Raw genomic sequence first — 72,089 nt, 5'->3', positions numbered from 1 at the left:
TGAGGGTGCTAGAACTTTCTTAACAGTGCGAGAATTTCTTTGGTATAATTGTTCTGCAGTTTCTGGGTCATCTGCTCTATGGCTCTATGGTGGGGCTAATGGTGACCTCCTCCAAGAGGGCTTATGCCACATGCTGTGTGACCCAGGTCTGATGCATTCAGAGCCCTTGCCCCTGCATCAGGACACTGCTGACCCGTACCTCTACAGAAGACACTCAAACACTCAAAGGCAGGTCTGGCTCAGTCTCTGTGGGGTCTCTGGGTCCTGGTGTACACAAGATTTTCTTTGAGCCTTCTGAGCATCTCTGGTGGGTATGGAATTTGATTCTAAATGCGATTTCGCCCCTCCTACTATCTTGCTGGGCCTTCTCCTTTGCCACTGGACATGGAGAATCTTTTTTTGGTGGGATGCAAAACTCTCCTGTCGATGGTTGTTCACCACCGAGTTGTAATTTTGGAATTCTCACAGAAAAAGATGAGCACACATCCTTCTACTCTGCCATCTTGTCTCAAGCAGAAATGTTGAAGAAGCTGAAGTTGAATGGTTCTATGAAGACCTACAAGACCTTCTAGAACTAACACACTCCCAAAGATATCCCTTTCATCATAGAGGACTGGAATGCAAAAGAAACAAGTCAAAAGATACCTGGAGTAACAGGCAAATTTGGCCTTGAAGTACAAAATGAAGCAGGGCAAAGGCAAACAGAGTTTTGCCAAGAGAACACACTGGTCATAGCAAACACCCTCTTCCAACAACACAAGAGAAGACTACACATGGACATCACCAGATGGTCAATACAGAAATCAGATTGATTATATTCTTTGCAGCCAAAGATGAAGAAGCACTATACAGTCAGCAAAATCAAGACTGGGGGCTAACTGTGCCTCAGATCATAAACTCCTTATTGTAAAATTTGGACTTAAATTGAAGAAAGTAGGGAAAACCACTAGACCATTCAGGTATGACCTAAATCAAATCCCTTACAATTATACAGTGGAAGTGACAAATAGATTCAAGGGATTAGATCTGATAGAGTGCCTGAAGAACTATGGATGAAAGTTTGTGACATTGTACAGGAGGCAGGGATCAAGACCATCCCCAAGAAAAAGAAATGCAAAAAGGGAAAATGGCTGTCTGAAGAGTCCTTACAAATAGCTGAGAGAAGAAGAGAAGCTAAAGGCAAAGGAGAAAAGGAAAGATATACCCATCTGAATGCAGAGTTTCAAAGAATGGCAAGGATAGATAAGAAAGCCTTCCTCAGTGATCAATGCAAAGAAATAGAGGAAAACAATAGAATGGGAAAGACTAGAGATCTCTTCAAGAAAATTAGAGATACCAAGGGAACATTTCATGCAAAGATGGGCTCAATAAAGGACAGAAATGGTGTGGACTTAAAACAAGCAGAAGATATTAAGCAGAAGCGGCAAGAATGCAGAGAAAAACTATATAAGAAAGATCTTCATGACCCAGATAGCCATGATGGTGTGATCACTCACCTAGAGCCAGACATCCTGGAGTGCAAAGTCAAGTGGGCCTTCAGAAGCATCACTATGAACAAAGTGGAGGTGATGGAATTCCAGTTGAGCTATTTCAACTCCTGAAAGATGCTGCTGTGAAAGTGCTGCACTCAATATGCCAGCAAATTTGGAAAACTCAGTAGTGGCCACAGGACTGGAAAAGGTCAGTTTTCATTCCAATCCCAAAGAAAGGCAATGCCAAAGAATGTTCAGACTACTCCACAATGGCACTGATCTTATACATTAGCAAAGTAATGCTCAAAATTCTCCAAGGCAGGCTTCAACAGTACCTGAACTAAGAGCTTCCAGATGTTCAAGCTGGATTTGGAAAATGCAGAGGAACCAGAGATCAAATTGCCAACATCTGTTGGATCATAGAAAAAGCAAGAGAGTTCCAGAAAAATATCTACTTCTTCTTTATTGACCACGCCAAAGCCTTTGACTGGGTGGATCACACCAAACTGTGGAAAATAATTAAAGAGATGAGAGTACAGACCACCTTACCTGCCTCTTGAGAAACCTGTATGCAGGTCAAGAAGCAACAGTTAGAACTGGACATGGAACAACAGACAGTTTCCAAATTGGGAAAGGATTGCCTCAAGCCTCTATATTGTCACTCTGCTTATTTAATTTATATGCAGAGTACATCAGGCAAAATGCCTGGCTGGATGAAGCACAAGCTGGAATCAAGATTGCCGGGAGAAATATCAATAACCTCAGATATGCAGATGACACCACCGTTATGGCAGAAAGTGAAGAGGAATTAAAAAGTCTCTTGATGAAAGTGAAAGAGGAGAGTAAAACTCAACATTCAAAAAAACCTTAAAACTCAACATTCAGAAAACAAAGATCATGGCATCTGGTCCCATTGCTTCATGGCAAATAGATGGGGATTCCCTGGTAGTTCAGACAGTAAAGCCTCTACCCACAATGTGGGAGACCAGAGTTCGATCCCTAGGTTGGAAAGATCCCCTGGAGAAGGAAACGGCAACCCACTCGAGTACTCTTGCCTAGAAAATTCCATGGACAGAGGAGCCTGGTGGGCTATAGTCCATGGGGTCACAAAGAGTCGGACACGGCTGATCTACTTCACTTTCTTTCACAATGGAAAGAGTGACAGATTTTATTTTAGGGGGCTCCAAAATCACTGCAGATGGTGACTGCAACCATGAAATTAAAAGATGCTTGCTCTTTGAAAGAAAAGCTATGACTAACCTTGTCAGCATATTAAAAAGCAGTGACGTTACTTTGCCAACAAAGGTCCATCTAGTCAAAGCTATGGTTTTTCCAGTAGTCATGTATGGCTGTGAGAGTTGGACTATAAAGAAAGCTGAGCACCGAAGAATGGATGCTTTCCAACTGTGGTGTTGGAGAAGACTCTTGAGAGTCCCTTGGACTGCAAGCAGATTAAACCAGTCAATCCTAAAGGAAATGAGTCCTGAATATTCATAGGAAGGACTGATGTTGTAGCTGAAACTCCAATACTTTGGCCACCTGATATGAAGAACTGATTCATTGGAAAAGACCCTGATGCTGGGAAAGGTTGACAGCAGGATGAAAAGGCGATGACAGAGGATGAGATGGTTGGATGCCATCACTGACTCAATGGACATGAGTTTGAGCAAGCTTCAGGAATTGGTAATGGACAGGGAAGCCTGGCATGCTGCAGTCTGTGGTTTTGCAAAGACTTGGACACAATGAGCGACTGACCTGAACTGATAGTTGCTTTACAGTGTTGTGTTAGCTTTGAATTTATATATATATAAATATATATATATTGGAGATGGCAATGGCACCCCACTCCAGTACTCTTGCCTGGAAAATCCCATGGATGGAAGAGTCTGGTAGGCTGCAGTCCATGGGGTCGCTAAGAGTTGGACACGACTGAGTGACTTCACTTTCACTTTTCACTTTCATGCATTGGAGAAGGAAGTGGCAACCCACTCCAGTGTTCTTGCCTGGAGAATCCCAGGGACGGGGGAGCCTGGTGGGCTGCCATCTATGGGGTCGCACAGAGTCAGACATAACTGAAGCGACTTAGCAGTGTATATATATATATATACTTTATATATATATATATATATTCTTTTCCAGATTCTTTTCCCTAATAGGTTATTACAAAATGTTGAGTATAGTTACCTGTGTTATACAGTAGGTTCTTGTTGATTATCAATTTTATATATCAGTCAGTTCAGTTGCTCAGTCATGTCCGACTCTTTGTGACCCCATGGATACACATAGTAGTGTTATATGCTAATTCCAAACTAGTTCATCCCTCCCTCTCACTTTCCCATGTGGTAACCATCAGTTTATTTTCTATGTCTGTGGGTATGTTTCTATTTTATAAATAAATTCATTTGTATCAGTTTTTATATTCCACATATAAGCCATATCACAAGATATTTGTCTTTGTCTGACTTGCATGACTTATTATGATAATTTCTGGGCCATGTTGCAAACGGCATTATTTCATTCTTTTTTTTTTTTTTTTTTTTTTTTACAGCTGAGTAATATTCCATTTTATGTCTGTACCACATCTTCTTTGTCAATTCTTAAACACATCCCACTATCCAGGTCTCTGAACTTTCCTTGCTATCACTCTAATACAAATTATCACCAACTCTTGCATAGATTTGGGCTTCCCTGGTGGCTCAGATGGTAAAGAATTTGCCCACAAGGCAGGATACCTGGGTTTGATCCCTAGGTCTGCAGGATCCCCTGCAGAAGGGCATGGCAACCCACTCCAGTATTCTTGCCTGGAGATTCCCCATGGACAGAGGAGCCTGGTGGGCTACAGTCCATAGAGTCACAAAGAGTCAGACGTGACTGAATACTTGCATAGATTACATTGGAGTCATTTTTTTTTTTTTTAAACTGAGATTGGGTTTCCTAGCCAGCATATAAGTGGAACATCTAGGTCAAAAGGTATGTGTCAACCCTCAGGCACATTCAACCAGTGAGATGCTCAGACTCTGAAAAGACCAGTTGTAGGAAATACAACCTTCTAGTTCCTTCCCATTCTAAAGCATCCTCTCTTCTCACTTGGGATCCTCCCAAGCTATTTAAATTATTCTCTCTTGGTCTAGCTTCTCTTCTTCTTGCAGGTATAATTGAATTTTAAGAATTTAGATGTTCATTTATCGGTATTCAAAAACTACAGACACATCTTTAGTCTCTTCCCTCCATAATGTATTCTCCAGTGTTCAGTGAGAGTGATATTTGGAAAACATAAATCAGAATGATTCCACTTTCAAATTGGCACACCATAGAATCAGAAGCCACTCACAAAACTTGTCTGAAAAAAAATTCCCACACTCCTATGTGGTTTGTTCTAATTTTTCTTTTTTTTTTTTAAAAATTTTATTTTATTTTTTAAACTTTACATAATTGTATTAGATTTGCCAAATATCAAAATGAATCCGCCACAGGTATACATGTGTTCCCCATCCTGAACCCTCCTCCCTCCTCCCTCCCCATTCCATCCCTCTGGGTCGTCCCAGTGCACCAGCCCCAAGCATCCAGTATCGTGCATCGAACCTGGACTGGCAACTCGTTTCATACATGATATTTTACATGTTTCAATGCCATTCTCCCAAATCTCCCCACCCTCTCCCTCTCTCACAGAGTCCATAAGACTGTGCTATACATCAGTGTCTCTTTTGCTGTCTCGTACACAGGGTTATTGTTACCATCTTTCTAAATTCCATATATATGCGTTAGTATACTGTATTGGTGTTTTTCTTTCTGGCTTACTTCACTCTGTATAATAGGCTCCAGTTTCATCCACCTCATTAGAACTGATTCAAATGTATTCTTTTTAATGGCTGAGTAATACTCCATTGTGTATATGTACCACTGCTTTCTTATCCATTCATCTTCTGATGGACATCTAGGTTGCTTCCATGTCCTGGCTATTATAAACAGTGCTGCGATGAACATTGGGGTACACGTGTCTCTTTCCCTTCTGGTTTCCTCAGTGTGTATGCCCAGCAGTGGGATTGCTGGATCATAAGGCAGTTCTATTTCCAGTTTTTTAAGGAATCTCCACACTGTTCTCCATAGTGGCTGTACTAGTTTGCATTCCCACCAACAGTGGAAGAGGGTTCCCTTTTCTCCACACCCTCTCCAGCATTTATTCCTTGTAGACTTTTGGATCGCAGCCATTGTGACTGGTGTGAAATGGTACCTCATAGTGGTTTTGATTTGCATTTCTCTGATAATGAGTGATGTTGAGCATCTTTTCATGTGTTTGTTAGCCATCTGTATGTCTTCTTTGGAAAAATGTCTATTTAGTTCTTTGGCCCATTTTTTGATTGGGTCATTTATTTTTCTGGAGTTGAGCTGTAGGAGTTGCTTGTATATTCTCGAGATTAGTTGTTTGTCAGTTGCTTCATTTGCTATTATCTTCTCCCATGTTCTAATTTTTCATTAAGCTATCACACAAGGGTATTTACTTTGTGAGAGTTCATTGGGTTTACAATTTACGCACTCTAGTGTGTGTATGTGTGTTTGCTAAGTCACTTCACTCATGTCTGACTTTTTTCGGCTCTATGGACTGTAGCCCACCAGGCTCCTCTGTCTGTGGGGGATTCTCCAGGCAAGAATACTAGAGTGGGTCACCATGACCTCCTCCAGGGGGTTTTCCCAACCCAGGGATTGAACCCACGTTTCTTACGTCTCCTGCATTGGCACCCGGGTTCTTTACCACCAGGACCATCTTGGGAAGCCCATGTGTGTACTCTGTTTCAACTTAAAATTTAAAAATATGTAAAAATTAAATTAAAACTAAATTTAAAAAATAATTCAATCATGGTTTTCCTTTGCTTTCATGATAAATTCATAACTCCTTTTCTCTCTCTCTCTTTTTTTTTTTTTACCAACTTTATTGAGATGTAATTGACACATAACATTGGGTAAGTTTAAGTTTTACATGATGATTTGATGAATTTATGTATTGTGAAATCATTACTGCAGTAGGAGTAATTAATACCTGTTTCACCTCACATTATTATCTTGGTTATAGCATTCAAGATCTACTCCTCTACCAACATCAGGCATGTAATAGCATTGCTAACTATAATCATCATACTTTACTTTTGACCCCCAGAACTTATTCATTTTGTAACTGGAAATATGTATCCTTTGACCAACATCTCCCCATTTTTCCCAGCCCCTAGCCCCTGGCAATCACCAATCAACACTGTTTCTGTAAGTCTGGCTTTTTTTAGATCGCACATGTGGTAATTGTGTTTTTCTGTCTGACTTCTTTCACTTAGCATAATGCCTTCAAGATCCATCCATGTTGTTAAAAATGGCAAACTTCCCTTCTTTCTCACAGTTAATATTCCATTGTGCACACACACACACACACACACACTATATATATATATATATATATATATATATATCACATTTTCTTTGTCTATTCATCCATCAGTGAATACTAAGGTCGTTTTCACATCTTGGCTATGGTAAATAATGCTCCAAAGAACATGAGGATGCAGTTATCTTTTCCAGTTAGCATTTCTGTTTTCTTCAGATAAATACCCAGAGTGCAATTGCTGAATTATATGGTAGTTTTCAGTTTTTTGAACTGTTTTCCACAGTGCCTACATTGATTTACATTCCCGTCATCAGTATCTGAGGATTTCGTTTTCTCCACATCCTCACCAGGACTAGTCATTTTTGGTCCGTTTGATAATAGCTGTTCTAACAGGTGCGAGGTGGTGTCTCATAGTGGTTTTGACTTGCATTTCCTTGATGATTAGTGATGTTGAGTACATTCTCATGTACCTGATGGCCACCTGTATGTCTTTGAGAGAGTCATTTCCTAGGCAGGTTGATAAGAATTCTAGGGGTCCCCAAGGAGAGAGGGGTCTGGAATTCTCAAGGAGGAAGAAAGGACAAACTTTTTTGTCCCTCTACATTCCTTAGGATTATATAACAATAATGTATCCTGCTTGAGGACAGTCTCTGGAAAAAACCTTCTGGCTAATCCTATTATCTTAAAATGTAAATTATGGGACTAGGTCTAGTGAGGTCTTTACAAACTCCAGACATTCTCTTGATTCACTGTAATAATTAATTAGAGAGTATATAATTCCATTGCTAACACTAGCAAGGGGGTACTCTTTATACCCCCTTCTGATGCCTATGTCAGAAGCTTTCTCTATCTCCTTTATACTTTAATAAAACTTTATTACACAAAGCTCTGAGCGATCAAGCGGAGGCCAAGAATCCTGGTGTTTTCTGTGGTTCAGCAACAACCTTTCATCCTGTTTGGAAAAATGTCTATTCAGATCCTCTGCCAATTTTTAAATCAGGTGTTTTTTTTGGTATTCAGATGCATGAGTTTCTTATATACTATCACATATATGATTTGCAAATATTTTCTGTCCTTCATAGTTTGCTTTTTTATTTTGTTGATGGTTTCCTTTCCTGTGAAGAAGCTTTTTAATTTGAAATAATCCCACTTCTTCATTTTTGCTTTTGTTGCTTTTGCTCTTGTTGTTAAATCCAAAAAAACATTGTCAAGACTGATGTCAAGAAGCTTATTTATTATGCTTTCTTCTAGGAGTTTTACGGTTTCAGGTCTTATATTTAAGTCTTTAATCCATTTGGGGTTAACTTTTGAGTATGATATGAGAGAGCAGCCTAGTGTCATTCTTTTGCATGTGGCTGTCAGCTTTCTCAACACCGTTTATTAAGACCGTCCTATGCCCATTGCTTATTCTTGGTTCCTTTGTCATAAATTTATTTCTGGATTTTATTCTTTCTGAAGCAATTGTCTTTTAAAAAAATATTTATGTATTTGTTTATTTGTCTGTGTTGGGCCTTGGTTGCAGCACCCTGGCTCTCCAGCTGCAGCACACGGGCTCCACAGTGCACGGGCTCAGTAGCTGCACTGCGTGGGCTAAGTTGCCCTACGGCCTGTGGGATCCTAGTTCCCTGACCAGGAATTGAACCCGGTCCCCTGCATTGGAAGGTGGATTCTAAACCACTGGACCACCAGGGAAGTCCCTTTCTGATGCAATTATAATCAGAATTGTTTTCTTAACTTCTCTTTCTCACAGTTTATTACTAGTGTATAGAAATGCAACAGATTTGGTATTGATTTTTTTATCCTTCAGCTTTACTGAATTCATTTATTAGTGCTAACGTATTTTTGCTGGAGTTTTTAGGGTTTTCTGTATATAATATCATGTCATCCTCAAATAGTGACAGTTTTACTTCTTTTCTGATTTCCTTCCGTTTCTCTTTCCTGGGAGCTTATTCTCAATATCTAGTTGTGTTAATTCTACTGTTACCTGTATTTAATTTATCACTTTCAAAGTCCTTTAATTACTTGTTTCATTGACTTTCCCTGCTAGAATGTAAACTTCATGAAGTCAAGGATTCTGGTCACAGTCCTTGAGACATTGCATTTAATTCTCTATTTTAATCTTATTTCTGTAGTTACAGCAGCAACCCATGCATAATAAGCTACAGACAATGGACAAGTGAGAGTGTAGAAGTGAACTATAGAGAGATGCCACCTTGGAAAGGCACTCTATATACTTTAAGAAGAAAAAGATCAAATGTTAATACCTTGTTGAGAAGAAAACGAGATTATCTATGGAAGGGGTAAAGTACTACATTCTAGAATTTGTGAATGATAGGAAAGCTTCATAACCTCAGATTCCAAGCCTCTTCTCTTGCCCTTCCTGATATTCCTTTTTTTTTTTCTTTTTTGTAGAGAAAACTGAGAAATCTTTTCAGAGCATAAATAAGATCACATTGTTACTCTGCATAAAATCAGTCAATGATTTTCCAAATCAACCAAAATAAAAGTTCTCAACCAACATTTCTTTGATTTGTTCTCTGGTTTTGTCTCTTTTTCCCTTTCAGACTTCTCATTCATTTCACTCTGGGCCCTAAGCACATTGGTCGTTCTGTTGCTGTGTGACTTAAAGGCATTACTCTCTCTTCTCCCAGATCTTCAGGTGTAGCCTCTTTTCATTATTTGTGTCTCAATTCATGTAACACTTCCTCAGAGTCATCTTCCTTGCCCTCTTCAGCTGAAGCACCCATTTCTAATAAATGGAACCCTCTACCATTGTGGTGTTTCTTCTTTGGAAACTTTGGCTTACATGATTAATGTCTATCTATTCACACAGAGGCCAGAGAAGGCAATGGCACCCCACTCCAGTACTCTTGCCTGGAAAATGCTATGGACGGAGGAGCCTGGTAGGCTGCAGTCCTTGAGGTTGCTAAGAGTTGGACACGACTGAGTGACTTCACTTTCATTTTTCACTTTCATGCATTGGAGACGGAAATGGCAACCCACTCCAGTGTTCTTGCCTGGAGAATCCCAGGGACAGGGGAGCCTGGTGGACTGCCATCTATGGGGTCGCACAGAGTTGGACATGACTAAAGCAACTTAGCAGCAGCAGCAGCATTCACACAGAGGCAGGGACTTGTCTACTGTTTATAGAAAATACCTTCAGCTCCTACAACAGTAATACACAGTAGGTGCTCCATATATGTGTTAATAGAATCCTTCTGGATATGCAGGTGAGGGCTAATCAAGCCTTTGAAATCCTAAAGACTTCCAAGAAGATTGCAAAATTGCAAAGCAGATGCGTGGTTTTCTAAATGTATCTAGTGACCTCTGCTGGAATACTTACCAAGGAAACCAGCTAGGAATCCTTTTTTTTTCCTCTTAATTTCCCTCTGACCTGTCTCTTTTTGGTTATCCTCACAGTTATGGTTTATTACAGGGAAAACACAGAGATTAAAATCAACCAAGAGAAGAACAGCATAAGGCAGAGCCTAGGAAAAGTACTGTTAATAAATATGGAGCTCCCGTTGTCCTCTCCCCATGGAATCTTGTACTTGTTATTTTCCTGGGATCTGTGTGCAACACATGGAATATTGTCACTAGGGAAGCCCACCTGAGCCTTGTTGTTCAGAGTTCTTATTTGTTTAAACTTTTTAATTGAATGTATAGTGTTTTGGGGTTTTTTTTTTGGCCATGCTACATGTAGCTGCAAGATCTTACTTTCCTGGTATTGTTTAGTTACTAAGTCATGTCCGACTCTTTTGTGACCCCATAGACTGTAACCCACAAGGCTCCTCTCTCTATGGGATTTCCCAGGCAAGAATACTGAAGTGGGTTGCCATTTCCTTCTCCAGGGGTTCTTCCTGACCCAGGGATTGAACACATGTCCCCTGCATTGGCAGGCGGATTCTTTACCACTGAGCCACCAGAAAGCCCTTACTTCCCTGACCAGGGATCAAATGCCAGCCCCCTGCAGTGGAAGCGCAGAGTATGACCACCAGGGAAGTCCTTAAAGAATAGTTAATTTACAATGTTGTGTTAGTTTCAGGTGAACAGCACAGTGATTTATGTTATCTTTTTGAATCAGAGTTTTCTCCAGATATATGCCTAGGAGTGGAATTACAGAATTGTGGTAACAATTTTTAGCTTTTTAAGGAATCTCCATACTGTTCTGCATAGAGGCTGTGCCAATCTACATTCCTACAAACAGTGTGGGAGTGTTGCGTTTTTTCCACACCCTCTCCAGCATTTATTTGTAGACTTTTTAATGATGGACATTCTGATTGGTATGAGATGATACCTCATTGTAGTCCTGATTTGCATTTCTCTAGTGATTATCAACTGAGCATCCTTTCATGTAGGGCTTCCCCAGTGGCTCAGCAGTAAAGAATCCACCTGCAATACAGGAGACATGGGTTCAATCCCTGTGAGGGGAGGATCCTCTGGAGGAGGGCATGGCAACCCCCTCCAGTGTTCTTGCCTGTAGAATCCCATGGACAGGGGAGCCTGGTGGGCTACAGTCCATGGGGTTGCAAAGAGTCGGACACGCCTGAAGCGACTTAGCACACATACACACCCTTTCATGTGCCTGTTGGCAGTCTGTCTATCTTCTTTGGAGAAATGTCTGTTTAGGTCTTCCACCCATTTTTTTGATTGGGTTGTTTGGCTTTTAGATATTAAGGTGTATATCACCTCTTTTTACTGAATGATAAAATGTTGGTGTGAGTGTAAAATTAGAGCTCAGGAACTGTTGAGAGTCTTTCTCCCGTCTTGGAGAAATCCCACCTCCCTTTCCATCTAGATATCTGTCCTCTTTTGGCTCCCAGTTAATCAGTTTGCCCTTTTAGCACAAATCTTAAAGGAGAGTATTCAGGAATATAGGAAACAAAGAACTTTCTCTGATTCTCCTTTAAATCTTATTGCATAAATGACTGCATTCTTTTCATATATATCTGAAGGAAAGCAAATTCATCCAGATAAATGTGGATGGATAAAGATATTTTCCATGGACATATTTCCATGGAAGTATGTCCATGGAAAAAATATATATATATATTTTTCCTGAAAGAGTGTAAAAGGAGCTGAGAATTCTGCCTTCCATTTGGAATTCTCTGGGAAGTCCATGAGATTTATTTCTGCTGGTTTACCTCATATGAGAATCTACCAATGCCTGTGATCTACCAGCTCTGAACCTCTGCATCCCTAACACGCACCACTCCTAGGATTACAGTTCACCAAAAGAGGGACTGAAAGTTCCAGAGAACTGAAGGAAGAGTGCTTCAAGGTTAATCGTTATCTGTGACATCCCTAGGTGGGCTGCCTCAGTGGGAAAATATAGTTCATTTATTTCACTTCTGTTGACTCAGGGAGCAATTTTGAAAAAGACATTCACTGCTAAAAAGCAAAGAATTGACAAAGTGTGCCCTTGTGTCAGGAATAATAGGTTCAAGGGTTATATTACTTTGGGTTAGTATTTACAAGGGTTAGTTTACTTTGAGGGATTGTTAGGAAATGAAGGGTTGTTGAGAGTGTTGGTATTTGAGGTAAAGCCCCAGGTGAAAGCCAACAGCCAGGAATTTCAAAAATCCAAAGTAATGAGAGTGAGAGTGAAATAATCAGGAGGTGATCTGATTGTGCTTTCAAAAATTCTTTCCTTGTTCTGTGTATGGTATGACTATATGTACATGTGTTTATCGCAGAAAATTTGTAGGATAACAGTAAACAGAAAAGATCACCTAAATATTAATCGTCATCACTACCATCTAAAGAAAACCATTGTAAGAATTTTGTTTATATTTATTCCAATCTTTCCCATCCATTGAATTATTCTTTATCAATTTGATAATATTTGAGGTAAATTGACTAAAATTAATTTCTACAACCTCATTAAAATGATCTAATGATCATTGATCAAAATTATATTCTTTGTATATTATACCTAAAGACATCCTGGTATTTATATTTTTTCATAAGGAAATTTTTAAGAAAAGTAAAAGGAAAGGGGAACCAAGATCAACATTTATCATCAAAATTCAATTTGTCAATGTGGAATAAAACAACTAGAAATAATGTTTTTATTGATCTAAAAATGGTAATCAAAAGAAAAAATAACACATAGGAAATCTGAAGAGATTTGAAGCTTAGAAACATGTCCCAGTCAATTCTATATGTAACCTACAATGATCTGCATACTTTATAAGTGAAATTGCTATTCTTGGATCACTTTGAAGGTGATGAAATAAGTACCAGTGACTGTGTGAGTCTACGAGTTTGTTCTAGAGGACAAGGGTTAAAGGTCCGTACTAACGTCACGATGAGCCTGTAAAGATTCTGTTATCCTAAGAGTGTTTACCTAAGCCCTAAGCTGGTGGGTTTTACTTGTGATTGTTCTGGGTTATTTGGGTAGATATCGATCAGAGATAGTGTCCTCACTGGACCTCCCCAGAAAGAGTGTAAAAGGAGCTGAGGATTCCACCTTCCATTGGGAATTCTCTGGGAAGTCCATGAGATTTATTTCTGCTGGTTTACTTCATATGAGAAGCTACCAAAGTCTGCCATCTCCCAGGTCTGAACCTCTGCGTCCCTAACACGCATCACTCCTAGGATAACAGTTCACCGAAAGAGAGACCAAAAGTGCCGGAGAACTGAAGGAAGAATGCTTCGAGGTCGATCGCTATCTGTGACATCCCTAGGTGGGCTGCCTCGGTGGGAAGCCGGACTTCCTGTGGAGAATTTACTGCTCTTTGAAGTCTCTTGGGAAGTGACCAATAAAGGTTTGTACTGCCCCTGAGGCATCTATTTGCCAGGTCACTGAAGAATGTAGATTAGGAATTCACAGAACGCACTCTAGTGAGAATGAACTGCCCTTGTGAGTGAGGAAAGTATTCAAAGTATAGGTTTAGACGAGGTTTAACCTTGTCTATTTCAACAGGCAATGAAAACTTACACTGGTCTACATGTTGAAGGGAGAGAAAACTGAAAATATTAGTCTTGGTCAGGGAATGCGCATTTAAATTAAAATTACAAATTCATGTTATGACAAAACAGAAATATAGAATTAATATTTACTTTTTGGGTTTCATGATTATTTTTTTCAGGAACAAAGTTCAGTTTTGTAGTTTATTTTAGGAAGAACTGTGCCTGATCTGGACTAATCAGAAATTTCAACCCCTGTTGAAAGGATCTGAAATATACATGTGCTCTGTTAGCAAGTATGTGAAATATTTAATAACATCTCTAATAATTCAAGATTAGATTGGAATTAAAGTTTTAACTTAGAAGAAGTTCTGAAGGTATAATATTGACCTCCTATTAAGAAGAATGCATGTAGTTTTTTCTTCAATACTATATAAACATAGAAATTATAAGATAAAGGAAATCAAATTAACAAAATTAGAACAATTTCCTAGTAAGATGTAACCTCTTTTATGCTGGACTAGAGAAAGTAAGGCAGAGAACTGCGGCCTAAACTTTTTTAATGATAAAGGTACCTGTAAAATTGTTAAAAAAACAATTCCCTATGGATTGATAATTGATGTTTAAAATAATTGATAAGTTTAAAAGTCCTAAGACTACTACTAGTAGATTATTACTACTAATATTAAGGGAATATTGGTAGAGAAAAAGCAACAGTTGCGAAGGTTGAGTTTTTCAAGATTAAGGAAAACCAGCCCAAATGATTGTTGGATGAAGTGAGTGAAGTTGCTCAGTCATGTCCAACTCTTTGCAACCCCGTGGACTGTAGCCCACCAGGCTCCTCTGTCCATGGGATTCTCCAGGCAAGAATACTGGAGTGGGTTGCCATTTCCTTCTCCAGGGGATATTCCCGACCCAGGGATCAAACCCAGGTCTCCTGCATTGCAGGCAGACACTTTACCCTCTGAGCCACCAAAGGCAGTGATAATGTGTGGAATTTAAAGGATCTGAAATGAAAATATGTGATGTGATCTATTATATATTCATTTTGGGGGAAATTATATTTTTTGTTTTTGTTACTTATAACATGTTTATTACAATAATTTAAAGGATCTGAAATATACATGAATGTGAAAATTACATTTTCCTTTTAGCTAATCAGAACCAGCAAAACCTCAAAATCAAAGAAATTACATTTAGCATCTGTTCTGATTTTTACCTTATGCTCAGTGTTCATTCTCATGCGTACGCATTCATAAAATTCATAAACTCATAAATAAAAATAAATTCTCCCTAGGTAGAAATGCACAGAATGAATGTAAGAGAACAAAGCACTATCTTCCTCTCTGTAGTTTACTGAGGAACAGGCAAAGAGGACAGAAACCTTAATATGGAAAAGCAAAGTGTTTTTCAGTCAGCTTGTTCCTAATGTTCTTTTTCCAGTCACAAGATTTTTAAATATGCCCAAAGCTCCTGGGAGTAGAGCCATCTTTGCTACACGTAAATCCCAGACTGTGACTTGAAATAGAGATTTTCTCTGCCTAAAAAGCAGGCATTCTAGGATATAGCTTATTGGTGGAAAAGAAACGGGGTGGGGGGCCTCTTTTGCACCAGGAATCTGTTCAGAAGAGTTCTGTGTGGTCTTTTCTTTTTTTGTTTGTTTTTAAATAGTTATTCATTTGTTTATTTTTACTACTTTCGGCTGTGCTGGATCTTCATTGTTGCGCGGGCTTTTCTCTAGCTACAGAGGGCGGAAGCTACTCTCTAGCTGTGGTGCTCGAGCTTCTCTTGTTCCAGAGCACGGGCTCTAGGGAACGTAGGCTTCAGTAGTTGCGGCATGTGGGCTCAGTAGCTTTGGCTCCGGGGTTCTAGGGCAGAGGCTCAATAGTTGCGGTACACGGGCCAAGTTGCTCCGTGGCACGTGGGATCTTCCTGGATAAGGGATTGAACCCATGTCTCCTGCAATCTCTGCCACTGAGCCAACAGGGAAACCCTTGTGTGGGTTCTTCTGTGCAGAATGCTTCCCCTTCCTTCCTTTTCTCGCCTTTTAGCAAATGTTGACAGGGTATTGTTTCCTGGTGCTGGGCACACAATGGTGGCACTGACTGATCCCCATCCCCCACGCTGAATCTTCTAGCCTGATGACATGCATGCTGCTCTCAGGGCCTGGGACAGTGCATAGAAAATGCTCAATGGATATTTTTTCTTCTGAATGAAGGAATGAATACATTTATTTTTCAACTTCTAAGCTGCCTTTGATACTATTTTTCTTTCATTTCCCATGCAAGGGAATGGGAACTGAGGGAATAAAGGGAATTTTCTTGTCGAGAGGAAACCCATTAAAGTGATTTACCCAAGTTGATATTTTCTCCAACATAGCTTCAATATTTATTATAGTCTGATTTATGACATTTTTATATAAATGGACAATTACTGTGTGCATCTCTGACAAGACATTGACACTATAGTTTCTTTGAAAATTTCACTTCGAGTTTTTATTTCCCTGCTGTTCATAGCAATATAGGAGACATCTTCAAGATCATGAATCCAACTTCTCTACTTCATAGATGAAAAGGATGCCTACAAGGATACATTAAATGGTCAAGTACATAGCAAGGTTGGGACTAGCATTTTGGTCTCCTGAGTCCACTTCTCTTTTTTATTAGCAAGTAAGAATAAAAAATTAAATGTCCACTGTCTAATGAAATATCCTGTAGGTATAAGAACACAAGAGTTGCAGTCCAAAAAGGTCAGGGTTTTCTGAGACTTAGAAAAAAATCCCTTAAACTGCCTGAACATCAGTTTCTTCATGATGAAATGTACATAGTACGTATGCTCCAGCCATCTTACAAATGTTTCATGGCAAACAAGAAAACATACTTATATCCAAGAAAACAAAAGATTTTTTAGAGAAGGGGAAAATTCCTTCCTGACAGAATTTTGACTATAAACAATGGAAATGTGTAAAATATAACAAATGAGAGACTCATGGTTAAATTATTGGGTGTTAATTCTCAGACTTCAAAATTACCTTTTCTACTTTATTAACCTTGTAATATGTTGCTTTTATGCATTCATTCATTCTTATTCAATAAAGATTCATCAACTATCTATTGGATATCAGACACTGGGAAATGAAAGTAGAATTCAACAACACAGAAGTGATTCCCAATCTTTCAGAATTTACAGACATTAAACATGCAATTATAGTCAACTGTAATGAGTGTAAGAATGAGAACAAGGTGCTCTAGAAGTGTACAGGCAGACCTGATTTTATTGTGTTTCATTTTATTGTGCTTAGCCAATATTGCATTTTTTTTGACAAGTTGAATGTTTGTGGCAATCTTGCATCATGCAAGTCCATTTTTCCAATGGCATTTAATCACTTTTTGTCTCTGTGTCAGATTCTATTAATTCTCATGATATTTCAAACTTTTTCATTATTAATGTATTTGTTATGGTGATTTATCATTACTATTACAAAATGGTTATAACTCACTGAAGGCTCAGGTGGTGGGTAGCCTTTTTAACAATAATATACTTTTACATTAAGGCAGGTACATTATATTTTTAGACAAAATACTATTGCATGCTTAATAGACTGTGTTATAGTATAAACAACACTTTTATATGCACTTGGGAAACCAAAAAATTCATGATTCTCTTTATTGCAATTTCATTTTATTGGGATGGTCTGGATAAGAACCTGTAATATCTCTAAGGTCAGCAGCCTGTGCTTTAGTGGGGGGAGGGGAGGTTTCTGTCTAATTGGAGGCTTGGGAAAAACCTTTAACAGAGAGACGTTTGAGCTGGTTCCTGAAGGATAAATAGCTGTTGGGTAGAGATGAGGAAGTGGCGATAAAGAGCAGACAGTGTTCAGTGTGTGGGAACTGTACATACCGAGATACAGAAGTGAGAAAGTGAACTCTGTTCAAGGATCTGAGGGAAGCTCAGAAAGGCTAAGAGGAGTGGAGCCTGAGAGGAGATGGGAGACACCAACAAGGGCTGGACTGTGAAATGTAGAGTGAGTTAATAGCCTTAAGAGGTTACATTTCCAACCAAGAAGCGTGGGAGGCCATTGAAGTTCTAAGTAGTGGAAGGCGGTAAGGAGTGAGATGTGTCTTTTAATTTTTTAATTTTTTATTTTTTTTGCTGAATGAAAGATTCTTTAAATTCTAGCATGCTTTATAATTTTCAAGTCTCACACACGTGATTTCATGTAATCCTACAATAACTTCCCCCCTGGCCCTACATTGCTCCTCTTCCCCTCTCTCCCTCCACAAGTAACCACTAATTTGTTCTCTTTATCTGTGAGCCTGCTTCCTTTCTTTTTGTTCACTAGTTTGCTGTCATTTTTAGATTCCACATATAAGTGGTATCATACAGTACAGTATTTGTCTTTTTTTGTCTGACTTAATTCACTTATCACAATGCCTTCCAAGCCCATCCATTTCGTTGCAAATGGCAAAATTTCTTTCTTTCTTTCTGGCTGAGTAATATTCCATTATGTATATTAATGCTGTGCTGTGCTGTGCTTAGTCGCTCAGTCATATCTGACTCTTTGCAACCCCAAGGACTGTAGCCTGCTATGCTCCTCTGTCCGTGGGGATTCTCCAGGCAAGAATACTGGAGTGGGTTGCCATTTCCTTCTCCAGGGGATCGTCCCAACCCAGGGAACTAACCCAGGTCTCTCTCATTGCAGGTGGATTCTTTACCATCTGAGCCAGGAGGGAAGCCTGTATATATTAATATACACCACAAAAAGCACTATAACTAGTTGGGGGACAGGTTAGCAAGAATGTACAGTAAGAGACTGTACTATGGTCTAGGAAGGAGGCTTTGCCCAAACACTGGAAATAAGCTTTACTTTCAACTTCTTTGCTACAATTGTTTCTTTTGTACAAACTTGCCTGAATCATTGAAAACTGTGGACCAACGATCATGTTGAGAATTTCTGGAGTCATTAAAAAGAGCTTAATGAATGTTATCAAAAATAGTGTATGCTAATTTAATAAATGTGAACCATTCTGAAATTTAGTCACTAAATAGATGCTCCCCTCTAAAAACTGATTAAAAACAACTTCTTTTAGCCCTAAGCCAGTGTTGGCTAAAAAAAAAAAAAGATTGCACAATCTAAAAGTTGAGAATTGTGTTTTATTCAGTGGACTTTCTGAGGAATATAGCCTGGGATACAGCCTGTCAGATTGCTTCAAAGGACTGCTCCAAAGTGGTAAAAGAAGAGCCAAGATATATAGCAATTTTTTCTCATTATGTATATGTGTTTTTTCAGAGTCAAGATCTGAGTGATTTCATTATATTTTCAAAGGGCTCTATAATCAATGTGAGAACCACTGCTCTGAAGTTCCCTTAACCCAAGTTCCCATAAAACCCAGTTGTTTTTTTTAGATCAGAATGTTTAGAGCCAAAGTAAAAAAGTCGTTTCCCCTAAGTGTTGTTTTCCAGATGGGCCTTCTCTAAAGCAGAGTAGAAATGATTCCACCCTCTCCAAGACCTAAAGATTCTTATCTTTGTGTGACCCTGCTCACTTTCTCCTTCTGTCCCTCCCACCACCACTTTCAAAGATTCATCAATATGTTGCTCCATAGAGTTAAAGGCAGCCCTCCATATCCATGGTTCCATATCTGTGGATTGAACCAACTCTGGATCACAAATAGTTGAAAAAAGATTCCAGAAAGCTCCAAAAAGCAAAACTTTACCACACACCAGCAGATTGACCATACCGCATTTACATTGTGTTAGATGTTACAAGTAACCTAGAGATGATTTAAAGTATGTGGGAGGATGTGCATAGGTTATATGCAAATATTATGTCATTTTATATATAGGACTTGAGCATCTAGGATTTTGGTATCCAGAGTAGTGGTCAGGGAGTTGTGTCCCAAACCCAACCTGCTGTGGATACCAAGGGACAATTCTACTTACAATGCTGCTATCCAAGGCCTGTAAGTCTGGAGTCAGAGTGCCTGGATTGGAATCCCAGCTCCATCATTACATGTCTAATATTGGATCCATCTCGCAGCCTCTATGTCTCAGTTTCCCCACCTAAAAAAAAAAAAAAAAAAAGAAGATAATAATAGCATCTTCCTTAACAACGTGGTGAAAACTAAAAGAAAATACCAACTGTAACTCACTTAGAACAGTGCCTATTCCTTAATTACTGTTAGCTTATTATTATTTCTTACAAAATTTATTCATAAAATGGGGACCTTGAATCATTCATTTTCACGACGACTCTCAGTCTGAACAATTGCATGATTCTGTTCTTAAAGGCAAAAGCAGGAAAAAAGGAAGAAACACATGATTCAGGATTACTATAGTCATCAGTCAGTTCAGTTCAGTTTAGTCGCTCAGTTGTGTCTGACTGACTCTTTGAGACCCCATGAATCGCAGCACACCAGGCCTCCCTGTCCATCACCAACTCCCAGAGTTCACTCAGACTCCCGTCCATCGAGTCAGTGATGCCATCCAACCATCTCATTCTCTGTCGTCCCATTCTCCTCCTGCCCCCAATCTCTCCCAGCATCAGAGACTTTTCCAATGAGTCAACTCTTCGCATGAAGTGGCCAAAGTACTGGACTTTCAGCTTTCGCATCATTCCTTCCAAAGGAATCCCAGGGCTGAACTCCTTCAGAATGGACTGGTTGGATCTCCTTGCAGTCCAAGGGACTCTCAAGAGTATTCTCCAACACCACAGTTCAAAAAGCATCAATTCTTAGACGCTCAGCTTTCTTCCCAGTCCAACTCTCACATCCATCCATGACCACAGGAAAAACCATAGCCTTGACTAGAAGGACCTTTGTTGGCAGTAATGTCTCTCCTTTTCAATATGCTATCTAGGTTGGTCATAATTTTTCTTCCAAGGAGTAAGCATCTTTTAATTTCATGGCTGCAGTCACCATCTGCAGTGATTTTGGAGCCCAGAAAAATAAAGTCTGACATTGTTTCCACTGTTTCCCCATCTATTTCCCATGAAGTGATGGGACCAGATGCCATGATCCTCGTTTTCTGAATGTTGAGTTTTAAGCCAACTTTTTCACTCTTCTCTTTCACTTTCATCAAGAGGCTTTTGAGTTCCTCTTCACTTTTTGCCATAAGGGTGGTGTCATCTGCATATCTGAGGTGATTGAGATTTCTCCTGGCAATCTTGATTCCAGCTTGTGCTTCTTCCAGCCCAGAGTTTCTCATGATGTACTCTGCATAGAAGTTAAATAAGCAGGGTGACAATATACAGCCTTGACGTATTCCTTTTCCTATTTGGAACCAGTCTGTTGTTCCATGTCCAGTTCTAACTGTTGCTTCCTGACCTGCATACGAATTTCTCAAGAGGCAGGTCAGGTGGTCTGGTATTCCCATCTCTTTCAGAATTTTCCACAGTTTAGTGTGATCCACACAGTCAATGGCTTTGGCATAGTCAATAAAGCAGAAATAGATGTTTTTCGGGAACTCTCTTGCTTTTTCGATGATCCAGCAGATGTTGGCAATTTGGTCTATGGTTCCTCTGCCTTTTCTAAAACCAGCTTGAACAACTGGAAGTTCATGGTTCACATATTGCTGAAGCCTGGCTTGGAGAATTTTGAGCATTACTTTACTAACATGTGAGATGAGTGCAATTGTGCGGTAGTTTGAGCATTCTTTGGCACTGCCTTTCTTTGGGATTGAAATAAAAACTGACCTTTTCCAGTCCTGTGGCCACTGCTAAGTTTTCCAAATTTGCAGGCATATTGAGTGCAGCACTTTCACAGCATCATCTTTCAGGATTTGAAATAGCTCAACTGGAATTCCATCACCTCCACTAGCTTTATTTGTAGTGATGCTTTCTGAGGCCCACTTGACTTCACATTCCAGGATGTCTGGCTCTAGGTGAGTGATCACACCATCGTGATTATCTGGGTCGTGAAGATCTTTTTTGTACAGTTCTGTGTATTCTTCCCACCTCTTCTTAATATCTTCTGCTTCTGTTAGGTCCATACCATTTATGTCCTCTATCGAGCCCATCTTTGCATGAAATGTTCCCTTGGTATCTCTAATTTTCTTGAAGAGATCTCTAGTCTTTCCCATTCTGTTGTTTTCCTCTATTTCTTTGCATTGATCGCTGAGGAAGGCTTTCTTATCTCTTCTTGCTATTCTTTGGAACTCTGCATTCAGATGCTTATATCTTTCCTTTTCTCCTTGCTTTTCGCGTCTCTTCTTTTCACAGCTATTTGTAAGGCCTCCCCAGACAGCCATTTTGCTTTTTTGCATTTCTTTTCCATGGGGATGGTCTTGATCCCTGTCTCTTGTACAATGTCACGAACCTCAGTCCATAGTTCATCAGGCACTCTCTCTATCAGATCTAGTCCCTTAAATCTATTTCTCACTTCCACTGTGTAATCATAAGGGATTTGATTTAGGTCATACCTGAATGGTCTAGTGGTTTTCCCTACTTTCTTCAATTTAAGTCAGAAGTTGGCAATAAGAGTTCATGATCTGAGCCACAGTCAGCTCCTGGTCTTGTTTTTGTTGACTGTATAGAGCTTCTCCATCTTTGGCTGCAAAGAGTATAATCATGGGCAACACTAAAATTAGAGGTTGAGGTTGCTTTGCCTGCTGTGGATATGCACAGCCATGTCATCTCAAAGGCACCCCAAGTCACACCACATGAAACACACAGTCTCTGTAAGAACTATGTTTGGCACGCACATAGGTTCAAGAAGAGCACTAGTCTCCGCACTTGCCTTTCATTCAGATTGCCATGACTAAGCCCTTCTTGCATAAAGCATTCAGATCTGCCATCGTGGATAGAATAAGGGAGGGCATGCCTGTGGGCTTTCTCCAAGTCTGTCATCTCCCACTGCCCTGTACTATTGCTCTGATTGGAGCCTCAGACCTAGTTGATTGCCAGGCACACAAACATTTGGTGACCATCGTCAGTGGTAGCATTTAGTCTCTTTCCCACCAGACCTGCTGCCTCAGAGAATGTCTAACTCTGTAATGACTGTCCCTGTTTCTGCAACTGTTTCTTGGGATAGGAGTCAGATGAGTAGCTATGCACACTGAAATCATAGACTTCTAAATTCTCTGACTTTTAATCACTTAAAAATAGTGAAGAGTCTCTTTATATACATACTTATATATTATTATATGTATCTCCTTTTTATGGCTTTCCTGGTGGTTCATTGATAAAGACTCTGCCTGTCAATGCAGGAGATGAGGGTTCGATCCCTGGGTCAGGAAGGTCCCCTGGAGAAAGAAACCCGCTCCAGTATTCTTGCCTGGGAAATCCCATGGAAAGAGTCATTTAGTGGGCTACATACAGTCTATGGAGTCAAGAAAGAGTTGGCCATGGCTTATCAACTCAACAAAAAATCCTTTTTATGACTGGCTCCCACCTTCCATACCGCCTTGGAGTTCTGCTTTTAACAATGTCGGCAGTACTTCTAGATGATGACTTGAGGTTTTAGCTACTTCACTGACACATATGTTTATGAGAGCTCATCTTTTCTTTCTTTACTTTGCCCTCACATGAGAGATAGCTCCCATGTTGTTTCAGGAAAGTAGAGATCAATAAAATGCAAAGTACATGTTTGAAAGTGAAGAGTCAGTCCAAATTCAATGACCTACACTGTGGAAAAACAATAATTCATTAAAAAATAGATTTTAGTGAACCCTTGGTCTATACTCCAAATTTAAAAATAGGAATGACCCTGTTTCTAAGCTATCATACTTATCGATAATTAGCAAGCTGAGTGGGGAGTTGGGTTAAAGATGGTAAATAGAGTGAAAACTAAGGAGAGTAGTTGGCATATAAATCTGGGAAGGATAGAGAGGGCCTGAAATGAAGCCTTAGCATATACATTAGCAGTAGGAGAACCTCCTCACAGAAAGACTGTAAGGAGTGAAGTCTGGGGGATGGGGGAAAATTTATTTACAATCAGGTCTCAACCAATATGGGATGAAAAAATTTTTTTTTAGTTTTATTCTTCTATTCCTGAGACTGAAATAATATAGTCATAGTATTTATAAGCACTCTAAGGGTATTCGGGGACTATTTTATTTCAAAACTGAAAGTCTCAAATGGGAAAAAGAAGTAGCAAATTAATTGTGTTTATCTTTGCATTTCAATTCTCAAATCCTACCTTTTTTTGAAATAAAGAATTTCTCTTCTCCCTTATATCCTTTAGCAAATAAAAATGTTTTGTTTGCATTAACCCAATTGTATTTGAATTTGCAACACAAAATCGAACAAACAAGGAAGGATGTTCTAAAATCTCTGGTCAAGATACATAGTTGCAAATAAAAGAGAGTATTCAAGGGACTTCCCTGGTGGTCCAGTGGTTAAGAATCCACCTGCCAACTCAGCAGACACAGGTTCAATCCCTGATCCAGGAAGATTCCACATGCCTCGGGCCAACTAAGGCAGTTGGACCACAACTACTGAGCCCTTGCCCTAGAGCCGGTGCTCTGCAACAAGAGAAACCACCACAATGAGAAGCTCAAACACCACAACGAAGAGTAGTCCCTGCCCCCCACAACTAGAAAAAGCCTGTGGGCAGCAACGAAAATCCAACACAGCCAATAACAAATCAACTAATTAATTTTTTTTTAAGTTTACCATTAAAAAAAAGATTGTCCCAGAATAGAAATGTAAGACATTTAAGAAGTGTATGCCATCAGAACCTGAACATGTATTCCCCTGGATTAGATACAAATTAAGGAAGTAAGTCTACAAAGAGGAGAAATTATTTGAAGATTTTAAATTATTTTGATAGTGGGCTTGAATAAAGCTTATATAAATAAATATATATTTAAATATGTTGCTAAGATGTGACTCAGACTTTAGAGAAAAATTCTATTTAGTAACCCTTGCAAACTGTTTGTCTAATTTTTTTTTTCTCAACAAATGGTTTCAATGGTTCCTAAACTTTTATAGAATTTGGCGAAGTGCATAGGTGTCCTTGATGTTGGCATCAATCAGATTCATCATTGAATGGTTAAGTGAACCCCGTCTGTTCTGATCCAGTCTGGAAGGCTCTGCTTGTAGATTTGCAGATCATCTTCTTGTGTCCCATGCTGCATTCATCAGCCAATGGTAGCTGGGATTGATAATATCTTAATTATCAGACTCTGCTCAAGTGGCCATTTCAATTTCTTTTAGGTATGGTCAAAAAGCTTTTTCTTAAAGATCGAGTTTCAAAGGACAATAAACTTATGTAGGCTTATATGAAATCTACATGTAATATTTACATTTTGGAAGTTATATTAGCTCTTTTCTAAATTACTGAACCTTGTCTTGTCAGGTAGTAGTAGTATTTATATTTGCCTTTTGTGTCTCACTTCTCAAAAAGCAACTTATCAAAAAGTATGTTTTGAGTGGTTCAAGAAATTTGCAGATGGCAATTCTACCTTTTGGCTGTCAATTATGACTATCATTGTAAGTCATATAATACAAGTAAATATTACTTAAGGTCTGAATGATTGAAATAAGAAATTTAAGAAATATAGTAGCTATCAGTACTCTTGCCTGGAAAATCCAATGGGTGGGGGAGCCTGGTAGGCTGCAGTCCATGGGATTGTGAAGAGTCGGATACGACTGAGCGACTTCACTTTCACTTTTCACTTTCATGCATTGGAGAAGGAAATGGAAGCCCACTCCAGTGTTCTTGCCTGGAGAATCCCAGGGATGAGGGAGCCTGATGGGCTGCTGTGTATGGGGTCACACAGAGTCAGACACGACTGAAGCGACTTAGCAGCAGTAGCAGCAGCAGTAGCTATCAAACTCCATATGCTGAAGAACTGAAATACATTATGAAAAACCATGATGAAAAATAAGACTTTTTCTTTTTCGTGTACAAGTAACAAAATTGTTCTTCGAAGTAGAGTTGATGATTAATGCCAGAATCTGTATTAGTTTGGGGGATTTTACATAGAATTTCTTGAGTCATTCCTTTGCCTATGGTTCATGGGCAAAGTATCACTCAAGAAACTGATTTAGACTGTTTTCATATTCTCATACTAGGTGATTGCTCTGAGCTGGCATAAGAATTATCCTGTGCAGTTTACTAAGGGTTTTCTTCCCCTTGACCTTCCCCATCCCTCCTATGAGGGAGGGGAATGCCTATGACTCTGCTGGTACCCTCTGCTCCAAAAGTAGCGCCTTGGCTCTAACTGTTCCCTCTGCCTAAAAAATTCTTCCTCATGAACCAACTTGCTTGATTCCCTTACTCTTTTAAGTACTTACTTTAAATATCACCTTTTCCCAATGAGGCATAATTTTTAATATTGCTGCTCCAACCTGTCCTTTCTCCCCAGGTGAAGTATTGGGTTGGCCAAAAGGAGGTTTTGCATTGAGGTTTTTTTTTCTGTAACATCTTAGGGACAAATCTGAATGAACTTTTTGGCCAACTCAGTACTATTGTATTCCCCTTGAACAGGTGAGCTAATGGAGCCTCAGAGAGGTTAAATGAGTTAATGAGTTCAATTTAAGCTAGTTACAATTTTTCACCTTTATAATTCTTTAATAAATATCCTTATGCACGCATATTAAGTCACTTTAGTCATGTCTGACTCTGTGCGACCCTATGGACTGTAGCCCGCCAGGCTCCTCTGTCCATGGAATTATCCAGCCAAGAATACTGGAGTGGGTTGTCATTCCTTCCTCCAGGGGATCTTCCTGACCCAGGGATCGAACCTGGGTCTCCTGTATTGACAGGTGGATTCTATACTATCTGAGCCACCTGGGAAACCCAAATATCCTTAAATGCATATCTTATTTTCCCCCCAGGACAATTTTCCAGATGTAGACATGCTGGCTATAACAGTAGGCATATTTTCAAAAAGTATACTACTTTTTGGCTTTGTGTTTTAATAGTAGTGGCAGCAATGGCAGGGAGCTAAAATGAAGTACTATATTGGATTTATGTCATGTGAGTTGGACCAAGCATCCGCCTTTAAGATCTGTCAGGTTTTTCCCCTTGTCAAAAGGTACTTGCTTGGTCCCTAGAAGGGAAGTGGTTCTTTATTCTGGGAGAAAGTAAAAAAAGTGAAAGTGTTAGTCACTCAGTCATGTCCAACTCTTTGCAGCTATGAACTGTAGCCCACCAGGCTCCTTGGTCCATGGAATTCTCCAGGCAAGAATACTGGAGTGGGTTGCCATTCCTTTCTCCAGGGGATCTTCCTGACCTAGGGATTGAACCCAGGTCTCCTGCATTGCAAGCAGACTCTTTACCATCTTAGCCACCAAATTTGCTCATAATTTGAGCAGTAGCTGATACTTGGTCTTATCTTATGCCCTTGGGCCACCGAAGGAGAAGAAGTGAAAGATGATTACTCCTGCTGAGGGCACATGCCATGACAATAGCTGTTTCTCCCACCTTTGACACATCCATGTAGATAGAGCTTTAAGCCAGGTACTGCTTTATCCCAATTGTCTCTTCAGGTTTCCTTTAAATATTTATGATTTGCTGCTGCCAATCTGCTGCTCTGTACCCAGCATGGAATTGAAACAAAGACTAACTCCTTGATAGTATTCCTTAAAAACTTTCTTTTACAAAGCTAAATAAATCCATGTGCTTGATTCCAGGTGCTAACTTAAAAATGAGGACTAACACAATATTGTAGATCAACTATACTTCAAAAAAAGTTGGCTTGGACTTTCCTGGTGGTTCAGTGGTTGAGACTCCACCCTTCCAATGCAGGGATTCAGAGGGCATGGGTTCAATCCCTGGTCAAGGAAATAAGATCCCACATGCTGCATTGCACAGGGAAAAAAAAAAAAAAGTTTACTTAAGCAACATAGAAAAATTGAGGACTTGTTTCTAACCCTTTATCACTTAACATGAGCTATTAGCCTGAATGGTAATGGGACCTTTTCTTTTTAACAGTCGGTGGCATCTATACTGTGATTCAGACAAAGGCCAAAACAACAGCAGATGAATGGGGAGACAACTATTTTCTGATTGGTCCATATTTTGAGCATAATATGAAGACTCAGGTGGAACAGTGTGAACCTGTGAATGATGCTGTTAGAAGAGCCATGGACACAATGAACAAACACGGCTGCCAGGTAAAAGACACCATCTGATGCTTCATTCAGCAAGTCTTAGTAAACTGTTGTGGAAACACACCACACTTTACATGAACTCACAAGCAAAGACCACTCATCTTCTTAGGCCAAAGAAGTTGGATTATGAGAAAGATGATGAACTTGATTTTAAATAGGTTACATCTGAGACACCTTATGAAAACCTAGTAGTGTAGTAGGTTTGGAACTCAGCAGAGGGTATAGAATAGAGATGCTTGGGGAAAAGTCAGTTGTGTCTAAATTGTAGTTGACATTATGGGTGTTTATAACATTATTCAGTGGAAGAGTATAGACCAAGAGGCAAAACTTGGGCGATGTCAATGTGTTAGAACATCCACGTGAAAAGAAGTCACGGACTGCAAAAGTAGAAGCTCAGCTAGTGATAAGAACCAGAAGGGCTTTGTAGTTGTGACAGTGTTAAGGTTCTTGAGATGGGAAGATTATCCCAGATTATCTGGGTGGATCCAATGTAATCATAAGTATCCTGATATTAGTAAGAGGGGGGCAGTAGAATTAGAATCAGAGAGGAGATATGACAAAGTGAGCAGAAATTGAAGTGATGAAAGCTTTGAGGTGGAGGAAAGGGGCCACAAGCCAAGGAATGCACATGGCCTCTGGAAACTGGGCAAGGCTAGAAGACAGATTCTCCCCAAGAGACTGCTGATGAAATGCACCTCTGCCAACATGTCAGTTTTAACTCATAAGACCCATTTCAGAGGGCTAACCCCTAAATCTGTAAGATAATAAATTGTGCCATTTTAAGCTACTAAATTTGCAGTAATTTTTGCCACCTCAATAGGAATAGAGATGTCAAGACAAGGAAGGAGAGAGTTTCAAGTATAAAGGAGGGATTGGATCAACCAAGGATTGAACCCAGGTCAGTTGGGTTGAGTAATACTCAGATCATTTGTGGTCATCTTGCTAATGACAACTTCAGAGGAGAAAGTGGGGTTAAAGCAGATTGCAGTAGCTTGAGGAATGAATGAGTAGTGAGATAAAGGATACAGAAATGTGGCTGGGAGGTTTTTCTACGAAGAGGAAGGATAAAAGTCATTTCAAGTGATATGGCTCTGAGAATTCGTGTTTTCTTAAATATGAGTCAGCATATTTATATTCCAAAAAGAAGCATCCAGAGGACAGAGAGAAACTGAAAGTTTAGAAGGAATAGATGATGAAAGAGAGTAAGGTCACTGAGAACAGGAGAAGAAATGAGATCCAAAGCCCTGCTGAAAGGATTGTTCTTCATTCCTTTTGCTCAAACTGGAAACAAAGGATAAATGCAAACAGAAATGAGTTACTGAGGAATTCAAGATCATCTCATTCCGTGTTTTCAGTGATCTTAAGTGCTCAAGACAAGCTTCTGAGAGTTAGAATGCAAGTATTAATATAAGAGAGTGTGAAGAAAGAAATTCTGGAAAAGTGTTTAAGGAATAGGGAAAAGAATTTCCGGACATCATTAAGGTATATGTGTGTGTTAGTGGATTAGTCATGTCTGACTCTTTGTGACCTCATGGACTGTAGCCCACCAGGCTCCTCTGTCCATGGAATTCTCCAGGCAAGAATACTGGAGTGGGTTGCCATTTCCAGGGGATCTTCCTAACTCAGGGATTGAACCCAGGTCTCCTGCATTGTAGGCAGATCCTTTACTGACTGAGCCACCAGAGAAGCCCCTCCTTAAGGTATAGTCATGGCTTTTTAATGGCACAAATATACACAACTGTGACTTTCTCCAGCAGTCTTCTATACATGAATGAGTTCTGTTTTGAGAGCACATTCTCAAGTTCAATTGTTTGTTCACCAAAGTTAGCCTAGGTACCCAACTAACACAATTGGCTATATAGCGCTGTCTTGTAATAGGTTTATGATACTTTTCACACAAACAATACGTGAAAAATGAACACAAAAAGGAAAACATTTTTAACCTTACAGTACAGTGCCTTGAAAAGTACAGTAGTACGGTCCCACAGCTAGCATTCAAGGGCTGGCATCAGGTGAAGAGACAAGAAGATTTACTGACTGGAGGAGGGAAGTTGGAGATGGTAGAGCTGAAGGATCATCAGCAATAGGAGATAGAAGGTGAGCTGCAATTTCATGCATGCCTGATGTTGATGGCATAGGGTCTGGGGCCTGAAATAAAGTACTAGACTAGTGTATTCTATACAGTACTGTACAGTAAAGTACACAAAAGCATAACCACTTGTAGAGGAGGCACACATGGCAATGTATGCCACACATGTGAACTAATTTATGTGATTGAACATGTGAATGCACTTTTGCATCTCTGAAAGTTCACAACTTGAAGGTTGATATGTAGAGGGGCTTTACTGCAGTCAGCAGCCTGAGTGAAAGTGTTAGAAGTTAAATAGTTGGAGATTCAGTGTCATTTAATTTCAGCAGGTGTGCAACAGGGCAAGGTCGCGTAAGTCTTGGAGGTAACTGTGCAATTGACTGAATTAATGGTTGAGTTGCTGGATGGTTGGGTCTGAAATGGACAGGAAAGGAAGCGATGAAAGGAAAAAAATGGTGATAATGTAGGACAAGAAGGAGGATCCTAGAAACTGGAGATGCTGAAGAGGAAAATGAAAGAATACATACACTGGGAAAAACTCAGTGAGAGAAGTTATGGAAGTTGTGTTGAAGGATAAACATTTCAGAGGAGTAACAGTTTGGCTATTGACAAGGATAAGATTGCAGCCTTGAGCTTGGGTGGCTGACATGCAGTGGACATGAAGTTCTTTAAAGTCAGTAAGGTCAAATAGCTATGAGGTAAGTGTGTAGGATACAATCCTGATTTTAAAATTTCCCAGAATAAGGTAGAAAAGTACCCAGGAGATTCATTGAATAGGGAAAGGTAACATGTTTGGATAATGTAAATTTCAGAGATATCTTTATATACAAAGAAAGAATAAGGTTTTAAAAGCTTCAGTATAATGTTAAAAAATCTTAACTTTCCTTCGCATTCACCTGAGGAATATAGTTTCTAAGAGTGGAAAAATGAGTTTTCATTGAGATGTTGATGGGAGTGTTGGTGTCTAGGAGGTTTAGGGTGTAGAACATTTAGTTTAAAAGGGAAGTTGAAGTCCCAGAGGGTACTTTGAAAGCATATCAGAGTGAGAATGGTGTGGAGAATTAGAATAGCGAAAGTTGCAGCTTATACCGTTAGGATGAAATGAGTGAGATGTTAGAAAGGGTTCACATTTGAAAATGTAAAAGTGAAAGCCTCTCAGTCATGTCCGACTCTTTGCGACCCCATGGACTATACAGTCCATAGAGTTCTCCAGGCCAGAATACTGCAGTGGGTAGCCTTTCCCTTCTCCAGGGGATCTTCCCAACCCAGGGATCAAACCCAGGTCTCCCACATTGCAGGAGGATTCTTTACCAGCTGAGCCACAAGGAAAGTCCAAGAATACTGGAGTGGGTAGCCTATCCCTTCTGCAGAGAACCTTCCCAACCCAGGAATCAAACCGGGGTCTCCTGCAATGCAGGCAGATTCTTCACCAACTGAGCTATGAGGGAAGCCCCTCACATTTGAAGCTCTTGTGAAAGAAGAGGGAGAAGAAAGTCATGATGAAACTGACTGCACTCAAGATTCCAAGTGGATCTCTGATGTAAAGATGTTTCCTGTCATGAGCAAGAATGCATTGGAAGTCAAGACAAGCTAGCTTACATTTTCTGTAGTTTCAACACTTCTCTGTGCTCATAGCTCACTACATCATATGCCACATATTAGGCAGCCAGTAGCTATTTGTTAAATGTGCATAAATCAATGAATGTCCCAAAAGAATCTATTGAAAGGTTGTTTGGAGCTCAGGAAAACTAAATCTGAATAGGAAATTATGCCATGATAAATACTGAATTGCAGTGGATGAAACTGACAAGTAATGAGGATCTTTCAGAATTGACCAAGGCATGGATGGAAGAAAGAAATCACCATGAATTCCTGAGTCCCAAGTAAGGGAATGGTGATCAAATGGGCTTTCACGCTCTGGAAAATTCAGCCTTGGGAGGAGTCATAAGGTCAATGCCGGCAACGTAAATTCAGTTTACTAGAGAGGACTAGATACCCAATGAGAGAGGCTCTTAGCTTCTGCCAACTTCAAAAAGGGTTTGAAGTCATTTATGGAATTGCCTTGCACATAATAGAAGAAACATAAAATTAAAACCATGAGTAAATTACTATAGAAAAGTAGATACCAAAAGGAAAGTTAAAATTTAAACATACAAATGACTATATAGTTTTTAATTGGAAAAATTTGAAACAGCTACTACATTAAAACATCTACAAAGTAAAATATTTTGGAATAAAATAATCAATTTGAGGAATATAATAGAGTAGTTATCTTAAAGAGAAAATGTGTTTTGCCTGTGTGCGTGAAGTCACTTCAGATGTGTCCAACTGTGCAACCATATGGGCCATATAGCCCTCTAGGCTCCTCTGTCCGTGGGATTCTCCAGTTAAGAATACTCAAGTGGGTTGCCATGCCCTCCTCCAGAGAATCTTCCTGATCCAGGGATTGAACCCGCATTTTATGTCTCCTGCATTGGCAGGTAGGTTCTGTACCACTAGCACTACCTGGGAACCCCCCAAAATATGTCTTGGTCAATATATTTAGTTAAGATTTCTTGCAGTAACCATATTGGGAAACACTTAACATCACTTTTTTTTTTTTTTTTGGATAGGAGGAATAGGAGAAATCATATACCTTTGTCTAGAGAAACAACCTAAAACCATGAGCTCAAGGTCATGGGAAGGTAATGATAGACAGAAGAACAAAGATCATATGATCTACATACTTCATTTGAATGACTAAATTTAATGAAAAGCAAGAACTTGGAAATTCTAGATGAATGGGTGGCAGCCCATTTCCTCTTCAGTCTCAAACATGAGATGCTCCGTGTTACCGCTATTGTTTCCTATATGGCTTGTGTAATCTCCGGAGTTCTAAATACAATCTCTATCAAGTACAGCTTCTAAGTACAAATACATTTTCCTCCCCTGCATTGCCTAGTGTTACTCCATGGCTGTGTGTCCTTTCTGTGGCAGGTGCGCTTTGGAAGATGGCTGATAGAAGGGAGTCCTTACGTGGTTCTCTTTGACATTGGCTATTCGGCTTGGAACCTGGACAAGTGGAAAGGAGACCTCTGGGAAGCATGCAGCGTTGGCATTCCTTATCACGACCAGGAAGCCAACGATATGCTGATCTTTGGGTCGTTAACTGCCTGGTTCTTAAAAGAGGTACTGTTTACTGTAGAGTCCCATGATACAGGAGAAGCACATTGCTGTACCCAGCAATGATCCTCTGGTTTTTAAGCTAGTTTTGAGATGGTACCATCATTAATTGTTTTTTTTTTTCATTTATTGTTTTATTGACATATCAAAGGATTCTGAGAAAATGCCTTCTTGTAACTAAATGGGGATTCTCCAGGCAAGAATACTGGAGTGGGTTGCCATGCCCTCCCTCCTCCAGGGGATCTTCCCAACCCAGGGATTGAACCCAGGTCTCACATACTGCAGGCAGATTCTTTTCAGTCTGAGCCACCAGGGAAGCCCTGTAACTGAATACCAGTCTTTGAAACATGGGGATAATCATACTTATTAATATTTACCTCATGTCAGGTTTAACTAGAACCATGTGGGTAAAACACCCAATTATATTTCCTGCTACTTAGGTAATATTCAGTATATATGCAAGAAAAAATACTCTACATCATGGACTAAGTACATGCGTTCCAGCATCAGGGGAGTCGAAAATGGCTCGAAATATTTGGTTTTGTTCATGCATGAGTGCTTGTGTCACTGCAGTGGCCCTTAGATCTTTCAATCGTTTACTAAAGGGCGAAGTGATCTCAGCAGTTGCCAAGTCCACAGCAGTGAAATATGCTGTAGCTGTAAAACAATAAGAGCCTTGGAAATCAGTCTTTGTTAAATGAGCCAAGTCTGTACTCAGTTCCTGAAAGGATGGCAGTAGGATTTCTTCACATTCCTTGCATTACCTCAAGATGATTATGCCTTGCTTAAAAATCAAAAAATTAAGAGCATCTCTGGCCAAGGGGGACTGTGTTCTAAGAACAAATCACAGAGCTGTGTATAGGCTGTGTGCCCCTTTACCAGTATAACTTCTTTCTGACGAAGCCAACAGCCATAAAGGGCGTGTAGGTTATTGCGAGATATAAAATACAGTTTGTGAGTCTTTAGTGCTTATCTATTTTATATATAGTACTGTGTATCTCTTAATCCCATTCTCCTAATTTATCCCTACCCACCACTGTTTACCTTTTGGTAACTCTAAGCTTGTTTCTATGTGAGTCTGCTTCCATTTTGTCAACAAATTCATTTGTGTATGATATTTAAATTTCCCCTATAAATGATATCTCTGATTTACTTCACTTAGTATGATAATCTCTACTGCATCTATGTTGCTGCAAATGACAGTATTTCATTCTTTTTATGACTGAGTAATACTCCATTGTATATGTATGCCATGTCTTTATCCATTCATTGGCTGATGGACATTTAGGTTGCTTCCGGGTCTTGGGTATTGTAAATAGTGCTGCTATGAACCCTGGGGTGTGTGTATCCTTCCAAATTAAAGTTTTCATCTTTACCAGACATATGCCCAGGAGTGGGATTGCTGGATCATATGATAGCTCTATTTTTAGCGAAACAAAGTAACTTTAAGGCTAAGAAATTGGTGCCTTGCCTAGTGTTAGACCTGGAATTAGATCTGGCTCCTCAGTGTGTTACTAAATTTCTATTTGATTCTAAGCAAATCTCTTCTTCCCCCAGTCCCATATTCTTAATAGTATACAAAATAAGATATATTAAAAATAATATTAATAATATAAAATAATATTATTATAATATAAAATCTTGATGTATATAATAATAATATATCAGCAAAAATGTTTTTGGCTCTAAGTAGCAGAAAATCCAAGTAAGACTAACTTAAAACATGAAGTCATTACTTTTAATTTAAAAAAGAAGATTGTAAGTGGCTTGTCCCAGTTGATTCAGCTGCTCAGTGAAACTTCAAAAATTTTATTGCTATTAATCATTCATTCATTCAATGAATATTTATTGAGCATCTACTATAAATTTATTCTAGGAGTCCCCTCTGTGAATGCAAAAATAAATCTGATCCATATTGAAAAAGAGGATTAAGCCATAAACATATATGGGCTTTATGAACAGGAAGCTAAATTCTAGAAAACCCTTATAGTTGCTAAATCTGCATGGTTTATATTTAGATTCCTTTTAATTGTGCTAAAATTTACAAGCATAACAACTTTCCTTATTCTGTGGACCATGAGCAAGATCAAACTTCATCCTGAACTTTTCTACAAGCTTCTTTTCTGACCTAGGTGACGGACCATGCTGATGGGAGACATGTCATTGTCCAGTTCCATGAATGGCAAGCTGGGATTGGACTGATCCTTTCTCGAGCTCGGAAACTGCCCATTGCTACAGTCTTTACCACCCACGCCACACTGCTTGGGCGGTATCTCTGTGCAGCTAACATCGATTTCTACAACCGCCTTGATAAGGTAATTAGCTCTTCCACCCTCGCCACCTTTCTTTCCGACTCTTGAAGCTGAAGGATGGGAAGTATTGATCTTCACCTTTCATCTGTCATCCAGATGCCAGAAATGCCCTTTTGACCAATCAATATTCATGACGCAGCTTCCCCTGAGGGGACTGAGAGCTCATAAAGTTTAACTTTGTTCAGAGTGCAGCAGAGTGTAGCGGGGACAGGCCAGATGTCTGTCTACTTTGAAGTAACAGACCCAAGATCCAAAGGGGCCTGGAAGACATCAGCCACTGTGGCCCTGAGGTTGAGCTGCTTGGGAAATGCTGTGAGGACCCCGGGATCCTCACGCAGCTCTGAGTGGCAGGTACTCCACAGGGACGCTAGGCATCCGCTTGTACTATGAGCCTCACTTCCTCCCTCCTCCAAGTGAAGGAAGGTCAGATTTCTGCTGTAACTCTGCAGTGAGTTATAGGTGGAGTTTTGTGGGGAGTCCAGTTAAGACAGTTACCAAAAACAGGAATGTAGATCCCTGGTGATCAAACAGCTGGGTTTGCTTATCTTAGAAGACTGCCCTATTCTATGACCTAAAGTTTTGACTTCTTTCTTCCAGTTTTCATCAGTTTAGATTAATGTAACTATGTTTTTCATATTATCCTGTCAGTAGTAGTGGTCAAGTGACCAATATAACACTGTAAAGCAGTTATCCTCCAATTAAAATCAAACAAATTTTAAAAATAAATAAGGAAAGAATGTAAAAAAGTTAAAAAAATCATGGTCAAGCATTTGAGTAACATACAGTCAGGAGTTTTGCAGACTTGGTGTCTATATTGCCAGTCAAGTCAATTTAGCATTTTATAGTTTTGTCTCACTATAAAATGAGGAAACATTAGGGAAGTTGAAAAATTGACCCCCCTCCCGTTTAAAAAAATTCTAGGAGTCTATGCAATAGACTGCATACTTTTCTGAGTGTATTTTTGTGCCTATTTGTAATACATGATTAATACTACTCAGAGAATGAGAGCAGAAAGTTATACCACCATCTCAGAGGCATTTTGAATGCAGGAAAGTTCTTTGGGACAAAACTTAACATTTGCAAAACAGTGAGTGGTCCTAAGGAGAGCTTGCCTATAAAAAGGTCAACTGAACCTGAAGGTCAAATTGTAAACATAACATGTATATTCAAAATAAAGTCACCAAGGAATTCAGAAAGGTCAAGAGGTCAGGGAGATTTCCTAATAGTAGACTAATAAGGGCAAACCAGTGATCTGTGATAAGCTCAACCACCGTGTTTCCTGGAGAAGAGCAGGCTTTGATGTTTGTGAAAGAGAAAATATTGCAGAGGCATAGCGAATATTTCAAGCACATCAAATATCTCACTTCAAAATACTTAAGAGCATAGTATATAGCAATTAATAAAAACAGCTAATAATATTCATCAGGTTTTATTAGTTGTTTTTAAGAAACAAAATCATAATATATAGTTATATATCAATATTATAACTTTATCCTTTCAATAAAATGTCAGTGTTCATATCCTACTGTCTTCAAATATGATTGCATATCTCCCCAGCTTAAAGTAAAGAGCACTCTTTGTAAGCATAAGTGGCTTTGTGTTTCAGTGATGGGTTTAATAAAAATTTGTCACTTCTTTTTTGTGGTCATAAAATTCCACATAGCCGTAAGGAAAAACAGTGTGAGAAATATGTGGTTTTGCTTTGCCTGTGTAGAAGAATTGGTGTAAGCACATGTCTACATGTGTGTGTTTGTTTTGTTTTCACAGTTTAACATAGACAAAGAGGCTGGGGAAAGGCAGATTTATCACCGGTATTGCATGGAGCGCGCGTCCGTCCACTGTGCTCATGTTTTCACCACAGTTTCTGAAATTACAGCAATAGAGGCAGAACACATGCTGAAGAGAAAACCTGGTAATTATTATCCCTGAGTTTGTCACCAATCTGCGATAGTTTTGTTTTAAACAAAAATGCATAAAATAAGAGGAAAACTGCACTATCACTACTCAGATCTTTACATGTATTTGAATTCTCATATTCAGTAGCTTTGTTGAACACTAAGCTATATCTGGAACATAATAGTATACAATCTGTGCTTGTTGAATAGTCTATGTTTAAAATACTCTAATTCTGAGCTGGGTTGTCATGATGACTTCCTGTGTTTAAGCAAGCTGAGTTGACTTCTCTATTTTAAGAAAATGAATGTCAGGAAAATATCAGAAATGTGTGTGAGACTTCACCAGTCCTACATCTTAGAACATTGGCTCATTGGTCCTGTTTAGTAGAAACCTGTTGTTTTACTTCTCCCAAGATTTTCTTGCAGGTTTTTCTGGGAACTAGCCCCAGACCCATTCAAAGGTTGCAATGCCAAGAGGTATGTTCATAAAACATGACCCTGTCACCTGGCCACAGCTGGTTGGTCCAGAGGTGGATACCTGGTATAAGTTGGCTCAATCAGAATGCTTTCATAATGAGTTTAAACAGATGAGTTTGTTTCAATAGTCTTGTACAATAGAAGCTTGGAAGCTGTTGGTAGAGTCCACTTCCTATGTTGCATGAGATGCAAAGAAAGATAAACTACAGTGAAGTACAAAAAGAAGCAGAAACAGATTGAGAGAACTCTAGATTCTCCAGTGATTTAGACCAAGGTTTAAATTAATTCCTGCGGCCCAGCTACATCTTTGCCATCAAACACTCCAGCATCCTAATAATAATTCCTCCTTGTAATACTTAAACAAGTGTTAGTAGATTTCTCTTGTGCTGTGCTTAGTCACTCAGTCATGTCTGACTCTTTGTGACCCCATGGACTGTAGCCCCCCAGGCTTCTCTGTCCATGGGGATTCTCCAGGCAAGAATACTGGATTGGGTTGACATGCCCTCTTCCAGGGGATCTTCCCAACCCAGGAATCGAATCAGAGTCTCCTGCATTGCAGGCGGTTTCTTTACCAGCTGAGCTACCAGGGAAGCCCGGATTTCTCTTACTTGCAACAAAACAGTCCTGATTAATACATTTTCCTTGCTTAATTCCTGTGGTCTTATCTCTAGTTAATTAATCTTTCTTCTGTATACCAGTTTAACATCTAGAGAAAGCATAACAAAGTTCTACATAATTACAGAGGAAGCAAGTAATTTGAATAGTGGCAGCCTAAAGATCCAGGGCTATTCTTTTTCCTTTCCAAAGGTTCTCTTGAATCCACTTTGCTTCTCACGCTCATGTCTCTTGCAGGAGTTTGCTTCAATATGCTCACTTGTTTCTTGGATCTTACTTTTTTTCCTGTCATCAGTATCCTTTCTGTGCTTACAAAAATGCTTTGTTTTTTCCTATTCTGAAATAAAAATTTCTCTTAAAACCACTTCCTTCTTAGACGTCTACATAATCTCATCCTTCCTCCTGCTATCAAGTATTTTACAAAAATAATCCATAGTTTTCCCACTTAGAGCCTATTCAGCTTTAACTTCCAACCTCCAACCCTTGATCTAAAATTGCTTTTTCAAAAATCACCAGGTTCACAGTTCTGTAATTTTTTTGTTCCTTGACATTCTTTAGCAATTAAAGGTGGCAGATACCTCTATCATTCCTTATTTACTTGACATTATACATTTTGAGGTTTCTCAAATATTCTTTTCTAATGTCTCAATAGTTTCTCTACTAACTTCTGACTGTTTTTACTGCTTCTAAATACAATAACTCATGGATTCAACTCAGTAGGTGAGTTCCATCATGTATTCTGAGCAGTCTTTATCTTTCTTGACACAGACCAATATTCTGAAAAATCAAAAATGTCTCCCTACCCAACAACAAAATCTTCTAGGCAGAAAGAATCAGTTATGTGTTGGAATAAAGGGCTACTTTTCCAACGTTCCTTATGGACAGAACACTTCACACATTTGACTAAAATAAAATGACAAGAGGTAGTTTAACACGGACGTACTTAGAGGCTGTCATATGGAGTGAAGTAAGTCAGAAAGAGAAAAACAAATACCATGTATTAACACATATATGTGGGGTCTAGACAAATTGGTATAGATAATTTTATTTAGGAAAGAGAAATAGAGACACAGACATAGAGAACAAACATATGGATACCAAGGGGGAAAGGAGAGGATGGGAACTGAGAGATTGGGATTGACATATTTATGCTACTGTGTATAAAACAGATGGACTTCCCAGGTAGCCCTAGGGGTAAAGAACCCACTGGCCAGCGCAGGAAACATTAAAGACCTGGGTTTGATCCCTGGGTCAGGAAGATGCCCTGGAGGAGGGCATGGCAAACCACTCCAGTATTCTTACCTGGAGAATCCCATGGACAGAGGAGCCTGATGGGCTAGTGTCCACTGGGTAGCAAAGAGCTGGACATGACTGAAGTGATTTAGCACACATGCACGTATACAATAGATAACTAATAAGAACCTACTGTATATCACATGAATTCTACTCAGTGCTATGTGGTGATCTAAGTGGGAAAGAAATCAAAAAAACAGGAAATATATTTTTACACATATAGCTGATTCACTTTGCCATACAGTAAAACCAACACAACACTGTAAAGCCACTTTACGCCAATAAAAATTGAAACAAAAAGGAGTTAGTTTAGCACACAGCACAGTTAAGAGTAAAACAGGTGGAGACAGACAGCATGGACTCTACCCATGTGTTCCGGAACAGATTCTGGAACAACTCTGTGTCTCAGTTTCTGCCTCTGAAATATCACCTTGCTTCAATGGTTGTTGCAGGGATTAAATGAGTTACAAGGCGTTTAGAGCAGTACTTAATGCATAGTAAGTGATCAGTAACTGAAAACTCTTAACAATGACTATTTTTGCTATTGGTCTATTACATAATACCCATTACTCAATGCTAGTTCAGTCAGATCCTCCTGATTTTCTATGTCAGCAATTCATTATGGATTTTTATAAACTTCCAATTCTATGATAGTCAGAAACTAGAAATGTTAATAGACACCTAACTTGTTGTTATTGTTGTTCAGTTGCTAAGTCGTGTCCAGCTCTTTGTGACCCCATGGACTGCAGCACTTTAGGCTTCCCTGTCCATCACCAACTCCCGAAGCTTACACAAACTCATGTCCATCGAGTCGGTGATGCCATCCAACCATCTCATCCTCTGCCTCCTCCTTCTCTTCCTGTCTTCAATCTTTCCCAGCATCAGGGTCTTTTCTAATGAGTGGGCTCTTCGCATCAGGTGGCCAAAGTATTGGAGCTTCAGCTTCAGCATCTGTCCTTCCCATTAATATTCAGGGCTGATTTCCCTTAGGAGTGATTGGTTTGGTTTCCTTGCTGTCCAAGGGACTCTCAAGAGTATTCTCTAGCAAAATACTGTTGTTTTTGCAATGCTACCCTCTCTCAAAAGAGATTTTTCCATGAGGATTTTACTTTGCTTTTCCAGATGTAGTTACTCCAAATGGCTTGAACGTTAAGAAATTTTCAGCTGTACATGAGTTTCAAAATCTCCATGCTATGTACAAGGCCAGGATCCAAGAGTTTGTTCGAGGTCATTTCTATGGGTATGCTTTTCTTTATTAAAAAAAAAATTATCCTGTGATGTTAGGGATCTGGGGTACAGAGAAAACAGGATTGTTAAAGTAAATGTTTACCTTTCCCAGTCCCCTTTGTACTTTAACAGAACTCATGTGTACATTTTGTTGCTGTTGCTCTTTTTCGTTGGAAACTGTTTTGTTTTGTTTTAGTCATCTGGACTTTGATCTTGAAAAAACGTTGTTCCTCTTCATTGCTGGGAGGTATGAGTTTTCAAACAAAGGAGCTGACATCTTCTTAGAATCCTTATCCAGGTTAAACTTCCTGCTGAGGGTAAGAATGCTCTAGAACACAAGAGGGTAAGAATGCTTTTGTAGAGAACTTTGTTCTGTGGAAAGTAAAGAACTTCCTGGCTTCTTAAATGGCTTTTAAAAATATATATGATTTTGAAGACTTAAAATGATAGCTTTATTTTTAAAATGCTTTTGGTCTTTCAATTATCATATTTAAAATGATAAATATGATTGCCACATTCTTTGCTCATGTATTTGTCTAGGATGTCAGGTATTTTTTAAAGAGAGCTACAAACGTATCATGTTATATTGGGTATGTAGCCAATATAATACTATGGGGTTTTTTTTTAAGAATCATAGAAGCAAAATTTTATTGGAAATGCACCCCAAAGGATATTTTATGTTAATTTAAATTTTTTTTTCAAAATTCTACTGATATATAGTTGATTTACAATGCTGTGTTAGTTTCAGGTGTATGGCAAAGTGATACAGTTATGCGTGCTCAGTCGCTTCAGTCGTGTCTAACTCTTTGAGACCCTGTGGACTGTAGCTCACCAGGCTCCTCTGTCCGTGGGATTCTCCAGGCAAGAACACTGGAGTGGGTTGCCATGCCCTTCTCTAGAGGATCTTCCTGATCCAGGGATCAACCCAGATCTCTTGTGTCTCCTGCATTGCCAGGCGGGTTCTTTACACCAGTGCCACCTGGGAAGCCCTGATTCAGTTATACATATATATATATAAATGTATATATTCATATTTTACATTCTCTTCCTTTATATGTTATATATATGCCATGTTTTAAGCTGACCACATAGCATCCTCTTTCCCACCTATCCCCCAAGAGTTTGTAAACAACGGAAAGATACAGAGAAATCAAGCAAACAGAGAGTGAAGAGAACAAAACCTTGCCTTTTTTAAAATCGATAGACTTAATGCACTGTGGTGACCTGAATGGGAAGGAAGTCTAAAAGAGAGAAGATATATGTATATGTATGGCTAATTCACTTTGCTATACAGTAAAAACTAATGCAACATTGTAAAGCAACTATACTCCAATAAAATTAATTTTAAAAAATACTATAATGGGAGATATGGCTTGGTTGCATGGCATTAATAGGCTTCCTAATATTGGGCCTTGGTATTAAACTTTGTGGTATTAGACATCTGATCACAGACAGCCCTGGCCATTTCCATCCCCTCCAACCAGAAGCCTTCAGAAAAACATGTGCTACATGACTGACAGCCAAGCAGTTGCCCTCGTAGAATGGGGCAGACGCACACAAACTCTATTCCTCTCCCAACTCACTAGCCATGCCTCTACTCTGAGATCCGAAAGCCCCAAACCATGAAACTAGGAGAGGTCCCACCACGCAGAAACATAGAGGAGTTTCCCACTCCCAAACATGGAATGATTTTTTGCTCAATAGGTTAGATTTGCCCAGAATCTTAAAATAGGTTGAGAATTGTTGTTGTGTGTGCATGTTCAGTCATGTCTGACTCTTTGTGACCCCATGGACTGTAGCCCACCAGGCTCCTCTGTCCATAGGCTTTCCCAGGCAAGAATCCTGGAGTGGGTTACTCTTTCCTTCTCCAGAGGATCTTCCCGACCCAGGGATCAAACTCACGTCTCTTGTGTTTCTTGCATTGGCAGGCGTATTCTTAAAATAGGTTCTGAACTAATCCAGCAATAAAACCTGTGCCCACGAAAGTACTGCATCATAGATATTGATGAAAGTTATTGGCTTATATTCTTGTCCCATCATAGGAAAATATAGAATACATAAGGAAAATAGAAGAGATCAGTGTAGAAGTCTAATTTTATTGAGATGCTGAGGCAATCTAAATTTTCCTGAGCTCTGTATAACTCTCCAGTTCAGTTTTTATTTCTTGGACATAGATTTATCACTGTCTTAGCCCAGATATTCCTGGGTGGCTCAGAGGGTAAAGAATCTGCCTGAAATGCAGGAGAGACAGGAGTTGCAGGTTTGATCCCTGGGTCAGGAAGATCCTCTGCAGAAGGAACTGGCAACCCACTCCAGTATTCTTGCTTGGGAAATCCCATGAACAGAGGAACATAGCAGTCTGCAGTCCAAAGGGTGGCAAAGAATCAAACATGACTGAGAGACTAAGCACATACACTGTACCAAGTATTTTAAGAGATTACTAAAATCACATTAATAAACATCCACACTTATAAAATAGGATTGAAGATCAGAAAGATTATTCAAGAATAAACTGAAATAATCTTATTTCACACTATTTTCTGATATGTATCTATTTAACAAGCTTTATAGATGGACTCACAACTATATAAAAATGTAGCATGTCTAGAGACATTATTAATTTATCCATACATTTATTAAATATTTGCTTTATTTTTAGATGTGAAGAAAAAGTGAATTTCTCTTATTCTAGACATCAAAGATAATTACAATCCTTGGAAAAATCAAAATAAGACATTTTCTTTCCATATAGTACCTTTAGTCTTTAATAAAAGCACATTGCCTACTCCTGGGGTGTTTCCTGTTTTATGGTTCCTATAGATGTTTTGAATAGAATATAAGGTCCCAGAGGGCAGAGACCACAGATTAGATGATGGTGCCCCACATTCAAGAGTCAGTCATTTCAGAATATAAAAGCATTCATCAGTTCACAGTTTTAAGTTTACGCTTTCATTCCCACAGCTGTTTGGCATGTCATTTCTTTCTGAGAAACTTCAGGTCAATAATATTTTGGAATACGAAAAGTAAACAGGTTGTAGAGTCAAAAAAACATGAGTTTTAAAAAAAACAAAACAAAACACTAGTCTGACTCCCAGCTTTGCCAATAACCTGTGATGGGAGCTCAGAAGAAGAATCAAAGCTCTTGCGCCTCTCTTTTGAAATTAATGAGGAGAGCGATAGTTAGGCTTGGGTTAACTTATGTGTTTAAAGCACCCAACACAGTAACTGCTACACCAAAAGTTCTGAGTTCCCATTCTGGTTCCTTTATGGTCGGAAAAAAATCAAAATGCAACATCATGAGAATCAAGACATTTAATGGAAAAATGTTAATAATCTATTTGTGCAAATCCATGTAAATTAGCTATAAGACGTAGAATAAACCCAAACGAAATCCTCATTCACTTTCCAATCTGGAATTTTAACATTTGTGTTATCTTTTATGTTATTTTTTAACCACAGAAAACCACAGTGATATCAGTAGCAATTGCTATATATTTCAGATGATGGATGCCATGAAATTATTCTGTGTGGATTTTTAATTGTTAATTGTCAGATCTTAGTTGAACATCATATTTACATTTTCTGAAGAAGCTTCAAGACAGTGGTATATAATTTCTTTGTCAGTCATAAATAAGTATTCTTATTCTTTCAAGATGTTTCAAAGCACTATTTGTCACAGTTTAAGGCCCAACTGTCACATGTCCAGTTATCTTTGATAGCTGACTCTGTTGTGTTTTCTAACCCCTCATTAGATGCATAAAAGTGACGTCACCGTGGTGGTGTTTTTCATTATGCCTGCCAAGACAAATAATTTCAATGTGGAAACCCTGAAAGGCCAGGCAGTGCGCAAACAGCTATGGTAACCTCACCTCTTGTAAATATTCTCAAGCAATAGATGTAAAGGGATTTTTTTAAGTGCACGATTCCTGATCTATTTCCTTGAACTATTTCCCCCTTAAGATTATAATAGCTTACATACTACTTGGTTCTCTTCTCTTTGGGCTCCTTTGTTAAATTTTGTCATGTCTATAAAACTGTGTTCGTATAAAAATGTTGGAACAAGCTACTGTGGAAAGAAGGGCCTTTGTAGAAATCTTTAAAGATGGGTCAGGTTTTTTAAAAATTTATTATGGAAATGTTAAAACATATGCCAAAGTAACGAAATTAGTATCGTGCTCCCCCTCTTCCCCATAGGCCAGACTCAACAATGATAAATGTTGACTTAAAAAATTGTTGCAACCTAAAAATTGAGAGTTATGTTTTATTTGCTGGGAATATTTAGAACTTTGAGTCTAGGAGACAGCATCTCAAGTAGCCCTGAGAAAACTGCTCTGAGGAGGCCAGGAGAGGAGCCAGGTTATATAGAAGTTTTGCAACAAAGGGCAGGTAGTCTGAACATCAAAAGATTATTTGCTAATTAAAGAAAATCAGATATCCCCAGTTAAGGAACTTAGTGCTTTTCTTTTTATGGGAAGATGCAGGAGTCTGGACTCACTGAAAGCATTCCTTTGATAGAAACGTCAACCTATTTGTGGCTGGTATCCAGTGTTTTTCACATTCTGAGCCCCCTTGGGACTCACAGTAGGTAGTGACTGCAGTCTGATGGCTGCTAGATAGCAGGTATTCTTCTCCTTCCTGAGTTTCCTTATTAGCAGCAACCATCTCACACTGGGGACTGCAATTGCTGATGACTGTGACATCCTTGTTTACTGATGTGGCAGGAAATATTCCATCTCTCATAAACAAATTCCTCATATTATATGAATACCACCATACACTCCCTTTCCCTTCCCTCAACCTTCTGATTATCATCAAGCCAAAGAAAGTTACACTCCCCGCACTGGTCAGGGTGTTCAGTTGCCTCAGCTCTAGAGGTGTTAACTCAGGCTAAATTGGCAAATAAGAAAAGAACAAAAGAGATTATATAAAAGAGATCTGCAATTTCAAAGAATACATTGACAGAACACCATCATGCAAAGAAAGACTTAAAAGGGTGACATTGTTTGAGTTGTATATCTTTCTGTTCATACAGGGACACTGCACATTCTGTGAAGGAAAAGTTTGGAAAGAAACTGTATGATGCATTATTAAGGTAGGAGCTTGGAACACTAAACCGCTCAAACATTTAGGGCTTCACTATTGAGACAAGTATTTAGACACTATACTAATTTTGTTCCATATATAAAAGAATTAATAGCCTTTGAAGATTCTCCAAGCCAGGCTTCAACAGTACTTGAACCTTGAATTTCCAGATGTTCAAGCTGGTTTTAGAAAAGGCAGAGGAACCAGAGATCAAATTGCCAACATCCGTTGGATCGTAGAAAAAGCGAGAGAGTTCCAGAAAAACATCTACTTTTGCTTTATTGACTACGCCAAAGCCTTTGACTGTGTGGATTACAACAAATTGTGAAAAATTCTTAGAGATGGGAATAGCAGATCACCTTACCTGCCTCCTGAGAAATCTGTATGCAGGTCAGGAAGCAACAGTTAAAACTGGACATGGAACAACAGACTGGTTCCAAATAGGGAAAGGAGTACATTAAGGCTGTGTATCATCATGCTGCTTATTTAACCTATATGCAAAGTACATCATGCAAAATGCCAGGCTGGATGAAGCACAACCTGAAATCAAGATTGCCGGGAGAAATATCAATAACCTCAGATATTCAGATGACACCACACTTATGGCAGAGAGCAAAGAAGAGCTAAAGAGTCTCTTGATGAAACTGAAAGAGGAGAGTGAAAAAGTTGGCTTAAAACTCCACATTCAGAAAACTAAGATCATGGCATCCAGTCCTATCACTTCAAATAGATGGAGAAACAGTGGAAACAGTGGCTGACTTTATTTTGGGGGGCTCCAAAATCACTGCAGATGGTGGCTGCAGCCATGAAATTAAAAGACACTTGCTCCTTGGAAGAAAAGTTATGACCAACCTAGACAACATATTAAAAGGCAAAGACATTACTTTGCCAACAAATGTTCGTCTAGTCAAGGCTATGGTTTTTCCAGTAGTCGTGTATGAATATGAGAGTTGGACTATAAAGAAAGCTGAGCACAGAAGAATTGATGCTTTTGAACTGTGGTGCTGGAGAAGACTCTTGCAAGTCCCTTGGAGTGAAAGGAGATCCAACCAGTCCATCCTAAAAGAGATCAGTCCTGGGTGTTCATTGGAAGGACTGATGCTGAAGCTGAAACTCCAGTACTTTGGCCAGCTGATGCGAAGAGCTGACTCATTTGAAAAGACCCTGATGCTGGATAAGATTGAGGGCAGGCAGAGAAGGGGATGACAGAGGATGAGATGGTTGGATGGCATCATCAACTCATTGGACATGAATTTGGGTAGACTCTGGGAGTTGGTGATGGACAGGGAGCCCTGGCATGCTGCAGTCCATGGGTTGCAAAGAGTTGGACACGACTGAGTGACTAAACTGAACTGAACTGAACTGGTGTGAAGAACTGACTCATTGGAAAAGACCCTGATGCTGGGAAAGATTGAAGGCAGGAGGAGAAGGGGATGACAGAGGATAAGATGGTTGGATGACATCACTGACGCAATAGACATGAGTTTGAGTAGGCTCTGAGAGTTGGTGATGGACAGGGAGACCTGGCGTGCTGCAGTCCATGGGGTTGCAGAGTCAGACACAACTGAGCAACTGAACTGAACTGAAGATATGTTGCATCATATGAGCAGGCTTTGTTTAATCCTTCATCTGACAAATATTTGTAGACAGGTTGTACAAATGAGAACATAGTTAAATACGCGGGTAAGGTATGTGAACTCAGTCACTCAATCATGTCTGACTCTTTGCGACACTTTGGCCTGTAGCCCACCAGGCTCCTCTGTCCTGAAAACAGGATTTTTCAGGCAAGAATACTGGAGGAGGGTGCCATTTTCTCCTCCAGGGGATCTTCTCAATCCAGGAATCGAACCCACGTTTCCTGCATTGCAGATGATTTCTTTACCTGTTAAGGCATTGAGGAAGCCCGCAGATAGGGTCTCCTTCAGTGGAATTCTCATTGAGAGTTAATATGTCAATTTGAAGCTGTGGAAGATTTCAAGTCAAAATATATATTGACATATTAACATATATTTATTAATGAACATATTAGTTAATGTTAAGTAACATTTACTTAAGTAATATACATTACTTAATGTATAGTTAGTATACATTGAGAAGGTCATCACAATGAGAAGCCCATGCACTGCAATTAGAGTAGCCGCCTCTCGTTGAAACTAAGAGAAAAGCCCGCACAGCAACACAGACAAAAATAAATACATAATTTTTTTAAATATCAACTTACAGATGGAAAAGTTATGGCCACTGTAGAACATAGTACTCACTTCCTGTAATTGTTAAAGTAGGCAAAATATTATGAAAGTATCCTCCTGGTCATCAACAGTAATGCTTTAAAAATTAATTTCAGTTTTCTTTTATGCTAGCAAAGGTATTCTTTTATCGAACTTCCTTGCCCTTTGGAATTTGCCTGTGAGCTTCATCAGGAAACTATGTATGTTTTAGATTTATTTTAAAATTGCTTGAAATGGTGTTTGACGCATAGGAAACAGTCGGTTAGTGCTAGCTGTTTTTATTTTGACTTTTAAAACTATTTTCCCCACAGAGGAGAAATTCCTGACATGAACAATATTTTGGATCGAGATGATATGACAATTATGAAAAGAGCTATCTTTTCAACTCAGGTAATAAAGGAAAAAAATGCCCATTACTTCCCATAATTGTTAGTCTATTTAGATCAATATCTTAATTTTTTGAAATGGGCTAATTTGGGAAGTTTTTAAACCTAAGAGCTAGAAAAATCATCTTTAGGTATTTACCTAAAGGACACCTTTGAGAGTTCTCTTTCACCAGTGGTTTTTCAAGGCTCCTATAAACAAATCTCATGGAACTTGTCTTCATATCTACTTTAAAAATTCATTTGGAACCTCTATGCCAATTGAAAAACTATGTATATTCCAATGACAAAAAAAGTGCCTAAAGTTTTCAAAAAGCATAGACTTCGGAGTCACTCTAGAGAAAAGGTGAATGTTTCTCAGTCGAGTGGAATTGTTAAAAAGATAATTGTGTTAGCCGTGTATAGCCATCTTATTATTAACAGGGAGGCATTGGAGAACAGCCCCCTAGTGGGAACCAGCAGAGTAGCTCACCAGGACTTCCATTCTTATTCCAAATACAGTCAGTCCCCTCCATATGAATGAGCTAACATTCTGAGAGCATGTTCGTAAGTCCATTTTGTTCAATAGTCCAATGAAGTTAGTCTAGGTACCCAGCTAATGTAATTGGCTATATAGTACAGTACTGTAATAGGTTTATAATACTTTTCACACAAATAACACATAAAAACAAACACAAAAAATAAACATTTTTAATCTCACAATACAGTACCTTGAAAGTAGGACAGTCCAACAGCTGGTGTACGGGGGCTGGCATCAAATGAACAGGCAAGAGGAGTTACTGACTGGAGGAGGTAGAAGAGGTGGGAGATGGTAGAGCTGAAGGACCACCAGCAATAGGAGACGGAGGGCAAGCTGCAATTTCACACACATCTGATGCTGATGGAATGTGCTTTTGCATCTTTTTGAAAATTCCCAACTTGAAGGTTCGTATGTTGGGGACTTACTTCAAGTCTCAGGAAGCTTCAAGAAGTCTAGGCTTTCCATAGAGTGGCTGCTGGTGAACAAAAGCATCGGGTGTTCAGAGTATGGAAGGAAGTTCTTTAACCTGTTGTCTTCCTATGACATACACAGACAACCCCTCATTAAGTGGCATCTCAGATCATAAAGGCATAAAGGTTGGATGACATATCACCGATGACCTATTGCTGAAATTAGTCACACTTAGTAATTCTTTTCCTGAACTGACATTTTCTTCCCTCTGCTCCTCCAGCGGCAGTCTTTGCCCCCAGTGACCACTCACAACATGATCGATGATTCCACCGATCCCATCCTCAGCACCATTAGACGTATTGGGCTCTTCAATAGCCGCACAGACAGAGTCAAGGTACAACTCATTGTTTATGCAGGACATTTCAAAATCATAGAGGACAGGTTTTTGAGAATTTGTTAGAAGCATCCCTTGTTTGTTTTAACATCTATCGGAAATATTGTAAATGATACTTCTAAAGGAAAATTAATTCTGTTTCCTGTCTTGAGCAATTAAAAAGTGACTATGTTGGTATCATTCTTAAAAATAATTGAATACTATTTATGGCTTTGAGTTGTAATGCAGCTTTCATTTTCATTGTAAAATACTGTCAGGAAATGGCCTCATTTTTAAGGAAACACATATGGTCTAAGAATTGTTTAATGAATGAATCTCAGAGATTAACATAAATTGTCTTTGTTTCTTCCTCATAAAGTTCAATTTAAGGGCATAGTATGAGAAGATTCAAGTTTCAGAGAATGTGGCTAATGATGGTTTTATGTAATTTCCTATAGACTAATTTGTTCTTTTGACTCTTTGAGTTTCTCCAGTGATGAAGCACAGTGTTGAATAAGACCTGGTTTCTGCTGCAGTGGAGCTTAATCTCCATGATGTTTACTGAGGGTGTGTTATGTTCTAGGCATGGGGTTAGGTGTGGGAGACAAGGGTAAATGTGTCAACAGATCATAGCTTATTCCTACTCACTTCCATCCACCAGCATTCAAGATCAAGTTGTCACAAGAATTTACCTATCTTTTCGAAAGGAAGGTCCCAGTGTCCCTTCTTTCTTTTGCCTTTAGCAGATGATATGAATTCTAAGATGATATGAATTCTAATTCCTTCACAGTCCCTTCATACTGGCCTCACATCTAGATTTTGACTCATTTTTACTTCTTTTCCTTCAGATTGTAAGTTTTTCTGGGACCTTATTTCCTCCCACATTCTTAGGAAATGCACCCTGTTTATCCTTTTCTATATTGTAGGCTTACTAGCTTTTTCCCTTGCTGTTTACAAATATTTCTGAAATTTTTCCACATGAAAAAACAAGCTTTGCCTTAACTCTACCCGCTCTTGATGTTTTTAAATGTTTTTCTACTCTTCTCTGTAAAGCCTCTTGGGAAAATACAATCTATTCTTAAATGTATTTCTCATCCTGCACTCAATCGTTGACATAGGCATCAGTGGATGTCATGGAGACAAGTTAAGGACCTACTGTAAGAGTCCGGAGAAGGCAATGGCACCCCACTCCAGTACTCTCGCCTGGAAAATCCCATGGATGGAGGAGCCTGGTAGGCTGTAGTCCATGGGGTCGCTAAGAGTCGGACACGACTGAGCGACTTCACTTTCACTTTTCACTTCCTGCACTGGAGAGGGAAATGGCAACCCACTCCAGTGTTCTTGCCTGGAGAATCCCAGGGATGGGGGAGCCTGGTGGGCTGCCGTCTATGGGATCGATCGCACAGAGTTGGACATGACTGAAGTGACTTAGCAGCAGCAGCAACAGCAACAGTCCAGGTGAGAGATACTGAGGGCCACTACCAAAGGCCTTCTCAGAAGTTCTGGAGAGGATGAAACAATGGAAGAAATGGTTGCCTGCAGAAAAAGACCATACTTAAGTGACCAGTAGACATATAGTGAGAAATAGGCAGAAAGCAAGGCTTCAGTATGTAACCCACACTTTCTAGAACCTAAGGAAAAGCTTTAAAAGAAGTTGGTTTGAGGGTCATATCTCAAATGAAGTTCAATTTTTCATAGATTAAGTTACATATGGGATATTCAAGTTAAGATGCTTAAGAAGTACTTAGAAAACATAGGTCTGGGGTTTATAAGGACAGTTGTGAGGGGAGCTATTGGTATGTGGGCAGTAGTGGGGGCCAAGGAATGATGACCTTGCCATGTTGGAAGACTAGGTGGAAAGAATGAAGAAAATATTGACACAAGGAAACCTCAAGAGAGGATTAAAAGATGAAAGATTAGGGAAAGAAAGAAAGAGGAAAATACATAAGAAATCAAGGCAGGAGAAATTTTAATAATAGTAGAAAGAGCTCATAGTAGAACATGATCCATGCTGTTTATAAAATGTTCCATATTGTGTTAACCCTTTCATTTCAAACAATCTACACATAGACCCACATATATGTGTATATTGCCCTGTGCTATAGAATTATGGGTGATTTTTAATTTCTCATTTGTGTTCATGAATTTCCAAATTTTCAACACATAGCACACATATAAGAGCCAGACTGCACATTACCCCCTGGAAATGCAGGACTATTGCTGCCAAGACTGCACCACTCTACATTTTTTCAGCAGGATTCTATCCACAGAGTATGTCAACACACACTTGTCATCATTCTCATGTAGTTTACTCCAGACTGGTCCTTCTCAGTTTTTTGTATCTTGGAAAGAAAATAGTGGGAGCAAGAAAGCATGTTATTTCCCTTTTGATTTCTGTTTTTCTCAGAACCTTTCATGTCACAGTTCAGTTCAGTCACTCAGTTGTGTCCGACTCTTTGTGACCCCATAGTCTGCAGCACACCAGGCTTCCCTGTCCATCACCATCTCCTGGAGTTTGCTGAAACTCATGTCCATTGAGTCGGTGATACCATCTAAACATCTCATCCTCCATCGTCCCCTTCTCCTCTTGCCTTCAGTCTTTCCCAGCATCAGGGTCTTTTCCAATGAGTCAGTTCTTCACATCAGGTGGCCAAAGTATTGGAGTTTCAGCTTCAGCATCAGTCCCTCCAATGAATATTCAGGACTGATTTCCTTTAGGATTGATTAGTTGGATATCCTTGCAGTCTATGAGTCTTCTCCAACACCACAGTTCAAAAGTATCAGTTCTTCAATACTCAGCTTTCCTTATCATCCAACTCTCATATCCATAAATGACTACTGGAAAAACCATAGCTTAGATTAGATGGACCTTTGTTGGCAAAGTAATGTGTTTACTTTTTAATATGCTGTCTAGGTTGGTCATAGCTTTTTTTCAAAGGAACAAGTGTCTTTTAACTTCATGGCTGCCGTCACCCCATCTGCAGTGATTTTGGAGCCCCCCAAAATAAACTCTGTAACTGTTTCCATTGTTTCTCCATCTATTTGCCATAGAGTGATGGGACAGGATGCCATGATCTTAGTTTTCTGAATGCTGAGTTTTAAGCCAACTTTTTCCACTCTCCTCTTTCACTTTCATCAAGACGCTTTTTAGTTCCTCTTCACTTTCTGCCATAAAGGTGGTGTCATCTGCATATCTGAGGTTATTGCTATTTATCCTGGCAGTCTTGATTCCAGCTTGTGCTTCATCCAGCCCAGCATTTCTCATGATATACTCTGCATATAAGTTAAATAAGCAGGGTGATAATATACAGCCTTGACGTACTCCCTTCTCAATTTGGAACCAGTCCGTTGTTCTATGTTCAGTTCTAACTATTGCTTCTTGACCTGCATACAGATTTCTCAAGAGGCAGGTAAGGTGGTGTGGTATTCCCAGCTCTAAGAATTTTCCAGTTTGTTGTGATCCACACAGTCAAAGGCTTTGGCATGGTCAGTAAAGCAGAAGTTCATGTTTTTCTGGAGCTCTCTTGATTTTGATCTCTGGTTCCTGTGCCTTTTCTAAAACCAGCTTGAACATCTGGAAGTTCATGGTTCACGTATTGTTGAAGCCTGGCTTGGAGAATTTTGAGCATTACTATACTAGCATATGAGATGAGTGCAATTGTGGGGTAGTTTGAATATTCTTTGGCATTACCTTTCCTTGGGATTGAAATGAAAACTGACCTTTTCTAGTCCTGTGGCCACTGCTGAGTTTTTCAAATATGTTGGTATATTGAGTGCAGCACTTTCATAGCATCATCTTTTAGAATTTGAAATATATTAACTGGAATTCCATCACCTCCACTAGCTTTGCTTGTAGTGATGCTCCCTAAGGTCCACATGACTTCACACTCCAGGATGTCTGGCTCTAGCTGAGTGATCACACCAACGTGGTTATCTGGGTCATGAAGATCTTTTTTGTATAGTTTTCTGCATTCTTGCCACCTCTTCTTAATATCTCCTGTTTCTGTTAGGTCCATATCGTTCTTGTCCCGTATTGTGCCCATCTTTGCATGAAATTTTCCCTTGGTATCTCTAATTTTCTTGAAGAGATCCCTAGTCTTTCCCATTGTATTGTTTTCCTCTATTTCTTTGCATTGATCACTGAAGAAGGCTTTCTTATCTCTCCTTGCTATTCTTTGGAACTCTGCATTCAGATGGGTGTATCTTTCCTTTTCTCCTTTGCCTTTAGATTCTCTTCTTTTCTCAGCTATTTGTAAGGTCTCCTCAGACAACCATTTTGCCTTTTTGCATTTCTTTTTCTTGGGGATGGTCTTGATCAGTGCCTTCTATACAATGTCACAAACCTCTGTCCATAGTTCTTCAGGCACTCTGTCTATCAAATCTAATCTCTTTAATCTATTTGTCACTTCTACTGTATAATCGTAAGGGATATGACTTATGTCATATCTGAATGGTCTAGTGGTTTTCCCTACTTTCTTCAATTTAAGTCTGAATTTGGCAATAAGGAGTTCATGATCTGAACCACAGTCAGCTCCTGGCCTTGATTTTGCTGCCAGTATAGAGCTTCTACATCTTCAGCTTCAAAGAATATAATCAATCTGATTTCAGTGTTGACCATCCGGTGATATCCACGTGTACAGTTGTCTCTTGCGTTGTTGGAAGAAGGTGTTTGCTATGACCAATATGTTCTCTTGGCAAAACTCTGTTCCCCTTTGCCCTGCTTCATTCTGTACTCCAAGGCCAAAATCGCCTGTTACTCCAGGTATTTCTTGACTTCTTACTTTTGTATTCCAGTCCGCTATGATGAAGGGGACATCTTTTTTTGGTGTTAGTTCTGGAAGATCTTGTAGGTCTTCATAGAACTGTTCAACTTTAACTTCTTCAGTGTACTGGTTGGGGCATAGACTTGGATTACTGTAATATTGAATGGTGTGCCTTGGAAACGAACAGAGATAGTTCTGTCATTTTTTAGATTTAGGACTCTTAATTTATGCATTTAGGACTCTTTTGTTGACTAAGAGGTCTGCTCTATTGCTTCCTTAGAAGCAATAGATTCTTGCCTATTGTGGGATTCTTGCCCACAGGAGTAGATATAATTGTCATCTGAATTAAATTCGCCCATTCCAGTCCATTTTAGTTCACTGATTCCTAAAATGTCAGTTGTCACTCTTGCCATCTCCTGTTTGACCACTTCCAATTTACCTTGATTCATGGACCTAGCATTCAGGTTCCTATGCAATATTCTTCTTTACAGCATTGGACTTTGCTTCCATCACCAGTCACATTCACAGCTGGGTGTTTTTGCTTTGGCTCTGTCTCTTCCTTTTTTCTGGAGTTATTTCTCCACTCTTCTCCAGTAGCATATTTGGCACCTACAGACCTGGTAAGTTCATCTTTCAGTGTCATATCCTTCTGCTTTTTTATAGTGTTCATGAGGTTCTCAGGCAAGAATACTGAAGTAGTTTGCCATTCCCTTCTCCAGTGGACCATGTTTTGTCAGAACTCTCCCCTATGACCCATCTGTCTTGGGTGGCCCTACACAGCATGGCTCATAGTTCCATTGAGTTAGACAGGCTGTGGTCCATGTGATCAGTTTGGTTAATTTTTTGTGATTATGGTTTTCATTCTGTCTGCCCTCTGATGGATAAGGATAAGAGGTTTATGGCAGTTTTCTGATGGGAGAGATTGACTGTGGGGGAATCTGGGTCTTGTTCTGATGGATGGGGCCATGCTCAGTAAGAGGTTTATGGAAGTTTACTGATGAGAGAGATTGACTGTGGGGGAATCTGGGTCTTGTTCTGATAGATGGGGCCATGCTTGGTAAATCTTTATTCTAGTTTTCTTTTGATGGGTCGGCCTGTGTTCCTTCCCTGTTGTTTGACTGAGGCCAAACTATGGTAGGGGTAATGAAGATAATGGAAACCTCCTTCAAAAGGATGTGTGTAGACACTGTTGTATTCAGTGCCCCGACCCTGCAGCAGGCCGCTGTCGACCCACATCTCTGCCAGAGACTCCTGGACACTCGCAGGCAAGTCTGGCTCAGTCTCCTGTGAGGACACTGTTCCTTTCTCCTGGCTGCTGATGTGCACAAGGCTTTGTTTGTGCCCTCCAAGAGTCTGTTTCCCTGGTCCTGTGTAAGTGCTGTAATCAAATCCCACTGGCCTCCAAAATCAAATTCCCTGGAGGGAAGCAAGATGGTGGAGTAGAAGGACATGCGCTCATCTCCTCCTGTGAGAACTCCAAAATTGCAACTTCCTGCTGAACAACCATCGACAGAAGAATGTTGGATCTCACCAAAAAAACATACCCCATATCCAAGGGCAAAGAAGAAGCCCCAGCAGATTGGTAGGAGGGGTGAAATTGCATTTAGAATCAAACCCCATACCTGCCAGAGACACTTGGAGGGCTCAAACAAAATCTTCTGCACATCAGTACCCAGAGATCCCACAGAGACTGAGCCAGACCTGCCTTTGAGTGTTTGAGTGTCTCCTACTGAGGTATGGGTCAGCAGTGGCCTGCCACAGAGGCAGGAGCTCTGGGTGCAGCAGACCTGGGTCACACAGCATGTGGCATAAGCCCTCTTAGAGGAGGTTGCCATTAGCCCCACCACAGAGCCATAGAGCAGACGACCCACAAACTGCAGAACAATTATACCAAAGAAATGCTCACACTGTTAAGAAAGTTCTAGGACCCACAACAGAATTCCCAACCTGGGGATCTGGCAAAGGGACTGAGAACCCCCAGGGGACTTGATTTTGGAGGCCAGGGTGATTTGATTTCTTGTCACATCCATATCTAAATGTTTGACTCTTCCTCTGATGATCTGTCTGTGCTTGATGCTTATTATGTACAATAAACACAGATTGATGTTTTTAAAAAAGTATGATAACAGTCAAGCAATTGCTAGGAATGGACAAGTAACTTATTTCCTAAACATATGAAACACTTTGATATCTCTATGTAATTGCTGATATTTTTTCCCTCTGAAATAATCTTATTTCTGTTACTTGAACAATTCTTTTGGAATCCAAACTCAGAGTCATCTCTTTCTTACACTTTTCTTTAATATACATTTACCTACTCCAGACAGAACAATTGTTTCCTTGTCTGTATCTCCTGCAATTATAGGAGTTATCACATTGAATTCTATATATTTTAATTTAATGTGTCCATTTCTCCAGAGACTGTGGGTTTTTTGAGCTGGTGATCATGTCTCATCTGTTTTCTCAATTTTTGTCCTCTGAAAAGCAGATATCAAGACAGGAGTAGTTATGAAAACTTATTGACAGAAATATCTGTGAAGGATAAAGAAGTGGAAAGGAAGAGCAGGCAGAGAGGTGCAGCCAGACACAAGGAAGAGAGAGCAAAGTGGAAAGAAGAGGCTGTTGTTGTTTAGTCCCTCAGTCGTGTCTGACTCTTTGCCACCCCATGGACTATAGCCCTCTAGTCTCCTCTGTCCATGGGATTTCCCAGGCAAGAATAGTGAAGTGGTTGCCATTTCCTTCTTCAGGGAATCTTCCCAACCCAGGGAATGAACCAGTGTCTCCTCTATTGGCAGGCAGATTCTACTGTTAAGCCACCAGAAAGCCCTAAATAAATCATACGTACCCTGTTTAGCAGGCTTCTCAAAGAAATTGTGTTTATGTAGTTAAGCTCATGAATATTTTCAGATATTCACTGTTCAATATAAGACAAACACACAGAAAAGAAATAAAAGAATAGCCTCTTTTTACCTTTTTAAAATTTTTATTGGAGTATAGTTGATTTACAGTGTTGTGTTTGTTTCTGCTGTACAGCAAACTGAATCAGTTATACATACACATGTATCAGATCTTTTTTAAAAAACTTCTTTCCCCATATAGGTCATTACAAAATATTGAGTAGAGTCCTTGTACTATAGAATAGGTATTTACTTGTTATCTATTTTATATATGAAAGTGGAAGTGTCAGTTGCTCAGTTGTTTCCAACTCTTTGCCATCCCGTGGACTGTAACCCTCCAGGCTCTTCTGTTCATGGGATTTCCCAGGCAAGAATACCGGAGTAGGTCGCCATTCTCTTTTCCAGGGGATCTTCCTGACCCAGGGATCGAACCCGGGTCTCCTGCATTGCAGACAGATTGTTTACTGTTTGAGCTATCAGGGAAGCCTATTTTTTATATAGTAGTGTGTATGTGTCAATCTACATCTCTAAATTTATCCCTCCCCGCCTTAGCTCCTGGTAACTGTAAGTTTGTTTTCTAAAGAATAGCTCTAACAATATACATTCAAAGCACTGTGATAAACTTTGGAAGAATTAGGTATTTTATTTTATTAATAGTGCCCTTTAAAAGTTTGACAGTATAAGTATTTATTGGATTACCTGCATGTTTATAGACAGCTATAGAGTGATTCTTAACTCTCCAACTGAATTGACAAGTTTTTTATATTAATGTGACCATTTGACTCAGGAAGCATTGCAGATAATTTTGAATCTGAATTTATCATTGATCCTGCCTCAGTTTTGAGGCATAGTGAGAAAAGTGGACTGCAGATTTCAGATCTGGACTCTGTGCTGCTCACTGTGAAAGCAAACTAACCTCCGGGGACCTTGCTTCCCTCCCAGGAAAAATACAGCCTGACAAGTTTTTGTTGTCTGTTGACTGATCCAGGTCTTGCTGTGAACCAGCTGCTCTGCTGGGGGGCTTTGCACACAGGATCTCATTTAATCCTCCCTATGACCTTGGGCTGACCTCTAACATCCCTTCCTCTGCCCTGGGCTTCTGCCATTGGCTGTTTTAGGATGTAGAACAGCTGTGTTCTTATTTTAGTTGTGCTGTTATTCTCTTTGGCTGGGAACAAAACGAATGAGCCATGATGTTTTCATGTTTCCAAATGGGCTTTGAAGAGAACAAATCTTCCTAAGTTTGGAAAAGCAGGCACAATGCCTTTCAAATCTCTCTTTGCTGATATTTGCCAACAGAGTACAGTGGGCTTCGGACTTGTAGACGTAGACACAGCCAAGTGTCTGTCTCTTCGGTCTCTTTTCCTAGTGCAGCACTTTGCATGTAATAGGAATTAAAATCATGTTTTGTGGAAGAAAATACTTTATCCATTTTCTTTGCCAATTTGTGACTCTTGTGATTGAATAAACCATCATTTATAGGTACTAGTTTTGGACATTTTACCATTTCATTTCTTCTTCAGTGTTTCATATCTCCTATTTATGGATCTATTGAGATATGCTTGCAAAGTCTTAGTTTCCTTATTTTTAAAACTAGAAATAGAATAAAATAAGGACAATCAGAATGTCTACTCTCCTTATCACACAATGTTGCTAAGATTAAATGAGGTAATATATGTGAAACTGATTTATAATATATAAAGTATTGGACAACTATTGTCATCATTATTGCTTGTATATCCCAAATTAGATTTTTTTTTTTCTTCTAAATAATCTCTTTGGAAGAATATACACTTCTTTCCGGAGAAGGCAATGGCACCCACTCCAGTACTCTTGCCTGGAAAATTCCATGGACAGAGGAGCCTGGAAGGCTGCAGTCCATGGGGTCACTAAGAGTTGGACACGACTGAGCGACTTCACTTTCACTTTTCACTTTCATGCATTGGAGAAGGAAATGGCAACCCACTCCAGTGTTCTTGCCTAGAGAATCCCAGGGATGGGGGAGCCTGGTGGGCTGCCGTCTATGGGGTCGCACAGAGTCAGACACGACTGAAGCGACTTAGCAGTAGCAGTAGCACACTTATTTCAATTGTTCATTTCAACCATACAGCAAAGTGTTTCAGCTCTATATACATATATATTCTTTTTTAGTTTTTTCCATTATAAGTTATTAGTATTATAAGTCTCATTTCCTGTGCTATACAGTAGGACCTCATTGTTTACTTATTTTATATACAGTAGTGTATATATTGGAGAAGGCAATGGCACCCCACTCCAGTACTCTTGCCTGGAAAATCCCATGGGTAGAGGAGCCTGGAAGGCTGCAGTCCATGGGGTCGCACAGAATCAGACATGACTGAGAGACTTCACTTTCACTTTTCACTTTCATGCATTGGAGAAGGAAATGGCAACCCACTCCAGTGTTCTTGCCTGGAGAATCCCAGGGACGGGGGAGCCTGGTGGACTGTCGTCTATTGGGTCGCACAGAGTCGGACACGACTGAAGCGACTTAGCAGCAGCAGCAGCAGTGTATATATGTTAATCCCAAACTTGTAGTTTATCTCTCTTCCCCTCTCCCTCACTGTTTCCTTTGGTGACCATAAGTTTGTTTTCTATGGCTATGAGTCTATTTCTATTTTGTAAATAAGGTCATTTGTACCATCTTTTAGATTCTATGCATATGTGATATCATATATTTGTCTTTATCTGACTTACTTCACTTAATATGATCATCTTTAGGTCCATCCATGTTGCTGCAAATGGCATTATTTCATTTTTTAATGGAGTAATATTTCATATTTATCCATTTATGTATCAGTGGACATTTAGGTTTCTTCCATGTCTTGGCTATTGTGAATAGTGCTGCTATAAACACTGGGGTGCATGGTATCTTTTCAAATTCGAGTTTTCTCCTGATACATACCCAGCAGTAGAATTGCAGGATCATATGGTTACTCTATTTTTAGTTTTTTAAGGGAGAATATTCTTGTTTGTAGGAAACACACATTAAGTATTTGTGGATGATGAGCATCTAGTCAGCAATTTATACTCATATGGATCTGGAAAAATATTAATTCTCTTCACATTATACTTGCAACTTTTCGGTAAATTTGACATTATTTCAAGTTATATATAAACATGTTTACATATAAACAAATAAAAATATATAAAACATACTATATATGAAAATATATATTATATATATATAATTATATTTCTCCATTTTATTAAAGTTCTCACCAAACCAATTTTAGGTTACCTATCAGCCTCTCCTCATAGCTAAGTAAGTTATGAAAGTTAAATTCTAATAAATGAATTAGAAAAATCTGATTTTAAAGTACTGTAGTACTGGAGTACTATAATTTATATATGATAATTATATTAAAATTCATAATTCATCATTTTAACAAATAAGAGAAATAGAACTCATTTATCTAGGTTACCAGCTAAGTAGCTATTCTAGTCATAGCTGTCCAAGTATAGCTGCAGTTTGGTCTCTGCCTTGGCAGAAAATTAAAGGCTGCGGGGCTTCCTAGGTGGCGCTAGTGGAAATCCTCCTGCTAATACAGGAGACGTAAGAGATACAGATTCGATCCCTGGGTTGGGAAGATCCCCTGGAAGAGGGCATGGCAACTCACTCCAGTATTCTTGCCTGGAGAATCTCGTGGACAGTGGAGCATGGCAGGCTACACAGTCCATGGGGTTGCAAAGAGTCAGACACAACTGAAGTGACTAGCATACACACATGCACAGGCTGCGCAGTCCAAGAAAAGGCTCACACCAGTGCCCGGGAGCCAATTGCTAACTGTTCAGAATGCTGTGGGCCAGTTTTAAACACAATTGTTGTGTAAAATCAAATTGCATAAACTTAAATCAATTATGCTAAAAGGAAAGGCAATGCTCAAATTCATTGCATCTTAGTTGTTTACCGCATTTTTCTATAACCTCTGCTCTGGAGGTTATTTTTGACCATTGTACTCACATGGTGAAAATATCCTATCAGGATGTCCTGCTCTTCTTCCTGTCTCCAGTTCAGGGACATCGCCTTGGTAGCTTGCAACTGGCCCTCAGTTCCATTTCACTTGGCGTGGAAGGGTAGCTCCTTTCTTTTCTGTTCCTGGTGGGAATAAATTGAAAAACAAGACAGGGGCCAGCAGTTAGAAAAGCAAATAAAACCTTTACTGTCAATAAAGGTTGGGTTGGATGAATTTAGCATGAGAACAAAAATGGACACAACTCTATATCCTCCAATCCAGGCCTGGGAACTTAAGGGAAAATCAGTCCTTGGAGTAGATAATCACAGAGAATAGAGAAGGGAGGAAAAAGCACCCAGACCTTTTCCTTTTTCTTTTTCCTTATCTCTCTTTCTTTCCCCTGAGTCTATAACACAATGATTCTATAGTATCAAAATTCTGAAATAAAAAAACTTTAGGAGATTTTTTTGCTCTAATTTCTTCTTTCTTTTCTCTTTTTTCTCATTAGATTTTTTTTCTCTTTCAGTTGATTTTGCACCCAGAGTTCCTGTCCTCCACCAGCCCCTTGCTACCCATGGATTATGAAGAGTTTGTCCGAGGTTGTCATCTTGGAGTATTTCCATCTTACTATGAACCCTGGGGTTATACTCCAGGTATGTGACATGTATAGATTGTGAGATGCTTTAAATTGTATTAGAATATTATTCTACACACATGTATGTAGTATTCCAAGTTGATATGTCATTTCTACTAAGGTTCTGGTTTTGTTTGTTTTTAAAGTGATTTTGGTTGGATCTATCCCAGAGGTCAGATTTACGCTTTGTTGCTTCTGACATAAGCATAAGGACATAACGCGTGTGTGCATGCTAAGGTCACTTCAGTCGTGCCCAATTCTTTGTGACCCTATGGACTGTAGCTCGCCAGGCTCATCTGTCCATGAGATTCTCCAGGCAAGAATCCTGGAGTGGGTTGTTGTGCCCTCCTTCAGGGGATCTTCCCAGCCCAGGGATCAAACCCACCTCTCCTATGTCTCTTGAATTGGCAGACAAGTTCTTTAAGACTAGTGCCACATGGGAAGCCCAAGAACATAATACGTAATCTTTTATATAAGTGTAAGAGGTTGTGGTTGGGCATATTTTTGTATCTGAATTCTTGCCTCATTGCATTCCAAAGAAAAAGACTATTTTATAAAGAATATATCTTTTTAGTTAAATTCACCAATCTTATCCATTAATATGAAGGAGAAACTAACTACAAGGAGATTAATATGAGAAACAATTGTTTCTGAAATTGTTATAAAATTTATTTCAGAAGAATCCCTTTTTAAGTTAAGGATATATTTGTCTTTTAATTACGTAATGCATTCACATGGTTAAAGACACAAATAGTATAAAGAGATGTATGGTGAAAAGTCATCTTCACACCCTTGTCTCTCAGAAAAAGAGGTAAAGATAGCATGTCAGTTTGGTGATAGGCATTATGCCAATGACGTAATTCTATTCAGACCCTTTTTTTCCACAGGTGGTAGATTCTCAGATCCACTGTCTTTTTTTCTTTTCTGTATCCTACTAACTTGGTTGTCAATGGCATCAGGAGCCATCAATTTGTATTTGTACTGAAATGCCTAATTAAAAAGGAAACATTTATTTTGTATGCCAATGCAAAGAAGACATTGATGACTTTTCCATCTTTTTGGTAATCAGAGATTTTCCTCCTAGTACAGCTATAATTCTATTTATAATTGAAAATAAAAGGCTCAGAAAACATTTTTATTTATAATGAATACATTTTGCCTTCTGCATCTCCGTGTCATCGTGGTCTAAGTAAGGGGCAGCAGCAAGGGTGGGAGCGGTCATAGGCTGAATTATGAGAAAGGTTTTTCTAATCTTTGCATTCTGACCCCAGAATTTAAGTATAGAATTTTAAATTCTATATAAATAGGATACTATAATCTTTACAATAGGAATGACAAGGCTCTGCATCTTTTGATAAAGTTCCTTTTTTATTACCTTAGGCTCCAGCAAGAATAATTTGCCAGCAGCTGTAAAACCATTAGAACGTTTGGGGAAAGATTGATAAAGAATTACCCATTCTTGAAACACGACATAGTAAAGTTACTAATCTGACTCCTCCAGTTCTTTCTCTTGTAGCACCAATTCCACTTTCCTGAAGGCAGTATCTCCTTACTTGTAAAATGCCCACACAGTTACCTTAAATTGTTTTTAATAAAGTAACTATCTTTTGAGATACATTGAAACAATTCACTTGATGAACTGGCAATTTTGTTACTCCTGTTCTTTCTAGTAAGTAATATAATTTTCAAATGTAAATATGGAGGACAAAAAAGGACAAAACCAAAACATGAGTGACAGCCGGAATGTGGGAAGTCATTTATACTGGAAAAAGAGAAGGTTATCTAACTTATTTCCCACCAGAATATTACAGGACAAAGGTAAACTTAACCTGAAGAGCTATATCTAGTTTGTTAAGATAAAGGCCAGTAAAGGTGTTATAAAAGATAAGTAGATGGAAAGGGGGGTATGAGAAATACATCCTAAATAGTGAATGAGTCCTTCTCTGTTTTAAATTAACTAAAAGAAGTTGGCCCCTCCTTTCCTAACTTGAATTACAGAAATAGCAGAAACTCTGGTGGTATAAGTTTGGTATTAGCATATTAGATGATTTTTTAGAAAAATTGCTTTATGTGGTGCTAACTCTCACTTTGGAAAGTATTAAAATCTGTGTTTTATGTTTTGAGAAAACCCAATGACGATAAACACTGACTTCATTAATTTCATTCAGTGGACACATACGGTGCTTATAAAGGTGCCTGAAATTGTATTATTTGTGTGTAAAAGAGTATTTAATAAAACTAAGGATCTGTGAAGTTTTGTAGAATTGTAGGCAAAATTTTTCTGGGGAGGAGTTCTAGGGTTTCATCACATTCTCAAATGAGTCAATAATCCCTAATTCAATTTCCTCTCCTCTTCCATCTTCCCCCAAATTTGAAAACCCCTACTCTCTGCAGCCAAACCAAGAGGAAATACTTGCAGAATAGGAGTACATAGGTCATGAGGAAATTTTTTTTATCCACCCATCCCCACTAAGAAAAATTCCAAGAAAGATTCCATAATTAAATATAAATTTCATGTTAACAATTCAATCATCCTTGAGTGTGGTAACATCTGAGACTGTCTAAAGAAAAGGTTTTGACTAAAAGGTGATAGAAGATTGAAATAAACCATGGTTTTACTGAGCACCCGAGAAAGTGGAAGAGATTGGTGGCAAAAGAGATGAAAATGAGGGGAGGAACTGGTCTTGTCCATAATGTATTTTGGTGTTGTTCAGTCGCTCAGTCGTCTCCCGACTCTTTGCAACCCCATGGACTGCAGCATGCCAGGATTCCCTGTCCTTTGCCATCTCCTGGAGCTTGCTCAAACTCACGTCCATTGAGTTGGTAATGCCATCCTACCATCTCTTCCTGTCATCCGCTTCTCCTCCTGCTCTCAGTCTTTCTCAGCAGCAGGGTCTTTTCCCAATGAGTTGGCTTACTGCATAAACTTGCCATATATTTAGAGACACAAGCTTAGAACAGAGCAAAAGAAAAGCAGCTGGAAAGAGAGAGGCAGTGTAAGGTAGCAGTTCTGAGCAGCTCTGGGGCTGGGCACCTGGCTACAAATCCCAGCTCCACCACATCCCCTGGCTTTGTGAAGCTGGGCAAGCTATTTAACCTCCCTGGGTCTCAGTGTCTTCATCTGTAAGATGGGGATAATGATAGCCTTACTTCACAGGTTGCTCGAGAAGATTAAATTTGTTCATGCATGTAAGGAGCTTAGTACTGTGCCTGGCACAAAACAAGCATTGCTGTTACTAGGACTGGAGCTTTTTCCTTCTCTGGATGTATAAGAGGGTATAATTGCTGGTCTGAAGCCAAGCCTTTTTCTGTTTCCCCTGGCAGCTGAATGCACTGTGATGGGCATCCCCAGTGTGACCACCAATCTCTCTGGCTTTGGCTGTTTCATGCAGGAGCATGTGGCTGACCCCACTGCATATGGTGAGGCTTTTCATCATGAACCCAACCAGGGAGAAGGGACCCCTCACCAAACAAAGCACAGAGTCTTTACAGAGCCCAACTCTAACACTATCCCGATGATGATTGTTTTTTTTTTTTTTGCTGTTGTTTAGTCGCTAAGTTGTGTTGGACTCTGTGACCCCATGGACTGTAGCCCGCCAGGCTCCTCTGTCCATGGGATTTCCCAGGCAAGAATACTGGAGTGGATTCCCATGCCCTCCTCCAGGGGATTTTCCTGATCCAGGGATCAAACCTGGGTCTCTTGCATTGCAGGCAGATTCTTTACTGCTGAGTCAGTAGGGAAACCCCAATTAATATTTACACTTCTTGGTTGATTAAAAGTAGATTACTTATATGGTCCATAGAAAAGATAAGGATGATATTAATATTGAATATATTGCCTCAAACTACAAAGTGTGAAAGTGAAAGTGTTAGTTGCTCAGTCGTGTCCAACTCTGTACCCCACCAGGTTCCTCTGTCCATGAGATTCTCCAGGTAAGGATACTGGAGTAGGTAGCCATCCCCTTCTCCAAAAGGAGTGCTAAACTTGGACAAATCTTTCCTTTTCACCTTTTAATTTTTCTGAACTGGTTTGGTCTTGTATTACCTGGAAGTGATATTATGATAACCATTGCTTTAGAGTATGTGTATTGGTCAGCATAATTATTTTGTAAGTTCCAACTACCGAGTTATCAAAATTCACATTTAAGATGGCAGATGGTGTCACCATCTCTGTGTCCATGTTGCCTAGCAGCAAGAAAAATTAGAATGGGCTGGATGCTCTGCCTGGACATGCTGATTCTCTGGTCTTTTAGAGTCCTGTTGTCAGCGTTGTCTTTCCTTGGGTGACAGCTGTAGTCTCACCCCCGTGGTGCACAGTGGGGACACTGGGGAACTTGAAAAGCACCGAGATTCAGCCCTTACCCTGGAGACTCTGGTTAGCCAGCAGCCCCAAGGATGACCACTAATCTGGGGTAGCCCTGGTGTGCCAGGTTTTTTATGGCAATGTTCATTTGGCTGGCTGTGTGTTAGTGACAGTTGTGAGCTATTAGAAGGAAATCACAGGAGAAACACAGTCTTGGAAGGGAAAGGATGAAGCAGAAGCAGCAGGGGAGTCAGGGAGTGGACAAGCATGCGGTCCATGATGGATCCTAAGGAACAGGAGTAGAAATGCTCCAAGGTTAGCCTTGCCTTTACCTGTGCTCTGGTATTTGTGTCCCTCAGGAATTTACATCGTCGACAGGCGGTTCCGCTCACCTGATGATTCTTGCAATCAGCTGACTCAGTTTCTCTATGGATTTTGCAAACAGTCACGCCGCCAGAGGATTATTCAAAGGAATCGAACCGAGAGGCTCTCAGATCTTCTGGACTGGAGATACTTAGGCAGAGTAAGCAAGTCTGTGATCTACACAGAGTACCCCTTTAAAATTCCCCCCTGGACTATAAAAGATCTGATTTGAGTTGCCATCTATAAGGTCAATCTGTATCATCATTGTTAGGATCTCACTGATGTTCTCATGTACTTACTATGACTACTTTTAACTTGATGTGAGTTTGCAAAGTCCTAACTCCAATTCTGCATATTTAGTTTGAGACCAGAATAGCCAGTTCAGGGAGATCTAGCCATGATCTTACCAATTATTCTATTGCTAGGGCTTAACTTAATGCATGACAGATATTGTTTCATGAAGATGAGGAAAACATCAAGAAGAAAGTCCCTGTTTTGTTTCACTCTAAGAGATAATATGACCACATTTCTCAACTACAATGGGGAGTGGGAATAATCTTGTTTCTCCAAATGACAGGTACAGGAAATACCTCGTTTCTATTCTGAAGTTTATAAATACTCAGATAGATGTTCATACATCTTAGCACTGGATGATTTAATAAAAACTAAATTGACTTTGCCTTCACATAATGCAGCTGCTTATATACTGCTGAACTCTGGCTGACAAATGACGATGCAGCCATCAGCTGAGGATACACACACACCAATGCTGACAGTTACGCTTATTACCTGGAAGATTAATTTTACTGTCTTCATCTTATAATGAAAGCAGGATGATAAGGCATGCAAAAGTTATGTTTCTTTCTTAATATCTGAAGCACAATTTAAATTTTGTCTGATTATTCAGGCCCCAGCTTTTTTCCACACCATACTGCTTCTCTGGAGAATAAAACAAGTGTTTTCAATCACCTTTGTGCTCAATTCAGAGTTCAAGTAAGAGTCATTTACTTAGAAGGATGGCCTTCCCTTCAAATTTTTGGTAATATTTCTTTACTTTTTCACTGAAAAGTAATAAACCTATAAATTACCATATTTTTAAAATTATTTTTAATTGGAGGATAATTGCTTTAGAATGTTGTGGTGCTTTCTGCCATAAAATGTGAATCAGCCATAAGTAAACATATATCCCCTCCTCTTGACCTTCCTCCCACCCCCCATCTCATCCCTCTAGGTTGTCACAGAGTACCAGGTTGAGTTCCCAGTATTACACAGCAATGTCATGGTTTTTTGATTCTTAAGTTTAGGATGACTAATATCTGCCACTTTATATATATTTATAAGAGGGAGAATAAGATTTTTATATAATAATTTGGCCACTGAGATATAAATATATAACTATAAATGTTTTTTTAACCACGGATTGATTTTCTATCACAGTATTACCAGCATGCCAGGCACCTGACATTAAGCAGAGCCTTTCCAGAAAAATTCCACATGGAACCCACATCACCACCAACGGTAAATAGTTTATGTATTGTTTATTTGCTTTAAAAGCTAAATGGTTTATGTGTAGTAAGTCCTTTTATTTGAAAGTAGCTAAACTCACAAATTATTATGCTTTTTCATAGTGTTGCAACAGAACAAGTAGAGAAACTGACAAGTCAGACCATCTCTAAGCCCTCAATTCAGTTAGTTTATACTTAGGATCTCTTGGAGAAGGAAATAGCAACCCACTCCAGTGTTCTTGCCTGGAGAATCCCAGGGACGGGGGAGCCTGGTGGGCTGCCGTCTATGGGGTCGCACAGAGTCAGACACGACTGAAGCGACTTAGCAGCAGTAGCAGCATACCTAGGATCAGCAGTCAGCTACTTTGTGTCACTGGAGAAGCACTTTCAAATGAAAACTCTCGTGCTTTGGTGCCTGAAACTTCTCTGAGACATCTGTTCTTCTGAGAGCTGTCGAAAAGTAAACTGGCCTACTTTCATAAGAAGTGAATTTGCTATTCAAGGAGATGTTTAAATATTGGTTGATGACTCGGCAAGAATAATAGAGAGACTTCAAGCACCATAGAAAAATTGGACTAGATGACCATTTCTGTTCCATTCAGCCATGCCCACCAGGGAGTCTTCCTCTAAAGTCACCTTAGACATTTATATTCATGAGACTAGAAGAGACTACTTGTCATCCATTTACTTAGAAGGAAACACAGCTCTAAGTAGAGCAGTATCAGACATTTCTCTTCAGTGGAATAAGTCCTTACAGAAGTCTACACAGTGGTCCAAGAGCTAAACTTCTCTGTCCCCTCCCTATCAGGTGAACACTTAGGTGAAAAAAAATGTAACCTCTGCCGTTGATCATGGGATCTATTTTAGCTTAGTTAGTAGTTCCACGCCCCACAAGAGCCAACATCTCGTGTAAATATTCATTGATAAGCTTCTGTGGCCTCTGCAAGGATTGTGAGCAATTACACGAGTCATCAAATTCAAGGATTTCTAAAAGCTAGAGATCTTTGTCAAGTATTTATAGATACTCCAAATGTAGATGTAGTTTTTCAATCAGGAGTGGTTTTTACCATAAACAATTTTTCCCAATACCTTATATTCACCTTTATTTGGGATTTTAGGACCAGATCTAGAAAGCTAACCTGAGGTAAAATTTGCTAATAGAGAAAATGAAAGGGCTTCATAAATCCCTCAGTTTATAAATTTCAGTTCCCATGTCCATGATTGTTTCCGTTCCCATGTCCATGTCCTCAGAGTGACTTGCTTAGAGTATTTAGAGGCGGTCACTGTCCTGAATAATAATTCAGCTATATTCATCCATTTATTCAACTAATTCAACTAAATAAGTATAGAACTCCTATGCTAAGTAGAGGACTCAGCTTTTTTTTTTCTCTTGTTTTGTATTGCTTTCAGGTAAAGTATCAGAGTCTTGAAATGGTTGTACATATATGACAGAATAGTGTCTAAAAATAGTTGAAATTCAGAATGGCAAATGCTGTTACATTTGTCTTCCTGATGGATGAAGCCTCATGGTTTTCGTCTTTGTTTCCCCAGTGGCATTAGGGTGTCTGTCCTACAGGTGGTGCTCAGTGCCTGTCTATCCAGTGAGTTATCTCAGTGCATCTTAGGTAGAAGGGCAATTGATTAAAACCTAGTGATAAATGCTCATTAACTGAAATAAATGGAACCGGTGGAATGTCAAGGTCAATGAAGTGGCCTGGCTTCCAGGAATCTTTCTAATGGTGGCTGTCCATGGATACCCAGGCTGCCCATGTTCTACAGTTTGGTTGAATAAATCTGAAGGATGAAATAGAGACTGATAATCTCAACAGGGTATCATGGCAGTAGATATTAAGGGCTCTCGGGTAGTCACAGCCAGATCATCCCAAAAATCATCCTAAAAATATTAGCAAAAAGAAAATAGCCTACTTAATTATAATAAGGACAGTGTCTCTGAGACATTGCTGAATGATTGTGGTTAAACGTATCAATGTTTTCAGTTCAGTTCAGTCGCTCAGTCATGTCTGACTCTTTGTGACCCCATGGACTGCAGCACGATGTTTTAAATGTTGTTAAACCTAAACTGACCAAAAAAACCCCACATTCACCCATGGATTAGTTTTTTCCAGAATTGAGAATTGTTACACTTAGATCACAGTGAACATCTTGACTGACCTATTAGTTGGCCCAGGTCTGTAGAGGCTCTGAAAATATTCAGGTCTTCTGGAACCAATCTTTGCTCTACCATTTGCTGTATGACCTTGAGCAAATCATTTGGACCCTCTTGGACCCTCAATTTTCTTCTGTAAATAGGAGGAACAGATTGGTTGGAGATTAAATACCCTCACACATACACATAGCACCTGGCACATTTCAGTGCTCAGGAAAATGAAGCTATTTATTTAAAGAATCTCTCTTGAACTTGGTGGTACCAGAGTCAAATTAAGTAAAAATTAATAGCCCCTGAACAGACCACAAAAAATATCCAGCTGTGATTGTATTAAATGCACATGCCAAGTGTTTACCTCACTGAAAAATCAAGAAATCGTTCTGATGTTTCGTGTCTTATTTTTGGCTTTGGCAGACTGAAGGGTTTAAGTATCCCAGGCCGCCCTCGGTACCACCTTCTCCGTCGGGATCTCAGGCCTCCAGTCCTCAGAGCAGCGATGCGGAGGATGACGATGAGGATGAGAGATACGACGAGGAGGAAGAGGCCGAAAGGGATCGGTTAAATATCAAGTCGCCGTTTTCTCTGAGTCAGGTTCCTCGTGGGAAGAAGAAGCAGCACGGAGAATACAAGAATTGAATTCCGCCCTAGTCCAACAGGCTAACTTAGAACGTAGTAAGAATGATTATTGATAGAAATGGAAATGCCACACGTTTCATTCTCTTCCTCTCAGTGTTACATTGGGACTTATTCTCTGCCTAAAAAGTGGAGGAGGTTAAGTGAATGGCAATTTTGTAATTTATAATGAAATCCCAGTTATTTTCCCCAATTCCTTTTCTCCAATCAATTTAGGTCATGAGGAAGAGTGTTAATTATAGGAAGAAGACTGGAAGTGTTTTTAAAAATGGTTACTTTAAGCGGTAAGAATTTTCATTTCCTAATGTTGATTTTTTAATTATCATCACCATAACCCTTTGGTTAGTGTTTATACAGCTTCTATACCTGCTAAACAAGTCTGCCATCCCATCCCCAAAGGATCCTGACCTTAGCCATGAATGTGTTCTACCTATATATTTCAAATAATTTGGTCTTTAGTGATTATTTTTATTTTTCACATGAATCAGAACCATGAATTTAAGCTTACTTTTGCAGACAATCAAATTCCATAAGACAATAGCTATCCAAAATCCAGATCTTGCTATGTTAATGTACAAGGTCACTTCTCAAATTAATGGTGGGAAGATGTTATCATCTGTACTGTGCCACCTGACTATGTCAGTTTTTTCTACTGTGTAAAAGGGAAGTCTTTTTGAAAACTTGGTTAGTCTTCCATAGGGGATAAATTGTTAAATCCATATGAATAAATATATGAATATTTAAAGTTTAACTGCATTGATAATGTCTTGTTTAAAATTCTTTTAGGCATTTAAATAATATGTTCAAAAACACTTACTATAAAATAGTGCCTTATGAAGGATAACATTTAAAACTATCTTTAAAAAATATTAGCAAAAGAAAATAGAGAGTCTATTATAATAAGGACAGTGTCTCTGAGACATTGTTGAATGGTTGTAGTTAAACATATTAATGTTTTCAATGTAGTTAAAC

The 72,089-nt window shown here is 39.3% G+C and overlaps 1 protein-coding gene across 3 annotated transcripts; it reads left to right on the top strand.

Moving 5' to 3' along the window:
* The first annotated feature begins 13,304 nt into the window (after window positions 1–13,304).
* GYS2 (glycogen synthase 2) lies at window positions 13,305–71,873 on the top strand. Of its 3 annotated transcripts, XR_003108717.3 has the most exons (17): window positions 13,305–13,610; window positions 27,633–27,814; window positions 32,877–33,068; window positions 35,195–35,377; window positions 37,142–37,286; window positions 40,777–40,894; window positions 41,078–41,198; window positions 44,634–44,740; window positions 45,914–45,973; window positions 48,503–48,581; window positions 49,786–49,899; window positions 62,039–62,165; window positions 65,471–65,566; window positions 66,809–66,972; window positions 67,720–67,851; window positions 68,250–68,330; window positions 70,899–70,959. XR_003108717.3 is itself a non-coding variant. In XM_006067639.4 (16 exons), exons 1-16 carry the CDS (start codon window positions 13,493–13,495, stop codon window positions 71,118–71,120), a joined length of 2,109 nt encoding a protein of 702 aa, XP_006067701.2. In that variant the 5' UTR covers window positions 13,305–13,492; the 3' UTR covers window positions 71,121–71,873. The 3 variants fall into 3 exon arrangements, 2 of the variants coding, with proteins under 2 accessions (XP_006067701.2, XP_025139161.2); XM_006067639.4 differs by lacking the exon at window positions 67,720–67,851 and having other exon boundaries at window positions 70,899–71,873; XM_025283376.3 differs by lacking the exons at window positions 65,471–65,566; window positions 67,720–67,851 and having other exon boundaries at window positions 70,899–71,873.
* Window positions 71,874–72,089: the final 216 nt, after the last annotated feature.

Source organism: Bubalus bubalis, chromosome 4, assembly GCF_019923935.1.
Source record: "Bubalus bubalis isolate 160015118507 breed Murrah chromosome 4, NDDB_SH_1, whole genome shotgun sequence".
Classification (NCBI taxonomy): domain Eukaryota; kingdom Metazoa; phylum Chordata; class Mammalia; order Artiodactyla; family Bovidae; genus Bubalus; species Bubalus bubalis.
This window is presented reverse-complemented; position numbering and strand designations above follow the sequence as displayed.

What these genes read in the sequence shown, in the direction of transcription:
- GYS2 (XM_006067639.4), top strand. Translation starts at nt 13,493, where the DNA reads ATGCTTCGAGGTCGATCGCTATCTGTGACATCCCTAGGTGGGCTGCCT. An exon ending in TTGGGAAGTGACCAATAAAG is followed by an intron (nt 13,611 to 27,632) that starts GTTTGTACTGCC and finishes TCTTTTTAACAG; the next exon opens with TCGGTGGCATCTATACTGTG. An exon ending in GCCGCACAGACAGAGTCAAG is followed by an intron (nt 49,900 to 62,038) that starts GTACAACTCATT and finishes TTTCTCTTTCAG; the next exon opens with TTGATTTTGCACCCAGAGTT.